This window comes from Ictidomys tridecemlineatus, chromosome 8 (assembly GCF_052094955.1).
Source record: "Ictidomys tridecemlineatus isolate mIctTri1 chromosome 8, mIctTri1.hap1, whole genome shotgun sequence".
Lineage (NCBI taxonomy): Eukaryota > Metazoa > Chordata > Mammalia > Rodentia > Sciuridae > Ictidomys > Ictidomys tridecemlineatus.
The window spans coordinates 127,069,024-127,129,971 of NC_135484.1; the positions used below are offsets into that span (position 1 = coordinate 127,069,024).

General features: G+C 33.7%; 2 protein-coding genes across 2 annotated transcripts; both read right to left on the reverse strand.

Moving 5' to 3' along the window:
- Nucleotides 1-7,495: 7,495 nt before the first annotated feature.
- On the reverse strand, nucleotides 7,496-8,458 carry LOC101959405 (olfactory receptor 2Y1B). The gene has a single exon (XM_005341223.3). The coding sequence runs from the start codon at nucleotides 8,456-8,458 to the stop codon at nucleotides 7,496-7,498; it is 963 nt and encodes a 320-aa protein (XP_005341280.3).
- A 47,259-nt stretch (nucleotides 8,459-55,717) lies between these two features.
- On the reverse strand, nucleotides 55,718-56,689 carry LOC101959126 (olfactory receptor 2H2). Its single transcript, XM_005341222.2, has one exon. The coding sequence runs from the start codon at nucleotides 56,687-56,689 to the stop codon at nucleotides 55,718-55,720; it is 972 nt and encodes a 323-aa protein (XP_005341279.2).
- Nucleotides 56,690-60,948: the final 4,259 nt, after the last annotated feature.

Sequence of the window (60,948 nt, forward strand, 5' to 3'; positions counted from 1 at the left end):
GAGTCAGGGACACCTGGCTAAGCAGATCTCTCCAGTTATTTGTAGATAAACAACTTAGCAGGGTGGGAATGTGCCTAGGAGTGCTCTGTGGGTCTTTCCAAGGACAAAGGTCATGTCTCTTCCTTGGACAGGCTTTGCTCTGAGATAGAGGCTGTTTTTTCATACTATTCTTATTCTTTATTGGCAGGTTGTTCCCCTTTAACATTTTGAATATACATTCCTAATCCTAGCCTATAAGATTTCTAGAGAGAAATATGTTGTTAGCCATATTGAAAATCTCTTATTTTTTATTTGTTTCTTTTCTACAGCTGTGTTTAGAATCCTCTCTTTGTCTTTGACTTTGAGCATTTGCTTATAATATGTGTTGAGGTAGTTGTCAGATCAGGTGGGGCAGGCAGCGGCCAATGGAGGCTGATTTAAAAGGGCCACTCAACAGGCTTTATTGAGATATCAGTCTGGGGTGGAACTCCATCAGACCCACAGAGGGGACAGGAGAAGGGTCTGAGAAGAAACCGCGTGGAAGCTTGACCAGACTGGATTTTTATGAGGCTTACAGCAGGAAGGGAAGAGCTTGGGACAGGAAAAGGTGTTTCTAGGGTCCCTTGCCACCTTGGAGTTGGTCAGGGGAGTTGGCTGAACTCCAGGATTGGCCAGGGGGGTCCTGCTGATTGACAGGCATTAGTTAGGAGATCTGGCTGATTGACAGGCATTTCCACTGGCATCTGATTGATGTTCTGCTTTGTTTTAAGTTGTCACTAAGTTGCCACCACAGACCTAACAGTAGTCTTATTTAGACTGGTTCTAATTGGAGACATTTGAACTTCCTGTGCTTAGATACTTATATCTTTCTCCAGGTTTGGGAAGGTGTCTACTATTGTTTGTTTAAATAAACTTTCTGCCCCATATGTGTCTTTTTTTCTTCCTGAATTTCTATGACTCCAAAATGTTCTTGGACTCTTTCCCATGAATTTCATAAACTTTCTTCATTCACTCTCATTCTTTCTTTTCTCCTTCATCTTGTAGTACATGGAGTCTTTCTTCTGCTGTTGATATTTCCATTCCATTTTTAGTTTAGTTTGTTGTATTGCTCAGTGTAAAGTCAGGCAGCAGCGACCAAAAGGAGGAAGATTTATAAAGGCTGCTGGAGGGACCCTCAGACCAACAGGGTGGGTCTGAGGAGAGGGCATTGGGGCTCCATTGGAATGGAATTTTTATTGGGCTTCTGGCAGAAAGGGAGGGCTTGGGACAGGAAAAAAGGGTTTTTAGAATCCCTAGTCTTACTGAGGTTGGTAGGGGAAGCTAGCTAAGATCCAGGATTGGCCAGGAAACCCAGATGATTGATAGGGGGTTCTGTCAGCAACTGATTGATGTTTCTCTCTGTGCCACAAGTTGCTTAGTGCTTTGTTCCTTAGCCACCTCCATCAACCTTACCTTCAGCTCCGGGATTTCTGTGTGATTTTTAAAAATTATTTAAAACTGTTCTAAATTTCTTGCACTAGAAATTATTTTCTAATTTTGTTGATTTGTTTCTTTGTATTTTCTTGAAATTTGCTAAGCTTTTTAAAAATGATTATTTTTAATTCTTTGTAGGTAGTTCATGCATTTCTTTTCTTTTAGGATTAGTCTCTAGTCCTTTATTTTCTCTACTTACTGATGTTACACTTGACTGATTGCATCAATGTCTGCATGTTGGAATAAGTAGGTACTTCTTTCAGACTTTATAGACTATATTAGTCCGAAAAAGACCTTCAATAAAAAGCCTGTCCAAAGATTCTGGGCAGGCAATCTGGCTTGGTTTTGAAGCATAGGGCTTTTGACCCTTTCAGTGGTGCAGACTAGAAATTAAATCTGCCTTGAAGGCTTGAAGCATGGGGCTACACTAACCTTAGGGTGGGTCTAAAGGCTCAGTCTGTGAATATAGAGATGGAGTCTTCTGTGGGAAGCCATTCTCACAAGTGATTGGGCACCTCCCTGACTGGATGTGAGATGTTCAGGCCAAGCTGTGTTAGAACCTATCCCCACCCTTTTTAAGTACGAGAGCCCTCCTTGTGGGGGTGTGACTGACCATTGACCCTGAGAACAATCACTGACTCTGACCTTGGAATGCTGTCTCCCTCAACCTTCATTGGATGGAATTTTCCCCTGAATTTCTTGTTCCCCAATAAAAGGCCACTCTCTGGCGTGCCCTTCCTGTCTCTTGCTAGTCTCTTGTTTAAACCTCGCTAACCCACCAGGTGACTCGAGGCAGGAGCCGGGGAGGGCCTTCTCAGACCTGGTCAAGAAAAAGATAAATTGAGTTTATGTGTGTTTATTTTGATCTCACTAGTTAACTTCTATGCTTAGGACCTCTAGTATGAAGCTACTGTGCTGGTCCTGCAGCAGAGTCTTCTCATTTCTGAGTTTTTCTTCACAGTCTAATGTTGGATTTCTAGATAAAGTCTTTTGCTTACTTTCCTATCTTTTCCCCAATCACAGCATATATCTCTTTGCAGTATGTTGCCTGGATTGGGCAAAGGGTGATGTGGGTAATGTAAAATTGTCCTTCTACCTTAATATGGTCAACTATTGTTTAACTATATAAGAAATTGCCACAATGTTTTAAAATTGACCATAACATTTTCACTTCCTCCATTATACATAATATTTCCAGTTGCTCCACATTCTTGCCAATATTTAATAATGTAATAATTTTTTTAAAAAAATTTAATCATGCTAATTGATATGAAGTGGTATCTCATGCTTTAATTTGTATTTCTTTGATTTCTTATGATACTGTTTTCACTTTAAATGCACTTAATATTTTATGAGCATTTTACATTTACAGAAAAGTCATGGTGATATTACAGAGACATCTCATATATCTTTCCCCTAATTTATTCTAGTGTTAGCATCTAACATTGGCATTGTACAGTAGTCACAACTAAAAATTATATAGCAGACTAAGTTCGATTATTATTACTAAACTACAGATGAATGTCTATATGTGGATCAGGTTATCTACATATTAGGGCTATTTTACTTCTTCCTTTCCTGTAGGTCTGTAGGTCTTTACCCATAAACATATAGATCTGTCAGTTATAGATATTTTATATTATTTCCTGTTGTATTTCACTGCCTACAATGTCCAAAATAAGTTTAAATAAAAATGGTGAAAGCAGGTCTTTTTGCCTTGCTGCTAATTTTAAGAAGAAAGCATTGAGTATTTCATCATTGATAATGATTTTAGGAGCAGATTTTCCATTAATGTACTTAACCATGTTGAGGAAATTTATTTCTAGTTTGTTGAGATATTGTTTCATGAAAAAATGTTAAATTTTGATAAATCACAGGATTTATGTTTTTTATTATGTTAATTAGATGAACTGTGTCATTTAGGCACAGATGTTAAACCAAACTTGCTTTCTAATAATAAAACAAAATATGATTGGTGTATTATATTTTTATTTGGTTTTGGATTTGATTTATTAGCATCCTGTATAGATTTGAGTCTATGTTCATAAGAGGTATTGGTCTGTAGTTCTATTTACTTTTTCTTATGTTGTCTTTGTTTTTTCTTTAATCAGAGTAATGCTGACCTCATGAGATTAGGCCTATGTGATCTGACCTCGTCTTAGTGAATAAAGTAATAGTGAGTTACTCAACTCGTTCTACACACCAATATGCTTTATTTTTAGTGCATTAGCATTGTAGGACTTCCTCACCTAGAATCAACTTCTTCCCATTTGTGAATTCACACCTTAAATTTGGGTTTATTATGAATACTGCTAATATGAACATTTTAACCCAGGTATTTTAGTGCAAATACCTTGGAGTAGAATTACTGAGTGATTATATATATATATTTTCTTTAGTAAGTCCTCTGCCTTACAGTTTCTAATGTTGATGGTAAACCAACTTAGACACCTATTAGCCATGTAAAAGAAATATATCTGCTCACATCCTCATCAACACTTGGAATTACCAGTCTGTTTAGTTCAGGCACTTTGGTTAATAGTATAAAATTTGGGGTCTAATATTTATTTATATAACACTAATGTGGTTGAATGTATTTTTGTGTATTGATTGTCAGTTTAAATGTGATTTTTTTTGTAAGTATGTCTTCAAGAACTTAAGATCTACTTTCAGTTAGGAATTTATGTTTTTTCCCCTTGATTTTGAGGGTGTTATTTATCCATTCTGTCTCAGCCTTTGATATTATAAATATTGTAAACATCTTTTTACACCATATGACTTGCTTTTTCACTTTCTTAATGTCTTCTGATTAGCAGAAATTTCTGATGTTAATAAAGTCCACTTTACATGTCAGTTCCTTCTACATGTTATTTATGCATTATCAAAAAACAACTTTGTCAACCCCAATATCATGATGATATTTTCTAATGTTTTTTTTTGTTTTGCTATCTACATGTATATCCATAATCATATGATAATTTTTTTGTACCAGGAATTGAACCCAAGAGCGCTTTACCATGGAGCCACATCCCCCCACTTTTTATATATTATTTAGAGTTGCTTAGGGCCTTGGTAAATTGCTGAGGCTGGCTTTGAACTCCTGATCCTATGCCTCAGCCTCCTGAGTTGCTGAGATTACAGGTGTGTGCCAAGTGATAATTTCTAAGAGATAAGTGTAAATATTGATTTTATATGTTTAATCAATTGACAAAGTATTATTTATTTTATTAAAATACTACCTTTTCCACACTTTTTTCGCCACTGTGATTAAAAAAAATAGACCCATGTTGTTCTTTTTATTTTGTTTCATTATTTTCTATGATTAGAAGATTATACCCAAATAGAATGTCTTATTGTTACCTTGAACTATGTAATTATCTTATTAACAAAATAAAAGGTAAACACTATGACCATTTCAATATATTTAGTAAAAGTCTTTGAAAAAATGCCATTTCAACCTAATTGTATCATCATTTTGTGAATAGTTAAAGTTTGTGCTGTACATACACGTTAGGATACTATTAAACCCTGTTAAAAGATGAAATTCTACAATTGTGACATAAGCCTGTGGGATGTAAAGTTAAACAAGAAAGACCAGTTCTTCATAATCTCATTCTATGTGGAATCTAAAAAAGTTGAATTAATGCAAGTGGAGAGTAGAATAATAGTTATCAGTGGCTGAGTAATGGGTGTGGTACATAGTACAGTGGGGAAGATTTTGTTGGTCTAAAGATACAAAAATTCAAAATGCTTATTGCACATAGTGGTTATGATAGTTAAGAATATACTGTACACTTGAAAATTGCTTAAAGAGTATGTTTTAACTTTTCTCAATATACACAAATGATAAATGTGTGCTAATATATATGTCAATTAGCTTAATTTTATCATTCCACAATGAACACATATATCAAACATCACATTTATACCATAAATATATACATTTTTATCAACTAAAGATAAATATATTTTTAAAGAGTAAAAAAATGTTTAAATTAAAATACATGTAACATACTAACAATAGAGGGAACTTCCTTAATCTGATAAAAGGAACCACTTATATCTAATAACAGAAAAATCTTGAAAACAAAAATTTTAATGGAAAATTCCCAGAGTTATAATTATCATATATTACCAAGAATTGGCACCAAAAGTTCATGGTCTGTGCATGCACTTGTGATACTTAAAATTTCACTCCATGCTTCTGATACACAGGAGAATCACAGTGGATGCCGAATCAGAATAGTCACTGTCTAGTAGCACTCATTTTTCTGTATTGGTTTAATATCAGTTCTCCAAATGGATTGAACTCTCCATTTGTTTTTAGTTCTGTCTATCCAATAACTCAGCTACCAGCTTAATATTAATATTAAGTAACTCCTTTCACTTGAACATCAACTTTTATTTTAAGAAAAATGAAATACAGAATATATCAGTGTATTTTAAAAGTTTAAATATGATTACCAAATCTATTACCTATTTCATTAAATACCAAACAACACATTTGTAGAAATTCTTGTGAAAAGACAGATACTAAAATTTTTCCTTGGAAATGATTGGGACTAGGATTTTTGTACTATTGGAAACCTGAGTTTTCAATCCCTTTATATCTTCCCCAAATTATAGATACACAAATATGTATGCACATATATTGTTAGAAAAAACAATAGCATTTTTATTTTCATAATATTAAAATTTGTGAGGGTTGGATTGAGAAAGAAGAGCTGATTATGTACATTTTACTTGAAAAATGATATAAATTTCATCATGTCTTCAAGCTGCTCATATTCTATATTTTGTGAGAGAAATGAGCTACATATCCACTGCCCAGAAATATCTGGAAAGGGTGTGTATATCACATTCATAAAATGATCTATTGCATTACAATCTTTGAGAGTGGATGTTCTTTTCCACTTTTTCTATTGTAACCTCACCAAGGTGAACATTCAGTCTGTTTTTTCCCACTATTTCCTATGTGTACACAAGAACCTATAAATGAAGATAATAAAGTGATACAAATGTAATGAAATACATTGCTAGTAGGAATGTTCTTTTAGATATTTGGACGATTTTCAGAGTGCATACAGGAGACTCTTAATTGTGTCAAGTCCAAACACCTTTATCAAAATACAGACCATTCATCCACCAACAAATACATAATAGAGTTCTTAAAATGAGGTATTAAGAATATCTGCCCCATGTACAGGGAAAACCTCAGAAGCTATTGGATTTCTTGCCATTAAGTTTGGAGAAAAAAATGTTATTATTCCACATCAATTTGGCCTGCTGAGAATAGCTATGATAATGCTGATCAAAATGTTTGAACACCTAGAATAAAATACACACTCATTTGGCAGCAAGATGTCTCTCAGATCAGTAGGTCATTGCTGAAATATGTATGTGTACCTGTGTTCTCCATGTTTTAACCATGAAGAAAAACTTCTGTAAACTGAGGTATAGTGTCATAGATATATGCTACAAAAGCTGCCAGATACATGAAAAAAAAGAGTTGGAAGCATTGTACGGAGTTATTATGTGTTTTCCCTTCTTTTTCCAGAACAATCTAGATGACCACAGCATCCACTTGACTCACAGAGAATGTCATCTTAAAGTTGATTAAAATAAAATTAGATATAAAAAATTGTGCTTCCAATAATCTAAAAATATACAAAGAGGAAATGAAGTTTCAGCTTGATTCTTGGTATATTACATTATGGCCTAATTTAGTCATTTCAAGCAGTCACCTTCATGATTTTTTTAAAAGTCTCAGGATTACTACCTTCTCCAGTAGTCTTAATGTGTTGTGGGATAAGAAGTCATATGCTTATTAATTGAAAAATTTACCATAAAATACAACATATACTAACCAGAATATGACATCTAACATTTGTGAATATTCATTATTTTTATAGCTCTAATATCTGAGAGAGAATATTCATTCAGCTATCATCAACCACTATTTGGAGGGGTGGTATGAATGATAGCAATTAACAGTAAGTATTGTGGAAGTGTGTAATCTGAATTATGGCAAGACTGTATTCTCCTAAGCCATGTTCCACCCTTGCTCTTGTTCTCTCCCTAGTAGCTTGTTTATTGCTCTCTTAACATCCTTATTTCTCAAGGTGTAGATAAGGGGATTGAGCATTGGAGTTATGAGTCCATAGAAGAGTGCAAGAAGCTTGCCCTTCAATTTGGCTGAGTTACTCTTGGGTGCCATATATGCATAACCACTAATGGCAGAGCCATAGAACATGATGACCACCAGAAGATGAGACCCACATGTGTTGAAGGCCTTTTTTCGACCTTCAGAAGACTGAATCCTTACTACGGCTCTGAAAATGTTGATGTAAGAGAAAAGAATTAATCCAACAGGAATAACTTTTATGACGATCACAGCTGCATACATCTCCACCTCATTGATCCATGTATCCACACATGATAATTGAAGCATGGCAGGTACCTCACAGAAGAAACTCTCTACTCGATATTGGCCACAGCGAGGTAATAAGAACGTCAGCACTGTTTGCACCAAGGAGTTGCTGAAACCTGTTATCCAAGCCACTGTTGCTAGTTGTTGGCATAGCCGAGAATGCATGATAACTGTGTAGTGGAGAGGCTGGCAGATAGCTACATATCGATCATAGGCCATTACTGAGAGAAGTAAACATTCACTAGATCCTAGACCTAGGAAGATGAAAAGTTGAGCTATACATCCCACGTAGCTGATGCGTCTTTTGTGACTGTGTATATTTATCAGCATCTGGGGGACTGTGGAAGTTGTATAGCAGAGGTCCAAAAAGGAGAGATTAGCCAGAAAGAAATACATGGAGGTATGAAGTCTGGTGTCAAAGCGGGACAAGAAAATGATAGCTGAATTTCCAAGAAGGGTCAATATATAAAAGATAGAGATGATCACAAAAAGAAACATTTCTAGTTTGGGCCATTCAGAGAAACCTACTAAAACAAAGCCACTGAGATGATGGAAAGTGTTGTTGAATCTTCTCATTGCTGTGGCACTACTTGCTGGAAACATCAAGGGTAGAATTTTGAGATCCTGATTATTTTGGGCTTAGAACTTAAAGTTGGCTTGTGAATCTGCATGTAACAGAAAAAACTGGAAAGGGGATGTTGAGACAAATAAAATCATTAATGTATTTCCTTTCATTATCTCAGTAAGAAAAATAGCATCCACAGTTAAGTGTATCTATATTTTAGCAACTGCATTTAATCCATGATTTTTCACATGTAAAGAGGTTTTACAAAAATACACATAGTATAGATGTATTACAAGATATTTGTTATAAAAGATATTGGAAAGATTGAAGAAAGTGGAAAATTCATGGGAGCTTCATTAAGTCTATTCAATATGTTTTCTAATGTTTTTCCTTTTAATTCAATTTATTTTCTTCTGACTTTTGAATGGTTTTGTATTATGGAAGATGAAAATTACTGTCCATCAAAGGCACTATCAATGAAAGCAAATTATCCTCCCTTCTTACTGTATTTATCCTTTCTGCTTACTGTAATTAAATTTATATGGGTAAAACTTCAAGGAAGTGAGGCAATACACTCATGAAATTAATTTGATGATATTTAGCCAAGAGATAAGTAAATTAGTAGGAGTAAACATGTCTAAGACTAATAGCACATAATGTTTCACTTACTTTCCTTAGTAAAAAAAGCACATCTATATTTAAAAGAAATTATATATATATATATATATATATATATATATATATATATATATATATATATATATAAAATAACAAAAACTACAAATGCAATAGTGATTTCCATAGGTTGTATCAGTATTACATGCTTAGCCATACTTCCAAGTAGAAAAATTCTAAAGCTAGGCTCTTTTGTAATTAAGCTTAATTGTCATATAATTTTCTGTTTTCTGGGAAGGATGCTTACATAATAGATTTTCCATAGGAAAGTGGAAAAGCTCTGAATAATGTATTTAAAACTTCTCTGATGTTTGTCTTGGATGTGACAATTACCAAATACATGATCATGTGCACACACACATCTATACATGTACTATCTGTATGTTTAATTTTGTTTACATATAAAACAATTCAAGTAAGAATGTTTTATTCAAACTTTCAACTATGTAAAATGCATGACATAAAAGTAAATATTACTTTTCAACAGTAATAATCATTATTATTCATAAAATGATTCTTAATGAAGGGCTTTTATAAGTACTACATATGTATCATTTCCTTTTAACACAATTGTCATTTGTTTTTATGATAAAATCATATTTATAAAGTGATTCTTAATGAAGGGCTTTTATAAGTACTATATATGTATCATTTCCTTTTAATACAATTGTTATTTGTTTTTATGATAAAGTCATATGTAATTCTTTTCATTCTTATGGCAGAATTTTGGACATTTTTAAGGAAATCCAATCTATTTTATTATTATTTTATTTTTAATTGGCATAGAATTGTATGTTATGTATAAAAAGTGATATATATAAAATTCTGCACTATACTACATATAATAGAATGACTGAATTTAATAACATATGTATGATCTCAAGTAATTGTCATTTTTGTGATGAGAACACTACATCAACTCTGTTGGTATTTTTCAAGATTTAAATATATCTTTATTAATTGTAGTCACCATGTTATACAATAGATCTCTTTGATTTATTGCTCCTACCTAACTGAAATTTTGTATCTTTGAACATCATCTCTCCAATCCCTTCCCTCAACTGCTCCAGCTCTTGGTAATTTCTATTTTGTTCTGTAGTTCTATGAGGTCAACTCTTTCAGGTGGAACATATGAGAGCATGTATTTGTCTTTAAGTGCCTTGTTCATTTCATATAATCCTCATAAATTCATTAGTCATACCCATTTTATAGACAAGAATGCTGAATTTCAGAAAGGTTAAATAACTTGCCTTGCAATGGTGTAGGTAGTAAGTGACAGAGCAAGCCTACTCTTGGACTACCTCAATTAAAATCCTGTGCTTATAACTACTATTGTATGTAGCCACCAGGATAAATGGACAAACCTGCACTGTGTGCATATTTAAACAAGCATTTAGTAACATTTTTTTTAAACCTTGGATATTATATGGCAAAGAGATGGATAAAATCATCTCCATTTTATCTGCATGCCTGAATTTAAGGTCACTCTTTATTTTAAGGAGATGAGAAAGTACATTAAGCAAAGTAGAATGTTATCTTGGACAGAACAGTAAGCTGGCTTACTACACATCACAATGAAATCATAAAGTCAAATGATAAGTAAAAATGTTAGGAATAATTAGACAATTTAACATAATTTAGAAATAATTACTATTCTGAGATTCAATTATTAAAAAACCTTAGTTCATAAAATGAACAGTTACCAAAGCACAGTATCAAAAAATTATTATATAAATAAGATCTTTTATAACAAAGTTTAAAACATCAGCAAAAATTGTAAGTGTGAAGAAATGCCAATTTTAATATTATAATTTATCTTGAAAATTTTCTTAAATAAGTTATTTTCATATATAATCAGATGCATATAATTACTCACCTTCTAGGATATGCACAATTGATATATTAATGAAAGTGAAAATAATTAATATTATTTCAGAATAAAGAATACTGAATACATTTTGTTTTTTCTATTGATTTTTTTGTGTCACTAAAATTAATTTTAAATATGTATTACTTTTTCATGATCCTCATAATATCTTATTACATAAAATAGGCATAGTATAAAATGTAAAGTATATTTCTATTATCATTGAAATATGTATATACAAAGCATAAGAAAATACACAACAAAAATATTAATTAGAATTATCAATAGGTTTGAGATTATTAATGATTTTCATTATACAATTGTGTTCTGCTTTTATAAATCTTATTCAGTGAATATTTATATAATGAGTGAATACACAATAGATGTTATTAAACAAGAAAGATGCAAAGTACAATATCAGATAAACTTTATGGCAATGGAACCTTTATAACATGCACTCAATACCAGAACTCCAGGTTTTATTTCCATACAGTATAACTGATATTGTGCTTTTTATCTTCCTTCTCAGATCCATGATTAAATCATTCAAGCAGGCAGTTCCTAAAAGGGGAGAGAACAGATATTTCATTTATATCATATTTTATAATATAAATAATCAAAACTTTTATGTCCTTGGGTAATTCATTCAAGTAACTATTGTTATGGAGATTCAACAAGCTGGTATAAAACAGCACAGAGATGGATAAAATAAAAAGGTATCAATACTAACTGTTAAATTTTTGTAAGTGGTTATCTTTTCATAGTGGCTAAAATATTTTCTTCAGGTTAATCATATTAATAGTAAAAATACACAGAATTACTTGACAGCCAGCCAAAAAATAATAAAAATTTAATTCCTTTATGTTAATATTTTATCTTGCTAAAATGTATGCTCTTCCCTTGTAATGTGTTCATTTGCCATTTATGTTGGGATTTTTTTATATAAATATGAGACTTTTTTATGGAAAAAAGAGATCTTTCTACAGTATATGATGGTTTTCATTCATAGGTGGTAGTTTGGACATTGTAGAACTTCCAGAGATCTCATAAAGGGGAGCAAACAATAAAAATATAATAAAATTTCCTAAGACCAGAATTCACTGAACCCAAAATTTTATCCATGGCCAGGTATAACTTTAACATTGTCAGAGACCATTTTCACTACTAATTTCAGTGAAACAAGGGAAAAGGAAAGAAAGAAGCATTCTGATTTTAATGATGTTTTCTGAAAATGATAGACTTTAGGAATGACTTTTTTATTGTACAGGACTTGATTTCAAAGACTAATCATAAAATAGTAAGTCTAAGTTGGAGATATCTTTGAAAAATAATTTTATATCCTACTTTAAACATCTCACATCAATCATTCAAAGTTTTTTTCATGTTTCCCTTACTAGTTAAATATCTTTATTTTTAATCAAAAAAGGACATAATTGTGAGCCAGATACATAATTAAATTGTACTTGAAATCAAGTACCTGTTCATCTTGTTTTACTGTGCATGGTACTTAACTAAATAACAAACTCATTGAAGCACTCAAAAGGTGCATGTTAGCAAACTTTTTGTCAGCAAACTTGTATTGCCAAAACAAATTTATAGTGCCTCATGGTCCACTGGTGATTTCTTCCACATTAAAAGTTAATATATAGCTGGACAAGGTGGAACACACCTGTAATCCCAACAGCTTGGGAGGCTGAAGCAGGAGAATTGTGAGTTCAATGCCAGCCTTAGCAAAAGAGAGATGCTAAGCAACTCAGTGAGACCCTGTCTCTAAATAAAATACAAAATAGGGCTGGGGATGTAGCTCAGTGGTTGAGTGCCCCTGAGTTCAATCCTTAGTACCAAAAACAAACAAACAAAAAAACAAGTTACTATATAAAAAACTATGAATGACATCTTAGTAAATAGGGACCCATCTACTTGATTATTTAAATCAGTTTCAAAACTCTAATGTGATTTCTTAATAAATCCACATTAGTTCGAAGGGGAAAAGATTTGTTTGTGCTTTAGAACTACTCAGATAATTCCTCCATTTTTTAGCTACTCTCATAAGCAACAATTCTAGAAATGAAAACAAAAATAACCTGACTCACTTGTGCTATTCAGATTTAAATAAAGTAAATATCACAACAGACATGTCTGAAATGCAGAAGATGATTAGAAACAATTTTGAAAACATATACTTTAATAAAATAGAAAATATAAAAGACATCAACAAATTTCTAGAGACATATGACCTACCCAAAATGAATCAGGTCATATACGATTTAAACAGATAAATTTCAAGTAATGAAATAGAAAATGCCATCAAAAGCCTACCAACCAAGAAAAGTCCAGGACCAGATGGATTCCCAGTTAAGTTCCAGGTTTTAATTCTTTTGTTGTAAAGGAATTATATTCCTGATGATATTATTTTTGATTCACTTATTTCATTTTTGCCTTTTTTATTCTGTTGGCTGTAGTCTAACTAACCATATGACAAATTGCTATCAAAATGACAGTTCTCTAAGCATACATTTAAGATCTAGAAAAAGCATAACAAATAATAGTAACTTCCCTTTTTTTTACAAGTGTGGTATTTCATTCTCTAAAAGAAGCATCTCTGAGGTTCTGTCATGCTCCTTACCCCTTAGTTTTGCTCCATTTTTCCACTTTAAAGTAATGATTCACTTTGCGCAGTTCTGCTGGGTCTAACTTTCTTTGTATATAAATCCTACCAAAATATTGACTTGTCTTTTATAACATATTTGAAATTATTCAGAGATACCCAGAATATCTTTTTTTAAATCCTTACAGAATAGAGTGACTTTAGGATGGGGTGTGGTAGAAATTTTGACCTTGGGGAGCCAAACTCCCAGTTGCAATTAATGAGAAATCATGGAAATGGTAACTGGGCCATAGGGGAAAATATGAAAAATCACATCATGAAATACTTGCAAAGCAAATAAATTTTATATAAATACAAAAAATTATGTAAAATTATTTTAAAAAATCGTTAATATAAAAGCATTTGCCATTTCTTCCTGTAGAATAAATGTCAATATTAACCTTTTTCGGACCAATATCTGAATTACAGAAAATCACTTCTTGAAAATCCTATCCCGTACCCACTTCTGTGTTCTCTTTATCACAAGTTACACATATGTTTTTTCAAATACAATTACAGTTCTGCCTCTCAACTTTCTGGTTTTCAATTATAGTACAAATACTGCCCAATTACATATGGTCTTAATATAAATTTAAATAAGTCTGATATCTGGTAGTACATGTCCTCTAGATTGAATATTTCCTTTCAGTTTGTGCTCTTTGTATTTATTTATGAACTTTAAGAACATCCTAATAATTTAAAAAAAAAAAACTACTGGAATTTTTATTTGAATGGTTCTCCCAGTGGGAAATATCCTCACCAGCTTCTAAATCTGATCTAGTTCACAGATTTGGATACTTTCTATTGAAAAAAAAAAAAAGAATGAGTCACTTAAAAGCAAAATTATCCTGCAATACCACATTAAATATCTTCAGTGGAAATTCTTACAATGTTCCTTTAAAAATCTAGGGCCACTTACTGGAAAAACTCTTCACTGAGGAAAGGGAAAAATGCATGCATTAATCATTATCAATATCAAAGATAGCTGAGTAGAGGAAAGCTGCACTTTCTAGTTTATCTGAAGCTTGGGAGTCAAGCTGTGGGAGTACTACTTTTCAGTGAGGTGGATAACAATAAATTCATGGAAATTCAATATTTAACAGTGAGAGGATTATAAAGACCCAGAAACTTGAATGCTTTTAACTTAAGACAATAATGAGTATATTGGTGCCAATCCAGCATGGCAACATTGCCAGTTAACTACAGAAGTAAAGTGTAACAAACAAGAACAGAAAAACACAATGGAAAAAATTGATATTCCAAAATTCTAACATAGTAAAGCAGTCTAAACTTAGCTCAATCATAGCCTGCACAGTGAACTGGTCTTTCAAAAGTGCTTCATATTTCCCAAGTGAAAAATGTAGAGCTGAGTTGGGAGCCATCTTTAATAGGCCACACTGAAGTTTTCTGCTGTGGAACCAAAATTTCATAGGAAATGTTGCCATACTTTCCTGACAAACTCTTATAGTGTGGCCTAGGGTATACTTGGTGGAGTTCACTATGAAACTGGCAAAAATGCCCCCTACAACAAAGAAACCCATAGATATGGAAGCAAGTGATATTCCAAAGAGACTATAAAATTATTTATTGAAATGATCACTGCACTAGAAGAATATCTAAATAATAAGTCAATAAGGCAGCTGAAGGTGATCAAAGACCATTCCAATAAAGACATAAAGATTCTAAAAGAAACTAATCTAATTACTGGAAATAAAAGCCACAATAAATCAAATTAAAAATCCACTTGAAAGTATTGTAAACAGATTAGATTGCATAGAAAACAGTACTTCACGCCTCAAAAACAGGATATATGAGCATGAGTACTTTGAATGCAGCAAAGATAAAAGTAAAATATTAATATCAAATATGCAAGAACTCTGGGACAAGATTAAGAGACCAAACTTAAGAGTCATTGGGATTAAAAATGCCATGGAGGTACAGGTTACTGGCATTAAGATCATTTTTAGTGAAATAAAGCAGAATAATTTCCAAACTTTAGGAATGAGAATTACATCCACATACCAGAGGCATATAGAACACTGAATGACAAGATTAAAAAAGAAACTCTGTAAAACACATCATAATTAAAATGCCTAACACAGAGAATAAAGATTAGTATCAAAAGCCATAAGAGAGAGAGAAAAAAGGACAAATTTAGATGTAAAACAACAAGTTTACTTTAGACTTCTCAGCTCAAACTCTAAAATTCAAGAGGGTGTGGAATGAGATAATTTAAATTCTGATAGAAAACAATGTACAACCAAGATTGCTATATACAGCAAAAATATCATTCAGAATTGTAGAAGAAATAAAAACTTCACAAGATAAAGAAAAAGTGAATGAATTCATGACTATTAAGCCAGCAGAAAATATTTTAAGAAATGCTACTCATGGGAGACCTCAAGAACAAACCCCAGACTTCTGAGTGGATGAAATTCACTAAAATAGATCACAACAATTGTGAGTTCAAAGCCAGCAAAAGTGAGGTGCTAAGCAACTCATTGAGATCCCATCTAATTAAAATACTAAATAGGGATGGGGATGTGGCTCAGTGGTTGAGTGCTCCTGAGTTCAAAAAAAAAAGTTGGTACAAAAAAAAAGTTGACAGGCAAATAAAATTGAGACTTAACTAAATACATAAAATATTTAGTTAAATGACAGGAGATAAAAAGTATTTATTCATAATAACTCTGAATGTATATGATCTCACTTCTCCAATTAAAAGTCACAGGCTAGCAATATGGATTAAAAAACAAATTTAAATATGTGTTGTTTGTAGAGACTTATAGGCAAAGATTGCCATAGGCTGAAAGTGAAGTGGAAGGGTAAGATTTATTCAAGAAAGCAGACTTCAAGCTAAGACAAAGAAAGTCACTTCATATTGATAAAAGGAACAATCCAACCAGAAGAAATAATGATAATAAATGTTTATGCCCTAAATTTTGATGCACCTAATTACATAAAGAGGTTGCTTCTTGACATTAAGTTTCAGATAGACCCCAATGCAATGATACTGGGTGAGTTTTAACACAACTCTCTCACCAACAAGTCATTCAGACATAATACATAAAAAAATCAATAAATAATTTCTGACCTAAGTAATATTATATATTATATGGACCTAACAGACATCTATAGAATATTTCATTCTACAACAGCTTAATTCATTTTCCGCTCAGCAGTTCATAGAATCTTCTCTAAAATAGACCATATTTTAGGCCACAAAGCAAATCTTAGCAAACACAAAATATCAGACCCTAATGGAATAAAATCAGAAACCAACATCATGAAATAGAGAAACCACACAAACACATGGAGTTTGAACAATACTCTTTTCAATGACGATCGGACCAAAGAATAAATGAAAGGAGAACTAGAAAAAATCCTGGAATCAAACAAGGATATTGATAAAATGTATCAAAACCTAAGAGGAAAACTCATAGCTTTAAGTGTTTACATTAAAAAAAGGAAAAATTCCAAATAAATAATCAAATGGTACATCTAAAGGCACTAGAGAATGAGGAAGAAATTAATTCCAAAACCATTTGAAGACAGGGAATAATCCATATCAGAGCTGAAATCAATAAAATAGAGACTAAAAAATTCAAAAGGATCAATGTAACAAAGCGTTTATTCTTTGAAAATGTAAACATGATTGATAAGCCCTTAGTCAAACTTGTTAGAGGAGTGAGACAGAAACCCAAATGTACAGAATTAGGGATGGAAAAGGAGATTCTTAAGGTTTAAACATATTGTTCTTCAAAAGCTCCCATGTTAATTCAGGAATGTTTGAAAGTAAAATGACTGGATTGTGAAAGCTGTAATCTAATTAGTCCATCCTATTTACACTGGGCATTACCAGTGTGCAGGTAGGGCATGGGTGGAGAAGGAAGTAGGTAACTGAGGTTCTGCCCTGGCAGGATTCATCTTCCTTGTGGCTTCTTCTTCTCTTCTTTTTCTCTCTCTCATTTTGCTTCCTGGATGCCAGGAGGGGAGATGTTTCCCTCTACCATGACCTTCTAGCACTATATGCTACCTCACCTTGGCGCCAGGGAAATGGACTTGACTGACAATGAACAAAATTTCTTGAACCATGACCCCAAATAAAATTTTTTTTCTCTTAAGTTGTTATTGTCTGGTAGTTTGGTCATCAACTCAAAGTTAAATAACACAGACATACTACCGCAAATACTTTTAGAACCCAAGGGAACACTAGGAACTATTTTGGAAACTATATTCCAATAAATTAGAAAATCTAGAAGATAGTGCCAAATTCCTAGACATATGTAACCTAACCAATTGAACCAAGAGAATCTAGAAAACCTCAACATACCAATGGCAAGCATTGAGATTAAAGCAATAATAAAAAACATTCCAACAAAGAAGAGCACAGAACCAGAGGATTCTCAACTGAGTTCTTCCATATATTTAAAGAGCTAATATCAATCTAATCTGTTTCAAGTAATTTTATGAAATAGAAAGGGAGTAAACACTCCCAAATTCATCCTATGAAGCTCATATCACACTGATAACAAAACCAAGTAAAGAAACATCAAGAAGGCTACAAATAGCATGCTCGCCTAGCATGTGTGCGGCCCGGGTTCAATCCTCAGCACCACATACAAACTAAGATGTTGTGTCCGCCAAATACTAAAAAATAAATATTAAAATTCTCTCTCTCTCTTCCACTCTTTCCCTCTCTCTCACTCTTTAACAAAAAAAAAGAAGGCTACAAATATCTTTCACTAACACAGGTGTAAAAATTGCTAATAAATATTTATTTATTTTTTAAATTTTGAGGTACTGGGGATTGAATCAAAGGGTTCTTTGCCATCTTGGTAAATTTCTGAGGTTGTTCTTGACCTTTTGGCCCTCTTGCCTCAGCCTCCACGTTATTGGGATTACAGATTTGTGCTGCCACTCACAGACATAAATCCACATTTAAAAACATATCAAGATGATTGCTCACTATGATCAAGTTGAACCCATCCCAAAGATGCAGAATTAGTTTAACATGCAGAAATTAATAAATGTAATTCACCACATAAATAGAATTTAGAACAAAAATTACATAATCATCTCAATAGGTTAAAACACTTCAGCCAAATTCAGCACATGTTAATGTTAAAAACTCTAAAGAAACTAGAAGTAGAAAGAAGTTACCTCCACATTAAGTCTGTATACAAGACACCAAAAGCCAACATTATACTGAACAGAGAAAAAATGAAAGCCTTTTCTCTCAAATCAGGAACAAGACATGGATGTCCAGTTTTACCAATCCTATTCAATATAATTATTAAGACTGTAGCTAAAGCAATCAATCAAGATAAGGAAATTAAAGGATACAAACAGAAGAGGAAGAAATCTAACTATCTGTGTTTGGTCATGACATGATACTATATTTAGAAGACCCCTCCAAAAAAAATATCACCAGGGGGATTCTAGATCTGATAAATTTAGAAAAGTAGCAGGGTATAAAATCAACATACAAAAATAAATGCTTTCTTATATTCCAATATAAGAGTATATTAGAGTATAATTGAATCTGCTGAAAAAGAAACCACAGAAACAATTCTGTTGACACCAATCTCAAAATAAAACAAAACAAACAAACAAACAAAAATTCAACAACAACAAAAACCTAAAATCCTCAGGAATAAATCTATGTAATTACAATGAAAACTGTGAAACACTGAAGAAAATAATAATAATAATAATAAAAATCTAAGAAGATTGTAAGCCTTCCCCATGTTCTTGGATAAGCATAATTAATATCTTTAATGTAGCCATATTACCAAAAGTAATCTAAAGAATCAATGTGATGCCCATGAAAATATCAATTATGTTCTTCATAAAACTAGAAAAAAAGTCCTAAAATTTGTAAGAAAAAATATAAAACCAGAGTAGCCAAAGAAATAGTCAGTAATAAACGTGATACTGGAGGCATCAAAATACCTGATCTCAAATTATACTACAGAGTTATGGTAACAAAAGGAAAGCAAAGTACTGGTATGAAAATAGACAGGAAGACCAACAGAATAAAATAGAAGACACAGACATAAATTCACATTGGCAAAGTCATCTTATCATTGACAAAGTTGTCAAAAATATATTTTGGGGAAAAATTTTTTTTAACAAATAGTTCTAGGTAAACTGGATGGTCATATGTAGAAGAATAAAACTAGATTCCTATTTCTCACTCTGTACAAAAAGCAACTCAAAGTAGATTAAAGAATTATGAATTTGACCAGAAACAGTTAAATTGTTATAGGAAACATAGGGTGGATGCTCCAACATATTTGCCCAAATACCATCTTTCTTAATAAGACTACTAAAACTCAAGAATTAAACAAGAATAGAAAATTGGTATCATCACATTAAAAAGTTTCTGCACAATTCTGGAACCCAGGCCCCAACCCAGGACTGCCCCTGCCAACCTTGTAGAAGCCCAGGCCCAGGTTAGATCCAGGTCTACCCCACCACTGGCAGACCCATGCCAACCCTGTAGGAGCCCAGGCCTTGATCTAGGACCCCTCTGGCTGACCTGCCAACCTATGCTGGATCTAAGTCCAGGCCTACGACCACTCCTGCTGATCTGCCAACCTATGCAGGATCCAGGCCCAGACCTGGAATCTCCCCCGGTCACCAGTGTGGGAGCGCAAGCCCAGGTTAGGTACAAGCCCAGGTTAGACCAGGAGATCCATGCTGGAGACCAGGCCCAGGCATACGATCACAGAAAGCCAGTGTAAGGCCCACCCTTTCAGCCCCATCTCTGAAAGAAGTTGCATCCATTTTGGGACACCCCCCACTGCTATCTCCATTTACCTCTGCTATTGCTGCCACCACCTATAGTTGCAGTAACATCCATCCTGGGAAACCAGCAGGGTCTGGAAGGCCAACACCAAGATGAGGTACAGATAATCTGAGTTTATACTAGAAGATTATAGGGAAGAAACTGTAATACCTCAGATCAGCACTGCAAAAAAAAGGAGACACATAGACAAAATTTTTAAAGAAATTTTAAATAAAGGAAGAAAGAACCCCAAACAAACCAGGATACTACAATAACAGAACTCATGAACAGAACAGTTGATGAAATGTTAGAGAAAGAGTTCATAATATACATAATTAAAATAATCTGTGGATTATAGAATGACTTAAATGAGCACCTACAGGTCAAAACTGATCACTCCAACAAAGAAATAAGAGAGCAAACACAGGCAACCATTGATCTCACCAATAAAGAGATAAAGGAACAAATATTGGCAAGTTTGTAGATGTTTACTTCAAGAAAGAGATAGAGATTCTGAAAAAAAAAATCAAAATCCTTGAAATGAAGGAAACAAAAAATCAAATAAAAAAAACTCAATAGAAAGCATCACCAACACACTGAATCACTTGGAAGACAGAACATTAGATGTCATGAGCCATCTGTGGGCTGGGTGTGGACTATGTTGCATATAGTAGTCTTCTGATGGGTTAAATCTGGCACCGTGAACTTCCTGGGGCACTCCCCACAGTGATTGACCACCCAATGCAGGTGAACGTCCCCCTTAAACTCTACCTAAGATCCCACACATCACCAGAGATGACTGTGACCTGCCAAGATGTCAATCAACTTGCTGATTGCAAGACATCACAAAGCAAGACTCTGCCCTTGAAACCATACCCCTGCCTTTAAGGTACCTCCTTAAATGAACCACTGGAGCCATTATGTCTTTGTCTAGTTCAAGAATCCTTGTGAACTAGATCTATCAGGGGCTTTGTTTTGTAAATATATTTCTGAGCATTTGTGTTTTATTATTTGTTTATTATTTGTGATATTAAGATTTAGGGTGGCTTAATTATTTGAGATATTAATATTTAGTGTGGCTACTTAACGTGGATTGGATTCCTTTGGGCAGAAGAACCCCCCAATGAGACACTGGCCATCTTCCCCATGAAAATCAGATAATAAAGTCAAGGTGTACAATCTGGAAAATAAAGTTGACCACACAGTAAAGATGTGTTCATGTAAGAAACCAGGAATAGAACATCCAAGAATTATTAGATAGCATCAAAAGACCAAATCTAAGATTTATTGGGATAGAGGAAGGCACAGAGATACAAACCAAAGGAATGCACAATCTCTTCAATGAGATAATGTCAGAAAATTTCCCAAGCATGAAGAATGAATTGGAAAATCAAATACAAGAGGCTTACTGCACACCAAACATATAAAATTATAATAGATGCATACCAAGGCAAATTATGACAATGCCTGACAATACAGAATAAGGATAGAGTCTTAAAGGCTGCAAGAGAGAGAAATCATATGACATGGCACAATACCAATTTGTATCTCAGCACATTTTTTAACCGAGACCCTCAAAGTCCTGGAACAAAATATACCAAGCTCTGAAAGAAATTGAATGCCAACAAAGAATCTTATATGCAGCAAAATTAAGCTTCAGATTTGATGACAAAATAAAAACATGTCATAATAAACAAAAGTTAAAATAATTTTCAGTGAGAAAGCCTTCATTACAGAGTACCTCAGTAAAATGTTCCAGGAGGAGGAAATGAAAAACAACAATGAAAATCAGCAAAGAGAGGAATTACACTAAAGAAAAGGCAAATCAAAGGAGAAACCAAATCAATTTAAAAACCAAAAATAAACGAAGATATCTGGGAATACAAATCACATTTCAATAATAACCCCCAAATGTGAATGGCCTAAACTCATCAATTAAAAGACATAGACTGACAGATTGGATTATTTAAAAAGAAGACCCAACAATATGTTGTCTTTAAGTGACTAATCTCACAGGAAAGGTCATCCATAGACTGAAGGTAAAAGGGTAGGAAAAAAATGTACCCCACATGGGCCACTTAAACAATGAGCAGTTTCGGTTTCCATCCTCATACTGAATAAAGTGGATTTCAAACCAAAGCTAGTGAAAGGGGATAAAGCTTTTTCAAATACAAGAACTGAATAAACTACAACACAATAATACTGGGTGACTTTAATATACTTCTCTCACCACTGGATACATCTTCTAAACAAAACCTAAACAAAGAAATTATAGAACTCAATAATACAATCAATAATTTGTACTTAACAGACAAATTTGGAAGATTCCATCCATCAATGACAAAACACCCTTTCTTCTCAGCAGAATATAGATCCTTCTCCAAAATAGACCATATGTTATGCCACAAAGCAAGTCTTAACAAACATGAAAAACAATAGAGACACTATCCTGCATTCTATCTGACCAGAATGTAATTAAATTAGAAATCAATGATAAAATTAAAAAGTCAAGTTACTCCAACACCTGTGAATGATGCATGGATAACAGAAGATATAAGGGAAGAGATAAAAAAAATCTTAGAGATAAATGAGAACTCTGATACAACTTATCAAAATCTATGGTATACTATGAAAGCAGTGTTAAGAGGAAAGTTCACTGCATTAAACTCATTCATTAAAAGAAGAAAAAGTCAAAAAATAAGTGACCTGACATTACATCTCAAAGTCCTAGAAAAAGAAGAACAAACTAACACTAAAGTCGAAGAAGACAGGAATTAAATCAGGGCAGAAATTGAACCCTTAACAACCCTAATAAATAGAAGGAGGGAAAAAACTTAAATTACTAAAATTGTGGTGAAAAAGGAAATATCATGACAGACTATTGAAAAATAGAAGAAAATTAGAAACTATTTTAAACATTTATACTCCAGTAAAATAGAAAACCTTGAAGACCCTGACAAATTTCTAGAGGCACATTATCAACCCAAACTGAGTCAAGAGGATTTAAACAGATTGATTTAAACAGATGGATTTCAACAAAGTGAAAAAAAAAAAAAAGACTCCATCAAAAGCCTACCAACTAAGAAAAGACTGGGACCAGATGGATTCACATCTGGGTTCTACAAGATCTATAAAAAAGAATTAATACCAATACTTCCATGAAATAGAAAAGGAAGAAACTTTTTCAAACTTATTCTACAAAGCTAGTATCATCTTGATACCAAAATCAGGCAGAGACACATCAAGGAAAAAAAAATTTAGACCAATATCTCTGATGAACATTAATACAGAAATTCTCAGTAAAATTCTGGCAAATTACGCACAAAAACATGATTAAAAAAAACCCAGTACACAATGATCAAGTGGGGTTTGTTCCAGTGATGCAAGTTTGGTTCACCATATGGAAATCAACAAATATAATCCATTACATCAATAGACTTAAACATAAGAATAATGATTATATCAATTGATGCAGAGAAAGCATTTGACAAAATATAGGACCTTTTTATATTTCAAAATCCTCAAAAAAACTAGGAATAGTAGGAACATACTTCAACATTGTAAAAGCTATCTATCCTAAACCCAAGGCCAACATCATTCTAAATTGAGAAAAATTAGAAGTATCCCCTCTAAAAACTGGAACAAGACACAGATGCGCTCTTTCACCACTTTTATTCAGCATAGTTTTTGAAACTCTAGACAGAGCAATTAGACAGATGAAAGAAATTAAAGGGATACAAATAGGAAAAGAAGAACTCAAATTGTCATTATTTGCTGATGACATGATTCTGTACTTAAAGGATCTAAAAACCTCTGCCAGAAAACTAGTAAATTCAGAAAAGCAGCAGGATATAAAATCAATACCCATAAATCAGTTGCATTTCTATACATCAGTGATAAATTTTCTGAAAAAGAAATTAGGAAAACTACCCCATTCACAATTGCCTAAAAAAAAACACACAATAAAATATTTGGGAATCAACTTAACAAAAGTGGTGAAAGGCCTCTACAGTAAAAACCACAGAACAATAAAGAAAGAAAAATGAAGATAGAAAGTTCTCCCATACTCTTGGGTAAGCAAGACTAAAATTGTCAAAATGGCCATACTACCCAAAGTGTAAAATATTTAATTCACTTCCAATTAAAATCCAAGTGTAATTCCTTGTAGAAATTGAAAAAGCTATCATGAAATTCATTTGGAAAAAATAAGAGACCTGGAATAGCCAAAGAAATCCTTAGCAAGAAGAGTGAAGCAGGAGGCATCCCAATATCAGACCTTAAAGTATACTACAAAGCTATAGTAACAAAAATGCATGGTATTGGCACCAAAATAGACTTGTAGACCAGTGGTACAGATTAGAAGACACAGAGACAAACTAACATAAATACAGTTATCCATACACTAGATAAAGTTGCCAAAAACATACATTGGCGAAAAAATAGCCTCTTCAACAAATGCTGCTAGGAAAACTAGAAACATGTGTAACAAAATGAAAATAAACCCCTCTCTCTTACTGAGCACACAACTCAACTCAAAGTAGATGAAGGATTTAGGAATTAGTCCATAGACTATGACCCTTATAGATGAAAAAGTAGCCCCAAATCTTCATCACATCAGATTACACTCCAACTTCCTTAACAAGACTCCTAAAGGGCAAGAAATAAAATCAAGCATTAATAAATGAGATGGACTCAAACTAAAAACTTCTTCTCAGTAAAAGAAACAACCAATGAGGTGAAGAGAGATACTACATTTTGGGAACAAATTTTGTCACAGCCACATCAGAAACTAATCTCCCGGATACATAAAGAACCCTAAAAACATAACACCAAAAAAAAAAAAAAACACCACCCAATCAATTAATTGGCCAAGAAGCTGAACAGACACTTCTTAGAAGAAGATATACATTCAATTTCAACAAATATATAAAAAAATGTTCAACATTTCTAGTAATTAAAGAAATGCAAATCAAAACTTCTCTACAATATCATCTCATACTAGTCAGAATAGCAGCTATCAAGAACAAAAACAACAATAAAAGTTGGCGAGGGTGTGGGTGAAAAGACACACTCATAAATTACTGGTATGACTGAAAATTAGTGCAACCAATCTGGAAAGCTGTATGGAGATTGCTTAGCAAACTGAGAAGTAAACCACCATTTGACCTGGCTATCTTGCTCCTCAGTCTATACCCAAAGGACTTAAAACAGTATACTATAGTAACGTAGCCACATCAATGTTTATAGCAGCTCAATTCACAATAGCTAAACTGTGGAAGCAATCTAGATGCCCTTTAATAGACAAATGGATAAAGAAACTGTGGTATATATACACAATGTAATATTACTCACCCTTGAATGAGAGTAAAATTATGGCATGTGAAGGTAAATGGATGGAGTTGGAGAATATCATGCTAAGTGAAGTAAGCCAATCCTCAAAAAAACAAAGGTCGAATGTTCTGTCTGATAAGTAAATGCTGATCCATAACAGGGGCAGGGACAAGGTTAAAATGAAGCAAATTTGATTGGCTAAAGAGGAGGGAGGGGAAGGGAGAGGGGATGGAGGTAGAACATCATTACCCCAGGTGTATGAATGTACATATAGTGTGCTGCTACATCATGTACAACCACAGAAATGAAAAGATGTGCTGCAATTGTGTACCATGAATCAAAATGCATTCTTCTGTCATATATACATAATTAAAATAAATTAATTAATTAAAAACATTTCTGCATAGGAGGGGAAACAACTGAGAATGTAAGAAGAGTGCCGATACTTAATATTTGCTTGTTACTCTCAGATAGTGAATTAATATCCACACTATATAAAGACCTTGAAACACTTAATGCCAAAATTTAAAATAACAATACCTCAATAAAATACTGGACTAACAAGCAAAGCAAGCATTTCTAAAAAGAAGAAATAGAAATAAACAACATATATATTTAAAAAATGTTCAACACCCTTAGCAATAAGGGAAACAAAAATCAAAAATACAGAAATCAAAAATAAAAAACAAAACAAAAATAAAAAGAGTGAGATTTCATCTCACTCCATTCAGAATAGCAATCAAGAATACCAAGAACAATAATTGTTGGAAAGAATGATAAGAGAAATATACATTATACATTGTTGGTGGGACTGAAAATTAGTGCAACTACTTTGGAAATCAATATAGAGATCCCTCAAAAGATTAGGAATGAAACCACCATATGATCTCATCTCTTAGTATTTACCCCCCCAAATCTAAAATATAGTATAGTTCATGCATATCAATGTTCATAGCAGCAAAATTTACATTAACCAAGTTATTGACCCAGTCTACATATCCATTAACAAAATAATAAAAAGAATGTGGTTCATACACAAATGGAGTTTTACTCAGCCACAAAAAAATAAATTGTGTTGTTTTAGGGCAAATATATGTAACTGGAGAACAACATTCTAAGAGATATGTAATAGACTCAGAAAGTCAAGTGTTCAATGTTTTTTCTCATGTAGAAAGTAGAAAGAAATAATAAATGAAAACAAAAGTCAGGGGAGTACTCATGAGAGTAAAAGGGAGAACTGTTTGAGTATGGGAAGGTGATTGAAGGGAAAGAAGAGTGGTAGAATAAGGGAGAAACAATGGAATAAAATTGACCAAATTATGCTGTATGAATGTATGAATATATTACACTTTTATGTATAATCATAATGCATGAATAAAAAGAAAAACAATAGAAAGGATACCAATAGAGTACAGGAGAGGATCAGAGGGATGGAGTAGGGGAGGTTAAGGAGAAGCACTTGGGATTGAAATAGAGCAATTTATGTTATATGCATTTATGAATGTGTCAAAATAAAAACCACTATTTTTGTAACTATAATGTAAAATTAAAAACATTAAAAACAGAAATTGCATCTAGTATAAAATGGGCCATAAAATACACTGGAGAAAAAATAGCATTTTCAACAGGTGGTCCTGTGAAAACTGGAAATCATATGTTGTAGAATGAAATTTAACCTCAATCTCTCACCCTGCACAAAAATCAATTCAAGGTCATCAAAGACCTAGTTATTAGACCAGAAAACCTTCACCTACTAAAAGAAAATGTAAGCCTAAATCTCCATCATGTCATCTTAGGAATGGACTTCCTTAACAGGACTCCTAAAGAAGAGAAGTAAAATCAAGAATCCATAAATGGGAAGTTATCAAACTAAAATGCTTTTTCACAGCATAGGAAACAATCAAGAATTTGAAGAGAGAGCCTATTAAATGGGTGAAAATTTTACCACCTATGCCTCAGACATGGCATTAATCATCAGGATATATAAAGAATTAAAAAAAACAATCAATCTCTCAGAAAACAAATAACCCAATCTACCAATAAATGAGCAAAAGAACTGAACAGGGACTTCACAGAAGTAGAAATACAAATAGTCAAAAAAATATGAAAAAATGTTCAACATCTCTAGTAATTTCAGACATGCTAATTAAAACTACACCAAAATTCCATTTCACTGCGTCAGAATGTCAATTATCAAGAATACAAGTGGCAAGGATGTGGGGAAATGGTTCATTCATACATTGATGGTGAGACTGCAATTTGGTGCAACTGCTATGAAGAGCAATATGGAGATTCCTCAAAAAACTTGGAATAGAACCAGAATTGACCTAGTTAATCCACTCCTCACTATATATCCAAAAGACCCCGTATCAGTATACTACAGTGGGGTACCCACATCAATGTTTATAGCAGAATAGCTAAGCTATGGAACCAACATATGTGCCCTTCAACAGATGAATGGATAAAGAAAATGTGGCATATATACACAATAGAATATTACTCAGCCATAAAAAACAGTGAAATTATGGAATTTGACAATGAATGGATGAAACTGGTGACTATCATGCTAAGCGAAATAAGGCAGTACCAAAAAACTAAAGGACAAATGTCCTTTCTGATGTATGGTTGGTAACAGGGGTGGGAAGAATAGAAGTTCATTGGATTAGACAAAGTGGAATGAAAGGAAGGGAGGGGAATGAGAATAGGAAAGACAGTAGAATAAATTAGACATAACTTTTCTATTTTCATATATGAATACACAGCCAGTAAAACTCCATATTATGTACAATTGGAAAAATGGGATCCTAATTATAAATAGTTATACTCTATGTATATATAATATGTCAAAATATACTCTACCATCACATATGTCTGAAAAGAACAACAAAAAGGAGAGATTGCATGTGTTGATACCATTTCTATGAAGAAAAATTTTTTTACCATTTGTGCAGAGGGTGATTTATGTATTTATATCATTATTACTTTTATATTGGTGCATTATAATTATACATAATATTGTGGTTTGTTATGCCAAATTATATTGGTTATGCCATGACAATTTTTGATCATTCTCATTCCCCAGTACTGGGGATGCATTCTTTTCCTTTTCCTTGATGCATTCTTTTCCTTTTCCTTGAACCATTTCCTCTCATTCTTATTTTATTATAACTGTAGTGAAGATCAAGACTTATATCTCCCATTTAATTGTAGGGTCTATCTGCTAAAAGACTGCTGTCTGCATGTAAATACAAGCAAAAAACAATCTGGGTGAGGGCAAACTTTCAGGATTATGTATTCCATAATTACCCCCAACTTGAACCCATTGACATATACAGTAAGGAATGAGGAATTAAATAGGATATTGAAGAGGCCTATTGGAAAAGAAAGTTTCTGGGAGCACAAAAGCATGTACTAAATATTTTTACAGGAAATTCCAGAAAAAGAAGTTGGCCCTATCTAACTTTAAATCATAGTCAAGTTATTTTTATGGTATTCATCATCCAAAAAACAAATAATATCTAAACATTTATGTTCTAGTATCGATATTTCTTATTGTAAAATAAGGGAAAACAAAAAATCTCACTTCAAAACAAGAAGTTTCAGTAATAGAACTTTCACTTACAAATCTTGAATAATGTTACAGTTGTTGAATTATTTTCAAAGTCTTTGACAATGTACAATGGTGATAACAAAGCAGTTTTTATAAAGTCTAAGGGTTAAGTGGGTAGGGAGGTTAAGAAACAGTCTACAAAGGTTGAATTCAAATTATGATTAATTAAATATCTTCAAACTATTATGATAATGTAACAAAATGCCTAAAATTATGTACTCACTGTAAATTTTTACTATGACTCACTAATCGATTCCAGTTTAAACTATTTTGTGAAGACAGCAAATACTCCTTCTTTCTCTACTGAGTTTTAAAAACTCTGATATATCAAGTTAACTAAAATATATTTGTAATTGTAGCTATTTTATGTATGAATTGGAATTTTCTCAAAATTGTGCTACTAAAATAAAATATAGGAATAAATTAGATTTGGAAGTTGATGTTACAATACTAAGAAATCATCCTTAGTTTCAAAATTTTATGTTCAATCATAAACTTCATTAATATTTTCTATAATTTGATGGTAGGAGACCCTCAACATTATACAGAATACATGTATGATGTTGTGATGAGAAAAAGAAAAAAAAGTGAGTCACATTAGATTGGATAGAGAGAAATGATGGGAGGGGAGGGGAGGAGTAGGGGGGATAGGAAGTGCAGCTGAAGAGAATAGACATTATGATTTCTGTATGTATATAGGTGACTCTATGGCCAGTGTGATTATGCCATCTGTACCATCAGAAAATGAGAAATTATACCCCAATGATTCAAATGTATGAATTTCCAAGATCATTGTAATGTCATGTTTAGCTATTAAAAATAATAATAAAATAAAATAAAATGAGAAAAAATTTATTTTTAATCATAAACTTCATTAATATTTTTTTATAACTTGATGGTAAGTAAGCATTACATACATAGTACTTATTTTTAGGAAGTCATCATTAAATGGACTTTCAACATTAACAGGATAAAAAAAATGCTTACTTATATTTCTAGTAAATGTAGCTTTAAATATCTCTAATAAAATATTAACAAACCAAATCCATAAATAAAGAAAGGATAATACACCTTTATCAAGGGAATGTACTCTAATATTGACAGAATAAAAGTGAAAAATAAGATAATCTCAACAGATTCAGAAATGGATTTCTACAGTCAATTATGAGAAAACAAATATTCTTAGAAAACTTGAAAAAGAAACAAATTTTCATAGTCTAATGATGACTAATTTCAATAAGCATTATATTTAATGGGAAGAATAACAAACTGAACAAAGGAAGAATGCAGTGTATGGACTCAAACATATATAGTCAACCAATTTATGACAAATGGAGAGACTTCAGTGCAATAAGGAAAGACTAGTATTTCCTTGGATTGTTCCAGATCAAATTGATAGCCATATGGAAGAAATATATTTAAACCTCATATACAATAATTTTAAATTGATTATAGACACAAATTTGAAAAAAATATATACTTATATATATTTATATATATGGCATTAATAGTTTTCCTCAATAATTTTGAATAGGAAAAGATCATTTAAATCAGACAAAAATATTAACCACAATAGAAGTTGCTTATATCGATCATAGTAAAATTTAAAATGTCTGTATACCAAAAGGTTCATTAAAAGAGGCAATGTGTGTGTGTGTACATGTGCCTCTGTGTGAAATGACTCTATTTAGAATATATAAAGAATTTATAATCCTTGATAAGACAAAAGATAAACAACATGATAGAATAATGTCTTCACAAATAACTATATTCAAGTTATCAATACATTAAAATGTGCTAAATTTTAATAATCAGAGAAAATTACAAAGAGATATCATCACACACTAATAAATACTCCTCTGTGAGAACATTATGTATTATTTCAAAGGGAGTTCAGTTTCTTACAATTTTTATGAAGACTTTAAGAGGATGTATGGTAGTGTTTGTTAGGGAATATAAAATATAAAATGTGAATGATCTGAGTTTAATGACATGGGTGTTATCACCCAGAGCACAGGATACAATGAATTGGCTCAAGTTCCTGTAAGTAATATTCTTTTACATTTGCTAACTAAAGCTGGAACTCCTTGTTGGTCTGTAGTCAATGACTTTGGAAAACTAGAATTTCTTATCTCTGTATAGAATAATCAGTAGGCTAGGAAGATAGAAAATTGGAATTTATCTAATGCATTATCTTCAGCCACTATCTAAGCTGACCCTCTAGTAAGCTTGGGGATATTTTCTTCACTAAGGCATTAAAATGAGTTGGTAAAAAGGGCATCATTATCCTTGAAATACTCTATTGTATCTGACTTTTGTGGATAAGAGATCATGGTGGGGAATGTAGCAATAGAATTAGATTATATGACCTTAAGAATATCTAAAAAAGTAGATTCCAAGAAGTAGTATTTACTATTATAGAGAGGGTGTAAATGGGTACTATAATTATTCATTTTGACTATGGTGCTTTGACCTATAAGGACGTGTAGTAATTTATAATTTATCACAAAGTACTTAAAAATAAAACATTTGAGAAATCTAGTGCTATAGTGTGAATGTGTGTGTACTTTCCAAATTCCTATGCTGAAATCTAATCACCAATGTGATGAGAATAGGAGGGGATAGTATTGTGAACCCTGATTTGTTGGATGGCAACTTTTTAAAAGAGGCCCCAGAGAGATGCTTTGTTCCTTCTACATAGTGATAAGACACCATCTATGAATCAGAAAGGGGCCCCCCCATCAAACACCGAATCTACCGGTATCTAGATGTTGAATTTCTTAGCCTCTAGAATTGTGAGAAATAAATATCTGCTGTTTATAAGTTATCCAGCTCATATTTTTTTATAGCAGCCCAATGTATTAAGACTAAGATGCTAGTTGAAACATACTAGCACAAAAACTCTAGGTCTAGGGGCAGAAACATAATGGGACTCAACAGTAGGGATGCAGGTTGTCTAAATCAGTTTCCAGCTTCACCCAGTTCCCAGAACCATATTCTTTGATTGAAGGCTGGTGCGGGGGGGTGGGGGAGTAATCCCTTCAAGAAAGGACCATGACATGTAGCAAAAATCACATTCTGTATTCTTCCCTCAAGTCTTTCCCAGAGGATGGTTTAACCAACTTAAATAGTTGACCACCTGCCAGAGAAAGGGGTATTAGGTGCTGGTTCCAGTCCTTTCAATGCTACATTGATGATTTCCTGGTACCTGGAAATAAAAGGAAGACAGAGAAAAGCTTTACTGTGAACAATTATTTAATTATCTTCCTCCCCAAGGAGAAAAATCTCTGAAGGTAATTTTGCCCTATGAGCTACTATTAAATTCATTTGAAACTTTTTAATAGCTTCAAATAGGATTGGGAGAAGTTAAAATCCAAAGTGAAAGAATCCCTTGGGATAGGAAGAAGTTAAGATCATAAACACCAGTAGTTCTATTCAACTTTATAATGAGATCCCTTGGGTCATACCCTTCCCTCCTGTAAATAACAGCTTAAATGAAAAGCTCTCTTGCTTTTTCTCTCAACTTTAAACATGAGTCTTTTATTCAGAATTTTTCAGAATTTTCCCCAGTCATCTAGAGAGAGAGCAAGGGCAAACACAAGAGTTCATCATTTCTTTGAAAGTAGGGATAGACTACCCCAAAACTGAAGAGCAATAGACAGAAATATAATCTGATTCAACATTTTCAACATACACTTCCATTTTTCTTTTTAAAAAATATTAGAATATAAAACCTATCAGGCAAATAAACCAAATATCCAATGAAATAAAGGATAAGTTGTGTGCTAACTTTCACTTGGAAAGTGGAGGTAAATGTAATAAAGATACATTTTGATCCTTTGAATAATTTTCTTAGCAATTTATGAGAAAAACGTTATGATTTAATGAAAAAGTACAAAACATTTGAGATAAGAAAGCTAATATTTTATCTTAAAGATCTTATTTTTGAAATAAGAAAAAATGAATTTTTTATGAGAAAAACATTAAGGGGAAAGTAAATTTAATAATATGTAACTACTATTAAAGTTTACACAAACTAAAATTTAAAGCACAAAGAGTATTTGTTAATTTAGGAGAGACTCTACTGTTTTTTTTTATTTAAGACAAGGTTTTGAAACTAAAATGAGTAATTTCCAAGAATCATATTAATTATATTTTCTAGTTTTTTAAAAGCATATCTATATTTTCTGTGTATTTTAAAATTTATTTTTATGGTGCACTATAATTATAAATGATACTGGTATTCATTATGCAATATTTTTACATGTATACAACATAATTTGATCAATACCATTCCCCAGTACCTTCCCTTTTCCTCCTCTTCTCCCTCTCCCTGATCAACTTACTATACTCTACTGATATCCTTCTATTTTCATTACTTTAATCTATGCATTGTAATTATATAGATCTGGAATCTACTGTGGTGTATTTGTACATGGACATAGTATAGTAATAAATTTAATTCCCCAGTATTTCTTTCCTATCCCCTCCTAGCCTCCCTCTCTCTTGATTCCTCTATTAGTCTCTTTTCTATTTTTTTTGAGATTTCTTCCCATTTTTAAATTTCTCTTGCTCTTTCTCCCTCTCTCTAGTGAGAGAAAATATTTAATCCTTGATTTTCTGAGTCTGGCTTATTTCACTTAGACTGGTGTTCCCCAGTTCCATTTATTTACTAGGAAATGAATTTATTTCTTCTTGGTGGCTGAGTAAAAAATTATTGTGTGTGTATATTGATATAGATACATATCATATACATCACATAAATATCAATAGATATATTTATATGATACATGCTATATTTATATATTTATATTACATTTATATTACATTTCCTTTCTTTATATATTTATATTACATTTTCTTTCTTTTTATATTATTAATACATTTACTAGAAAGTGACAATTTTGTTCCTCATTGTGGTTGAGTAAATCTTCATTGTTTTATCTATATATACACGCACACAGATACATCTACCTACATATAAATATATCTGTGTATATATCATGTTCACTTTTCTCTTTTTGTATTTTTATTAGTGCATTACAGTAATACATACACAATCTGTATTAGCCCGTTATAGTTTATACATAATATTGCGTTCATTTTGACATAATCATACAAACAACATGGAATAGAATTTGCTCTACTTTAGTTCCCAATACCTTTCCTTTTCCTCACTTTCTCACCCCCACCCCCCATTCCCCTTTTTCTACTGTGTGGGTCTTCCTTCTATTCACTTATAGTTTTTTTAAAAAAAATTAGTGCTTTATAGATATACATAAAAGTGAAATGAACTTTTCAAATATTAACTGAAGTCAACTGTTCATATATTCAAAATTCATATATTTTCATAGCATAGTTTTGTCTATTTCATTTCACCATTCCTCTCTTTGCCTATCCCTCCTCTCTCCCACTAAATCCCTTTCCTCTGTTCCACTGTCCCTTTTATTTTCATGGGTTCCCCACTTTGTCCCTTCTTTTGGTCTAGTTTCTATGTATGAGAGAAAACATTTGACCCTTCAATTTAAGAACCTGATTTATGTCACTTAGCATGATGTCCTCCAGTTTATCCATTTACCAACAAATGACATAATTTAATTCTTATTTACAACTGAATAAAACTAATATGTATATGTGTACCACATTTTCTTTATTTACTCATCTGTTGATGGGCACCTGAGCTGAATCCATAACTTGCCTATTGTTAATTGAACTGATATAAACATTAGTATGTATGTACCACTACATTATACCAATTTTAGGTGTTTTGGATAAGTACTAAAAGAGGGATAGCTAATACATATGGCAGTTTCATTCTTAGTCTTTAGAGGAATCTCCATGTTTATTTACAAAGTGGTTGTACCACTAACAATGTATGAATGTACTTTTTTCCCACATCCTCACCATCATTAATTGTTCCTTGTATTTTTTGTGATGGACATTCTAACTAGAGTCAAACAAAATCCTGGTATGGTTTAAATATGTTTTTCCATGATTGCTAAGGATATTGAACATTTTTTCATATATTTTTATTTTTTTCTTTTGAGAAAGTCTGTTTAGATTATTTGATCATTTATTATTGACTGAATTATTTATTTATTAGTTTGTTTATTTATCATTTATTTATTTATTTATTTAGGTGGGTTTTTTTTTTTTTTTTAGTTCTTTATGTACTTTGGATGTTAATTCCCAGTCATAAAAGTAGCTGGAAAGATTTTCTCTCATTTTGTAAGTTTTCTCTTCAGACTTTTAATTGTTTCCTTTACTGTTTTCCTTTGTTTCTCTAAATAAGAGATCCCAAACGTAGAACCCCCTTCTTGGAAAATCCTGTTTCCCAATTTGAAAAGAAAGAGGACTTTTATAGAATATCTAGACTAATCTAGTCTGCTAAATAGACTAGAATTACATGAATTTCTGACTTTCCAGGAAAAAAACAGAAATCTGTATCTTTGCCAATTTCCCTGACTTTAAGTATCATGACACATTGAAAAAAAAAAATGAACAGGCCAAGAAAAAGATACCCATAGACAGATTTCAGTTCAAAGAATCTTAGTTTATGAGCAGCATTAGAAGAATTATGTTTGTTAAGTGGCAGGTATTAAACTTTCTTTGTTTTGAAGAACATTATTCGGTAAGGAAAAGAATGAAAAATTGATACTTGCTATAGCATGAATGAACTTGGAAGTTTTATTATATATCAAAAACCCAGGCATACATAGTAACAAAAATGGCATGGTATTGGCACCAAACAGATACAGAGACTAATGGTACAGAATAGAAGACACGAAGACAAACTCACATAAATATAGTTATCTCATGCTAGACAAAGGTGACAAAAACATGCATTGGAGAAAAGATGGTCTCTTCAACAAATGGTGCTGGGGAAACTGGAAATCCATATGTAGCAAAATGAAATTAAACCCCTATTTCTTACCCTGCACAAAAATCAACTTAAAGTGGATCAAAGATGTGGGCACCAGAATAGGAAACCTGCACCTAATAGAAGAAACAGCAGGCCCAAGTCTTTTCCATGTTGGCTTAGGAACTGACTTTCTTAACAAGACTCCTAAAGCAGAAAAAGTAAAATCAAGAATCAGTAAATGAGATAGAATCAAACTAAAATGCTTCTCAGCAAAGGAACCAATAGAGAAAGAGACTACAGAATGGGAGAAAATATTTGCCACCTGCACCTCAGATAGAGCATTAATCTCCAGGATATATAAAGAACTCAAAAAACATAACATCAAAAAAAAACCACAAAAAAATATCCAAACAATAAATGGGTTTAGGAATTGAAAAGACACTTCAAAGAAGAAGAAATACAATCAATTAACATGTATATAAAAATGTTCAACATTTCTAGAAATTTGGGAAACGCAAATCAAAACTACACTGAGATTCCATCTCACTCCAATCAGAATGGCAAATAACTATCAAGAATACAAACACCAATAAATGTTGATGAAAATGTAGGAAAAAGTTTTATTCAAACTTTGCTCATGGGACTGCAAATTGGTGTGCAACCATGATGAAAGCAATATGGATATTCCTCAGAAAACTTGGAATGGAACCACCATTTGATCCAGCTATCCCACTCCTCAGTATATACCTAAAGTACTTAAAATCAGCATACCTCCAGTGACACAGCCACATAGATGTTTATAAACACCTCAATTCACAATAGCTAAACTATGGAATCAACCTAGGTGCCCTTTAACAGACGAATGGATAAAAGAATTGTGGTATATATACACAATGAAATATTACTTAGTCTTAAAGAAGAATGAAATTTGCTGGTAAATGAGTGGAACTGGAGCATATCATGCTAAGCAACATAAACCCATCCTAAGGACCCAAAGGTTGAATGTTTTTCCATGATATTTGATTGCTAATTCACAATGGTCGAGGGGGGAAGTTCTAGGGAAGAATAGAAGTATTTTGGATTAGACAGAGGGGAGTAAAGGGAGGGGAAGGGTTATGGGGATAGGGATGATAATAGAATGAATTAGACATTATTACCCTATGTGCATATATGACTACACAACTGATGTAACTCTACATCATGTATAACCAGAATATAAGAAGTTATACTTCGTGTGTATGACGTCAAAATGCATTCTACTGTCATGTATAACTAGTTATAACAACAAAAAAATAAACTTTTAAAAAAATCCAGGCATAAAAGCCCACACCACACAATTAATTCAGTTCATATGAAGTGTCTAGAAGAGGAAAATCCACAGAGACATAAAGTTCAATAGTCGATTTGCACTGCAATCTTAGCAACAGGAAAAAGTTAAATAAAATGAACAGAAAGGTATGATGAAGAGACAGGCATGATGAACAGACATGCCACACATGAAATGGACGTAATGAGTTTGAGGGATATGGGGGCCTCTGTAGCCACAGAGCTTATCTCTGGGTTGGGTGTTTGGAGATGCTTGGTAATCCAGTATCTGGGACTAGTAGTGTAGGAATGATACAAGTTGGAAGAACTTGAGTGAGAGAAGATGAAAAGCAAAGTGGCTATTTCTAAGGTTAGGTTAGGATTTGACATCTAGAGAGTTGGCTCTAATATGATATGAGCTAGGGTTTTCCTAACTACATGGACCATTTTGTTCTGTTGAGAAACCCCAAGATGCAACCAGGAAAACACTCACACTCCATTATTTTCTGAATGTTTTTTCTTCATTCTCTGTTTTTACTTAGACTCAACAGTAGATGGTGCCAAAAGACCAGGATATACTTCGTAAATTCTTCACCATTACCTTCAGCCTCCTCTGCCTAGTTCCATACTTCTTAGGCTTCACTGGTAAAATTTCTCCAAATTTCCTTCTCTTGGCAAATCCTCCTACTATTGAAAACAATGATGGTTTCTCTATCATAAAAATCCTTGTGCCATATGATCCAACCATATTAGACCACTTATAAAATAACAATATTTGTTCTGTTTATGCTTTAGTATGATAAAATTATTTCTTTATAAACTAAAAAATGTATTCCATGTATAAACAACTGATTCTGGGTTTGCTATTTTATAGAATTTGGTTCCTGAGATTCAGAATATAGAACCACAGAATCCAAAACTAAAGTCATCAGTCAGAGCTATTACATATGCAAATTATTATTTTGGGAGCAGTCTATCAACTAGGAGGTCAAAAGTTGGTGGATATACTTCAGGGAGAAGAAAAAAGAGAGAAAAGTTTTTGAATAATTAGAGCCTCATGATAATAGAGGAAAATACACACACACACACACACAAAAGTATGTCTTTCTCATTTTTTGAAATAAAACCTGAGAGAGTTTCTTAGTTCATATTCTTTCAAAAGCAGAGCCTAAGCAAGGATAAAAATATTGATATTATACTTGGGAGAGGTAAAGACAGTAAACATACAAAGAATCTTTTGAGGTTTTATTTTGTTTTCTTGATATGCATTAGTCCTGAAGTCATTGAGAATAACTTTCTTTCTGTGCACTATCTGATTGCAAAGATGCTTGATTTATTATGAAAGATTTTAATGATTGAGCATATTATCTTATTTTCCTTAGATAATTTGGACCATTTTATGTTCTCTCCTGAAGTTTTTTCAAAGCATTATTCATATGCTGTTTTTTTTCTTCTCCTCCTCCTCCTCCTCCTCCTCCTCCTCCTCCTCCTCCTCCTCCTCCTCCGCCTCCTCCTCCTCCTCCTCCTTCTTTTTCTTCTTCTTTTTTGTGATGATAGGGATTGAACCCAGGGCCTATGCATTCAAGGAAAGGACTCTACAACTGAGCCCTCATATTCTGATTTATTCATTATACGTACTCTAATGCATCTGCACCTGTTCTATCTTCTCCAAGTACAGCAACAAAATTCATCACATTTGCTTGGTGAAATTTGTTCTGGTTTCTCTCATCATTTAGAGGTTATTTCAAATGTTCAAATATTATTTCTGTTTATTGAATTTGCTTAATCCTTAACTTCATGTGAAAGCAATTTTAGGGTTTTCCAACAATGGATATTTTCATCCGAAGTGCACGTTATTGCTCTGGAAAGTTCCTTTTCATTCATTTGGTATGGCTTTAAAGTTTTTTTGGCTTTAACTATTTGACATTGGATTACTTGAATTTATCTTCTAGTAATTGATTCCTTATAATTATATTAGCCATCAACTGCATTTTCATATCATAGCACACATATGGTAGAAATGTACAAAGCTGCTTTTGATAAAAAAAAAATCAAAACAAAAAAATATAAATAAAACTCCCCTCAAATGCACAAGCAAACAAACAACAACAAAAAACACCAGTTGAAGTTCCTAGAAAAGAGAAGGGAGTCTCAACTCAGCCATGATAGGATTGTTCTTTTTTTTTTTTTTTTTTTTTTTGTACTGGGAATTGAATTCAGGGGCACTCAACCACTGAGCCACAGTCCCAACCCTTTTTATATTTTATTTAGAGACAGGGTCTTGCTACATTGCTTAGGGTCTTAAGTTGCTGAGGCTTGCTTTAAATTTGCCTCAGCCTCCCAAGCTGCTGGGATTACAAAAGTGATCCACTGTGTCTGGCCTCTGAGAAGTTTTTGATTATGCCACAAAAAGAAATTTCAGTGAGTATCAAGAGAGGGACTAGTATAAACTTATTTAGGAGACTAAGCAGGTTTATCCAGGACAGCAAACAATAGAGCAAGATATATTCAAAAGGAGAAGGAGTTTGGGAGCATTATAGTGAGATGTGTTTTGGGCTTCTTTTAAAGGAAACCTTTAAATGTGAACAAGAGAAATATTAGAGGTGGTATTAGCCTAATGAGTCTGATTCCTTTAATTAATTGTTGAGCAGAGTGGGCCATGTTGATCTGGTTCTCAGACTCTTCAGCTTGATTATATATAATCATATATACATACAGTTTAAATGCCATGTATATGGAATTTAAACTGTATCTATATTATGGATCTCTAACACTATTTCTAAGTTTTTTAAAATCAATCTAAAAATATTTTCTGTAAACTAAGTACAGGCACCAATTAACCAGATTTATAGTATTCTTAGAATTTATCAGAACTTTTTAAGAATTCAGGCCTAAGTGTGAAGGGAGGGCATTCATGGAGTTTTGGGGTTTAAAGTTATAGTCCCCATCTCCTTCCCTGTTGGTCTCCTTTCTACCTATTTCTATTTGTTCTGCCCGGTCACATCAGGAACTCTGTCCATCCTAGCAACCCCAAAGAAAGAGAAAATTGTTGTACTTATACCTGTGCTATTTGGGGAACATTGAGAGTTAAAGATGGTCAAAAAATGATACAACTCATATGAATAAAAGTTAAAGGTTTTATTCTGCTGATGAACATCAGGATTTATACTACTGAGGTAAAGTCAGAATCAAAGATTTTATAGGAAAGAGGAAGTTGAGTACATACCCTTGTGGTTTTGGCTAAGGTACAGTTTTCTACTTTAACCTACAATCATAATTGGGGCTAGCTCCAAGTTTTCATGGCTCTTTTATGCCAATAACCATTGGAATAGTATCATTTTCAAAGCCTTGAAATGTGTTAGCTGTTCAAGGTTAATGAATGGAGGAGGAAAAAGCTAAAAAAGAAAGATGGATAAAAAAAGATAGGAAGGAAGAAGGAAGAAAGGAAGGGAGGGAGGGAGGAAGGAAGGGAAGGAAGGAGGGGAAAGCAAAGGGGAAATAGAATTTCTATTTGATTTGTTTTTGTAATTTTACAGAGTTCACATGCCTACCCTCCTTAATGGTCAATATTCTCTTAAGGTAAGCATTTCTTCTGAACACAGAGGGCATACTATTTTCAAAAGGTCTAATAAAGTTCTTTCCTTAGCAACCTATCCCTTCTTGTGTTTGGTCAGAGCTCAGGTAGCAGAGTGAAGACTTTAATTTTTATTATCCTTAACATATTGAATTTCAAAATGTTACAACTCCTAAAGAATTTAGGGAAATTTGAAAAGTCTTCAAATATCAAGGGTTTATAGTCATGCTATAAATGGTCCTAACCTTGTTCTTTATGTTTCTCATTATGAAAACTTTCTATCTCCTGGTAGAGTAAGGGCATAGAAGACTATAACAAATCAAATACTCAGTTGACCATGAGTTAGGATGGGAGGAGCTGCCATATCTTGTCTTCCTCTACCTAAGATTATTTTATTAGAATGGCTCTCTCCCATCCCATCTAGTTCTGGTGAGCACTCAATCAGGATATTGATGTTGGGCCAACCATGTGATCCAAGTTGGACACATCAGTATTTACAAAGTTTTGAATCTTCAACAGATAGGAATGTCTGAAAGATTCTCCATTATTTCCAGACTAAGATGGCCACACTGATTCTTTTCACTGCAGTGTAGGTCCTATTGTGTGAGGTTTGCCAATTTATTTTTCTTAAAATGGCCAGGAGTGATTTATGTTTTGTGCAACTGAAGGAATCTGTGATACTACATATACTGAACATATGGTATCAATTTCAAAGTATTAAAAACCAATAAATACATTGAAACCTCCCTAAAATAGTAATAGTCACTCTAGGACTTTGATGTTCACAATGATAACCATAGTGCTGAATGTTGTGTAGAACTATTCTAACAGTGGTAGGAATTGGAATACTGCAGCTTAGCTGAGCTCTTCCTCAATATAGATGTGGATACCAAATCATGAGGAACACTTCTTGTTTTGTAAACTTGATCATTTTGATGAGATATCATATGAACTCTGATGCTCAATCTCTTTGGAAAGGCTGAGCATGTTTGAGGAGAATATGTTAAGGGGCTCACAATTCTGCCCACTTTGTTCTCTTACTTTCTGAGACTGGAATATATGCTTATTGATATGCAGAGACAGAAGGGTGAAAGCAGGACCCAATGTAAAGAAAGTGACAAAAGATAATTCTTCAGATTTATGCTTCTATCTTTCTTTATTTCCTCAAAGTGATAGGAAGGTTTAGCATTAGGCTAAAATCAGAGGGAGACAGAGATATTGCCACAATAACAGCAATGAAAACTAACAGAGGGGTATATAATAAAGAGAGAAGAAACACAGAGACAGATGAAGGGCACATGTGTAAAGATAGAGATAAGTGGGGAAAGAGGGATTCAGACATAGAGTAGAATCCTAGGGGCAGAGACAGATGGTTTTTCTTGCTTAAACTGCTAGGATGTTTGCCCATTGCTCTTGTAGTGAAATCCAAATACATCACTTCGATCCACAAAAACACAACAACTTCTCTAACTTCAGTTAATAATAGTCTCTTCAAATTTCCAGCTTTTAGATAAAATAGCCCCTTAGCATCTCTAAGTCATTACTCCCAACCACAGGTTTTGCATATATTAATATATTTTGAATGAATGACATATTATCTTGAAGCTGATGAGAAAGCATTGAACAATGACTATTTTCTTGTTTGTCACAAAACATAATCTATATGATATATGCATACTCCTATAATACAATTATTAAATTAACACTTGCATCCTGGATCCACAGAAAGTTTACTGCTCTGTCTACACTAACTGGAAAACCAACATCCACCAACATTTTCCATAATGATGCAATCACTCAACTGCCTGCTTCCTCTTCCTTGCCCTACCCATTGCAGACATGTCCCTGCCAAATTGTAAGTTAAGTTGTGTGTGTTAAGGATGAAGATGAATAACCTGGCAGAGAAGTCAGTATCTGTCTAAAGTCTTCTTTTTCTAAAGTGAAAAAAAAATTAGAGTTCTAGGAATGCCGAGTTTACATCACATGGGGTATTCATTACTGAACCAAAGGAGAAGGGCATAGCATTTCTCAACACAGAGCCCATCAAGCAGAAGTATGAGAGGCCTAGACTTTCAGTTGTCATCTAAAGAAAGGTCAGTCTTGTGAAACTGAGTCTTGTTGTATGTGATGCTAACTCCAGATAGATAATGTCAGAAATGAATTCAAATGTAGTATACCCAGCTGGTATCTGGAGAATTGGATAATTTGTTGTTGATGCAGAGAAAACCCTATGTATTTAGTGTTGAAAGAACATGAGATAGAAAATTTGTTTTATCAGAATTTAGATTTTGCTAGAGCATCCATGGCTCACAAAAACATACAGTTTGGGAAGGGAAGCAAGGAAAGTGTAAGGAGAAAGTAACCCTTGACTCCTGAGTGGCCACATGAACATTCATGGTATGGAAAAGCAGCTGGGCTGTAATTTGTTACTCTAGATAAAAGTTATCAATGGAATTTAGAGATGGACCCAGTGAGTAGGTAGGCTAGATGCATAAGGAAATGCAAACTAATGAGCAAAAAACAAAATATGTAATCCCTAAGTTATTGTGAATAGATCAGCAAAATGAAATTCCAAAAGAATGCTAGGTCAGAAGTTAATGCTTGAATGTACCCAGATTTTGTTGAGTTTGAACTCCAACAATTAAATTCAAAGGCATTCCCTAAAGGAGATATTGTGCTGGCACAAGAGGTAGTACCTTTAGGATCTCTGATTACCAAGCTATTGGGATACTGGAGAAGAGAATTTACATCTGAGAGAGAATTTACAAACTTGTTATTAGGCATTAATTTACTTACTAGTGAAGGACAATCTTAAAACCTGAAGAACTCATGATGTGTTGGGTGATGTTGGACAAACTCCCTAGTGGAAAAGGCAATGTCTGGAACAATTCTGTAATAACATTGGAATGATGCATATAGAAGCACACTATCAGGAGATTGCAAGGAGGCTTATACTATATCTGTGGGCTGGGAACTTCTTTTTCTCTATGACTGATTTTAGAACCACCTGAGGTGTTACCAGTACCTATTTCTACTTATACAGCACCCTAAAAACAGCTTATGATTGACAAACAAATTACTGATTGGTTGTTCAAAGCAGTTAGCATGGCAGTTTCAAGACAAAACATTAAGATCAGTGAAAGACACTAAAGAAAGTAAGAATAAATTGTCTCAATGGGGGTGAATTGCATGCTATTTTTCTAAAAGTGATAGAAGAATTGAACAATGGTAAATGCCCCTATATTTGGATTTTTCCTGACTCTTAGTGTCCAAAGCTTGGCTATATGGTTAGACAAAAGGACAATGGAAAGCCAGCCTTTTAAAGAGATATCTATATGGGGTCTGTTTCTATGGAAATAGCCATGAGAATTTGAGGATAAAGTAAGACATATTGATGCCCTTCAGAAAGAATCAGTTTTCTAGAATCAGAAGGTTAATGGAATCAAGGAGTGGCTATCTCTGTATACTCCCTATAGGTAGCCATCAGGGTTCATGGATTGCATGCACATTGAGAAACTACAACAATGTAGAGATGGGCTGAATTAAGACAGATTTCTCTGGCACCCTGCAAAGTACAAATGACAGATAAAAGCTGCTCTATTTGCCAAGAAAAGAGACTACAGATAATTATTTGGCAGATTTCCAAAGGGGAAGACTCTAAATATGAATACTTAATCAGACTGATGCTGGTATCTCTGGAGGGCTACAAATGGATCTTGAGAGGAATAAACAATCTACACTGAGCTTTGCTTACCTGATAGTAGATGTAAATACTTAGAATGCTAGGAAAGGTCAGAAACACAACAACAAAATATTATACCAATTATAATAGACTATAACTGTAACTGTCATTTCTTCAGACCAAGAAACATAATAGCTCATAATATACATCAGTGGGCATAGAGTTAACTTACTTAGAATAATAGTTTGGTAGAGAATTGGAAAAGGACAATTTGAAACATTTGTTTCCTAAGCATGAAAGGCTGACTCAATTTTTTTTTTTATTTTGTAAATTTGGAGGAAGAGGGAAGAATAATGATAATGGTATTAGATAGTAGCTAGCAATTGATTGAAATTCAGGCAAGGGGTCCCAAGTATTCTTTAAATTACTTGACAGTCTTCTTTAAACTACTTCCAAAGTAGATGAGAAAGCAAAGGATAGTGATTATTTTGTGAGAAAATAGGAAGAAGCAAGGGAGCTAGTTGCAAATCACATCAAGAGGAAAGCATTAATGGGCCTAACTCTTGACAGCCCAATTGATGTTGGTATACAGCTAGGAATTATGGCTGTAAGCATCTACAGTTGTTTGGGAAAAAAATTCCTTTAGTAGTGCAGGCATATTAAGGTAACTTCTAACCAGCTATAGACCCCAGAGCGCACATGAACATGGGATTGACTTGTAGATGAAACCTCCCTAAATAGAATGGCCACCATGATAGTTCTGGAGAGGACCAATTAAGGCCAAAACCTCCACCACCCTATGTGAAGGAGGAGTTGAGCACCTAATTGGTAAGGAGTACAGAAGGTGGTCCTTCTCCATCGAACAGTAATAAATTTGAAGACAGCATTGTTTCCTTTGTCATATGCTCTGAGACAGCCCACTTTCTCTCATGATGTTATGCTCAAATTCGAGACCCCAAAAAGACCACCAGAGACCAAGACCCATGTAAGCATCAAAGAGGTATTTATTGCAAGCTAGCTCCATCCTCTGCATGCACACAGTAACTGGTGACTCTGAGAGGCCCCGAGCCCAGGATTTGCAGCAGTTTTATACACTCTTTGGGGGAAGGCAGGGACTTCACATACATCATAGCATCTCTTAGCAACTCATCACACCTCGCAGGAAAATCATAAAACAACTCTAAAACATGACTAGCACATTCACTGGTGGGAAAAAGTTGGGTAGGGGTGATTGGTTAGTACAAAAGGGGGATTCATTTGAACTGATTGGTTTAAGCCAAGAGTGTGAATGTCTAGTGCGTTCGGGTCCCTGGGTAAGGGTTACGAAATCACCGGACACAGGGGATGCAGAGCCAAGGCAGCAATTGCAACTGCATGCTGAGGTTTATTTGCAAGTTCCTTTTATATTCTTCTTCTAACAAAGCAAGCAATTCTTCAGTAATATTTCATCTACATTGCCCAAATATCATGTCTCAGCGGGTACACAGAGCTAAATTCAGATTGTTCCTGTTCATTTGATAAGTACCCTCCCAAAGTTCTTTGTAGACATTATCTAATCCCTAATGTACTGTTCCCAGGTCCAGTATGCAGGAAGCTTCTTCCTCTAGGCCAAACCATGCAGAAGCTTGTGTCTTGTGATAAGGGGAAGAGAACTTTTCCTCCTCCTAGCGAGGCATGCCTTCAGCTGACCTAAATCACAGCCACAGCTTCTTGCAAAGTGTCAGGCTGAGGGAGCTAAACTGCACACTTAAACCCCAACACAAGAGGAGTGTTCTTGCTGAACTACAAGGTTTTCCAACTCATTATCAACCACCATAAACTCCTGGGAGGGTCATCTGGCATCCCAGGTATTTCTCTGTCTCATGCTGATTGATGGCTGATAGCGGGTTGCTATGGGTCTCCACCTAGCTTGACTGAGTCAGGGACACCTGGCACAGAAGTTCTCTTTTGTTGTTTGTAGATAAACAACTCAGCAGGGTAGGTATGTGCCTAGGAGTTCTCTGTGGGTCTTTCCAAGGACAAAGGTCATCTCCTTCCTTGGACAGGTTTTGCTCTGAGGTAGAGGCTGGTTTTTCAGTGAAAGTGCTCTCTGCTTAAGTTTCACTTTGCTTTTACTTTACTTTTACTTATAATAAAGTTCTTTTGCATGATTTTGGTGTCTGACTTAAAATTATATTTTGTTGGAATATAAGAATCAAGATTTGGAGTTTCAGCTCCCTGCTTTCCTGTAATAACAGTATGATGATTCTTATCAAGGGAGTGGGATATTGTATGTGGTAATATTTTTGTCCCTTTCTTTTCTTCCTTGGATCACTTTTTCTTCTTCCTAAAGGATAGAGTATTTGCAGGACTGTTATTATATGTATCAGAAAGAGAATGTTTCACAAACTAGAACCTGTAACTAAATTTTTAAACTTTTGTATTTTAATTCTGATTGATCTCATTGGGCAGAGTGTGCTTTTACCCTATCTGGCACAATTGAGGTTATGAGGAAATGTGGGCTAGTAGTCACAGAACAGCTCTGTGCCTCTGTAACCTTACCCTATCTAAATGTGAGGGGAAAGCACTTGGGGGACTAGTGTTACTATCTACAGTCTGAAGCAGCACAGTGGCTAAATATTCCCTCCAAAAGTGGAGAACTTTGGTATAAATGAAGAAAAGGAGGGACAGTAGTTGAGAGTATAACAACGGGGCTACATGGTGAGGGAAATACAATATTATCTTAATGCTTAGAAGAAATCTCAAAGCAAGAGATGATATTGTCTCCTAGCTCAATTTTATCAGATGCTTGAAATGCTCAAACCAGAGGTCGCTGAGACCATTCCTGCATTGATAACATCTTCAAATGAATACCTGTAACCTTGAGTGGTCTCATCTGGGAGATATTTTTATACAACAGGATGATGGGTGTGAACAGACTAGTAATGACTCAATGGGAACTCTAGTAATGCACCAGTAACTTCTTTTTGTTCTTTTTTGAGGTACTTGGTTTGAACCCAGGCCTTGAGTATGTTAAGCAAGCACTTTGTCCTGAAGCTATACCCCAGACCCATTAAAACAAATATTTTGAGATAGGGTCTCACTAAGTTGCCCTGGCTGATCTCAAAATTGCAATACCCCTACACTTGCCTCCTAAGTAGCAAGAATTATAAGCAACCACAATTAAAACATATGTACCAGTATTTTTTAATTGTTTTGACCTTTTATTATAAAAGACAAGGGCATATCTTGTGGTCTACAATGGCACATATCTGGTCTTTATACCCAGGTCCTAGGAGAGAGTTTACAAAGTTCTAGGAATTTGCTGAATGATAGGACTGTCTTTTGTTATTCATAAGGAATCTCTTTTGACCACACTTGAATTTATGGAAATGTTGACTTCCCAGGTAGCTTAAGCAAGGATGTGGTAACCAGAAATACAAATGATTATAATTTTTAATTCTAGCTATTGACATCCAGGAAAGGGATGCGGGCTCAAGGTAAGGCTCTAAAATAATGATTGAACAAGGAATTTAATGAACTTCCTGGTTGGTGAATGCAACTTTGTGCTGAAAAGATAAAGTACTCAGAGAAGAAATGGAAGGTCCATGACAAGCTCCCCTCAAATATCGGGCCCTATACATCTCTTCTATCTGGATGCTCCTAAGATATGTCCTTTATAACAAATTTTAAATATAAAATAATATTAATGTTTATAGCAGCACAATTCACAATTGAAACCAACCTAGATGCCCTTCTGTAGATGAATGGATAAAGAAAATGAGGTATATATACACAATGGAATATTATACAGCATTCAAAGAGAATAATATCATGACACTTGCAGGTAAATGGATGGAGCTGGAGAATATAATGCTAAGTGAAATTAGCCAATCCCAACAAACCAGATGCTGGTTCATAATATGCTGCAGGGGCAGGGTGGCATGGAAGGATTAAATGAACTCTAGATAGGGCAAAGGGGAAAAGGGGAGGGAAGGAAAACGACGGGGTATGGGGGAAAAATGTGATGGTCATCATTACCTTAAGTACATGTATGAAGACACGAAGGATGTGACTCTATTTGTGTACAATCAGAGATATGAAAAATTGTGCTGTATATCTGTAATATGAATTGTAATGCATTATTTTGTCATATATAACAAATTAAAATTTAAGAAAAATTTTGAAAAAATATTGGATTTTGCCATAATTTAAAACTTCTTATCAAATATCATCGAGAAAGTAAAAAGGCAAGCTACAGAATGTGAGAAAATATTCATACTACCTATATGTGTCCAAAGGTTTACATTCAGAATATAAAAAGAACTCCCTCAACTCAAAAATAAAAAAAATAAAGAATCCAATTTTTAAAATAGAAAATGAGCAAACAGCTACCTCACAAAAGAAAATATGCAAATGACAGATAAGTATAAGGTCCTTGTTTAGTATCTGGATGACCATCTTAACTGACAGCCACCATTTTAAGAGAAATTTTGCTTTCCCACCCAATGGCATTTCTGAGAAAAGCTCACCATCCCTTCATACCAGCCCAACCCTTAATCACCCACATTAGGACCTGCTGTCTCTAATCCCTGAGCCTGCCCCATAGAAGTCCCAAACCACAAGCCTGTTTTGCCTCTCTCTCTGCCTATGGACAGATGATCTTTATTTGTCAGCTCTGGCAAGTAAACTCTCATGGGTATCTCTGCCTGGTCTCCGTCTTTCATTTCTCCATTGCCCGTCTTCTGGTTCTTCGCTTTATTTTCAATAAGGACATTGAACAATTCTTGACACAATTAGTCCTTGGGTAAATGCAATGGTAAAACCACAAAGAGATGGCAACACAGACATCAGAATGATTAAAATGAGGAAGTATGACAATATAAAATTTTGGAGAGGATATGGAATGATCCAATCTTGTTTATATTGCTGGTACAAACACAAAAATGCACAGCCACCCAGGGAAACCAATATATCTATATATTTTTTTGCAGTTTCCAAAGCAGTTAAATTATAGATATAGCTCATGATCCAACAATTTCACTTGTAAGATATTTAACCCAGAGAAATAAAAATATTTGCCTACAAAAATATTCATTGTAGTTTTATATTTTATATTTTTTAGTTTCAGATGGACACAATATCTTTATTTTTCTTTATTTATTTATTTATCTTTATGTAGTGCTGAGGATCAAACCCAGTGCCTCACATTTGCGTGGCAAGTGCTCTACTACTGAGCTACAACCCCAGTTCTGCAGTTTAGATATTATAATATCTAAACCAGAAAAAGCAATATTATATATCTTTGTTAGCTTACTTCTTTCTGCCCATGGATGCTTCAGGGAAGTTGCTTTTCTTGCTGTTTTTGTGTCTAAGTCATTTCATAAAGAGTTTGAACAGTTGTGGAAGTTTTTCATGGAGGATTAAGCTTTGACATAACTGATGAGAATCTTAGGAGGCTTTTGAGAATGGAAAATGCTCCTTGACTATGTGGTAACCAGAGATTCAAATACCAAGCATGACAGAAGTTTTGGGTTTGTCTTGAATAACATTGGGAGGATGTGGATGCAGGCCCCTAAAGGGCGATGGAAGTCTTATAGAACCAAAAAGGGCTGCCTCAAGAGAATATTCTCAAAGATTATTTCCCCACTTACCAATGAAAAAAAAACCTTAATGGTAGCATTTAAAAAGACGTTGAAGGAGTGACATCACCAGAATGTCAACAAAACACACACACACACACACACACACACACACACACACAAAAGCATCAATTTTGAAAACAACCTATGGACAAAAATACCTTTTTAAGAATCTCAGAGCCCAGCAAAAAGTTATAACATACCAATGGAGCTTAAGAAAGTGAGAAGAATTATTTCACTTTACCCACTCCCAAACTTGACAAATCTCATGGTAACAAAATCCTATTAGAGGTAATTTCTTTCATGAGGAAAATTGGGAACATTCTACCCAGCAATGTGGAATGCTACTCTGGAGGGTCACATCTTTCTTGCACCACTAAGAATACTGAGGTGATAGGCAAAACCAAGTAGTTAGAAGAGTCATGGAGAAGGGAAGGAGGTAGCTACTTACATGCTACTTACAACTCCATGAACTACATCAGGAATTTCATCCATTAGGTACTTGCGACTTCTTACCTGTGAATGATCTCTCCTCAATGGGCTCCTCGTGACACCAAAAACTACATAATACTTACCCTTCCACAAACCCAGCCTAGCTCCCTGAGTGCATCCCCATAGCAGTTGAGTGCAAATGCTCTCCCATGCAGCAGACCCTCTGTGGCATTAGAAGAAGGCACACAAACTTGAACATTTTAGGGTATTGTTTTAGGCAAACAGGAGGCTGTTAGCCCCTGACTTGTGGGATCAAGAGAAGGCATAAAAGAACACTCCCATTCAGAAAACATAACAACAGTGAAATCACAAAACAACATTGCTATGGTTTGGATCTTAAGCAAACCCAATACTCCTATGCTGAAGACTTGGTCTCCAGTGCAGCAGTGGTCACAAGTGGGGCCTTTGGGAAATGACTGAACCTTGGTGATTCTAACCTCATGCATGGATGCATAGCTTAACGGGTTACTGGGAGGTGGTGAAAGTTTTAGGAGGCAGGGCCTAGTTAGAGGAAATCAGTCATTGGGGCTATTCCCATGAAGGGTACATTTTGTTTCTAAACATTTTCTCTCTCTTTTTTGCTTTCTGGCCACCATGAAGTGAGCAGCTTTGCTCACCATGTACTTCTCACCATGATATTTTGCCTTTCACAGTCCAAAACTCAGTCTTATATGATGGAAACAACTGACTATGAACCATGAGCCAAAATAAATTTCTCCTTTTAAGTTAATTTTGTTAGGTATTTTTCACAGTAATAGCTAACACAAACATAGATGTATATCAATAGGCAAAATAACTTATGCCTATTTTCAGTAGTACCTAAATATATTTATAATATGTTAATAATATATTCAGTAGTACATAAATATATTTGCCATATTTATATATTACTATATTATTTGGCAACACAAATAATAATTTGATATACATATCTATTTGGTAAATCTCAGGGGCTTTTAAAGAGCAGAACATGTAGAGGTTCTTGGAAGGTGGTATGTCCTGAAAGAGCATAAAAGCTCTGAACTCTTTCACACATACTTTCCCTTACATATTATAAATTTTTAAAAAGTATATATATATATATATATATATATATAGTTTTTTTACAAAAAGAATGAATCACAAAAATATTATATAAGTGTAAAACCAAGCAGAAAATAAACATAATGTATGATTTTATTCTGTAATAGGAGAAAACACTAGTTTATGATAATATAAATATCAAAGTATTTTATGAGACCGGGACGAAGCATAATGAAAAATTTTGAAATGTTCTATGGTAACATACATTCATCAATACTGATGCTTGCTACACTTAATATCCAAGAATTTACACATACTTATATATCAGATAAAACATTGAAAAAACAAGGGTTCTCAGGGCTGGGGATGTGGTTCAAGTGGTAGTGTGCTCGCCTAGCATGTGTGAGGCACTGGGTTTGATTCTCGGCACCATATAAAAATAAAATAAAGACATTGTGTCCATCTAAAAAAACTAAAAAATAAATATTACAAAACAACAATAACAAAAAAAAAACCCAAGGGTTCTCAAGGACTATCATATCTCTTAGTCATTATATTAAAAGTTAAGCCTCTAATCTTAACACAGGATAAGGCTTAAGACAGGCAAATTATTTCTGCTCTAACTCAATTGGCACCATCATTTACCAAAAGCCTGCATTTCAAACACACTGAACATGACATAAAGAACTATTAAGGTAAAATTATTTTAGGACTTGGAAACAAGCTTAAATTTGTATCTTCTTCCCTGATCCAAATTTCCCATTTCCCTAGGAAATGCAAATTCCTCACTCATAATTTCTCTTCAATGATGTCACCTTCTATTCCTTAAGAATTTTATAGTTTACTTACAGTAAGTAAAGATATTTGGCCACTGACTACACAATGGTGAACAAGATGTCCTTATCTTCAAATGCTAGTGACTATAAACATGCTGTAATTCTGATAAATTACCCAGGTAACACACTGATCAAATAATAAAATTCATTAAGGAAGGCATGGCTAATTTTATAAAGATCAGAAATAAAAGGGAGATTTTAATAGTTTTTGACAATCGAATTTCACTTTGAAGTGTAAGATAACAAATACAGGACGAAGGCCCATGGAAAATATATCTGTGCACTGAATATATAAGTGGAATATGTATATGATTACTGAGGTGTTTAGCACCTTGGTAAGGAATAAAGAAATCTTAAAGACAAATTTAAACCCAATTATTGAAAGTCTATGAATTACATGGGCTTTTAAATGTATCTCTCATAAGTAGTGATTTTTCCCTGTTATTTCTCTCATTGGCTTGTTTTACATCCTGCTCTTACTGATTTACATATTGTCCATGTGAAAAACAGTATTATAGTTTTCATAACAGTCACATTTTAAAATGATACTTCTTTCACATATATTGACATTTATATGGTTACATACAAAAGAAAATCAGACATGCAAACACACACACTCACACATGCACATGACATCCATGATGAATTTGGGGACTAGTGGTGTTAGGTACCCAGGACAGAATTTGAGACTTAATTGCTGCTGACCACAGTCTTTCTCATTAAATGTCATAAAAGCACAAATGTTCTTCCCTATGGCAATATATCATCTGTGTTAAGCACCTCAGGTGGATTAAAGCCAATTAATAATCAGAACTAACCATATACAACACATGAGCTAGAAAATGATGCTATATTCCTTTGCTTTCTGTTACCCATTATAGAAATTTCTAAGAAACTATCTGAAGCCATAAAATAATTATCCCTAAGGACCTAAGAAATCATTATGGTCTTATGTCATATGTTGAGAATTTATAAGAGATAATAATGTATTTGTTAAGATTCTCTAAAATTTCTGATTTAGAGCATCTGATTTTTGGAATGGTATTTCAATTTACATTGTAAGGGATTCTGATTTAGCCACTCATCTCAGGAAATATTTGTCATTATCTAAAATGTCTATGAAGAAAGATAACTTTTCTGATTTTTTTCATCAATATGTAAAAAAGTGTTTGTGTGTTGGTTTATATTCCATAATACTCATGATTCAAATGAAATGAATGTTGACAAACATGTACATAAGGTAAGACCACAGTGCCTCCTATCATTCCAAAATTATAAACAGTCACCTCCAAAATTATAAACAGGTCTGAGTTATTTATATTTATATTCCATTCCCACAATGGCATCTCCTCCTCATCTCCACACCTGCCTCTTTCTCTCCTCAAACTTTCCAAGGCACCATCTGCATAATTAATAAGCTCATAATCTCAAATTACTTACCTTAAATTTTCTACACTGCTTGGCATTCATTGAAATTAGACTCTTCCCAAATGAAGCCATTTCATTCAGAACTTCCTCATGAGAAGATATTTCTATCCTCACTATCTCAAATTATGATAAATGAGCTACTGTCTTCATTCCATTTTTAGACCATTATTCCTTTCAGTCTTCTTTTCAAACTACATTGACTCATTAAAGCCCATGCCATCTTAGCTGAACAACCCTCTAGGTATTTCCTACACTAAGATCTGAGACAGCCTTTATCAGAATCACTTAGTATATTAATTAAAATGCCATTTTAAGGCAAGCTTGTTCTGATTCTCTAAATCAGAAATTCTAAAAAAATCTTAATTTTAACAAACTGTGTGAATCTTATGAATTCTCATGTTCAAGCACCTTTGTTCCTTTTCTTTTTGCTGCTGTCATTTATTCAAGTCTCTTTCTTTCAACAGGCATTTAAAATTTTCCATTAAATGACCCAGTTTCCTTCTATACCAAAGCCCTAGTTATTATTCTGAAGTACCACAATTCATTATTTTGAACATGTAACATCTTTTTCTTCCATTTCTAAGGTAGTTGCCACCTTTTACCCTCAGTACACATTATAATGTTGGCTCATAAACTTAGTCTTCTCACAGAATTACTCCAGCTCCACAATCTGGGAGTAAAATTGTCCAATTCACTTTCTGTCCTAGTTTTCCTATCCGCTACTCCCTATATTTCTTGCAACTGAACAGAAGGATAACAAAATATTGTATAAAAATTGGTGTCTCCTAGGCTGTGAGAAATCATGAAGCATCCTCATAGTGATTATAGTATTTTTTATGACCAGTTCAGTTTGGGTTTGCAAATAACAATTCAACTTTAAAAATTTAATGTGACTTATCCAATCAGAAATATGGTTCAGAATATCAATCCAAAAATTTAGAAATGTGGACATAGAATCATAGAGTAATTACATCAGGGACAGTAAGTGTGATTAGTTACATTTTTCATTGGGTAGAGCTAAGTGCATTAAATGGCAATGATGTTATATTGAGGAAGAGAGACAGAAATAATTCAGAACAAAGATACATTAGATTAAATTATAGAAGTAAATATGAGTTTTTTTTTTCTTAAAGTCTGTGTCTCAAAACTTTAGAAATATTTTTGGGACAAGACATTTAGATGAAAGCACTTGCTTAACTTGGAGAAACATAGAATGAAACTTAAATCAATGTAAAAGCATGAAATATATCACTTGGTATCTTATTTTGCAAGTGTTGTGTTTCTTTTGTACCTCCCACATTTCAACAGTATTTTATACTTTTTAAGAAAATAACTATTAAATATATTAATTTTTATACCATTTTGTGCCTAAATCAGCACAAGAAATTAAGGGCCTAATAAATGACTGAAGGATAATAAAATATTGTATAAAAATTGGTATCTCCTTATGGCTGAAACTGAAATCACAAAATATAGTTCTTTCCTATGTTCTGCAGCTTTTGTGATGAGGTTGCTTCATTTTTTTTAAGCAACAGGCAAACAAATATCAACCTTTTTAGTTATTCTGGGAAACCCAGTCCTCCTCCTTAATCTTCTTAGTGCTCCTTTTACTTCCTTGTTCCTCAGAGTGTAGATGAAGGGGTTAAGAGTTGGGGTTACTACTGTGTAGAAAAGGGTGAGAAACTTGCCCCGTTCATGAGCATAGTGATTTTGGGGTTGAAGGTAGACACCTGTGACAGTTCCATAGAAGAGGGAGACCACAAGAAGGTGAGAAATACAGGTACCAAATGCTTTCTTCTGTCCTGCATTCGACTTTATTCTCAGTACTGCATGCACGATAGCACCATAAGAGGAAAGGATAATGACCAAGGGAACCACCAGAAGAAAAATGCTAGCAATGGACATCTGGGTTTCATTGTAGGTAGTATCTGTATTGGAGAGATGAATAAGAGCTGGGACTTCGCACACGATGTCATCTATTATCCTGGAGCAGAAAGGTAACTGGAGGGTGGCAGGGGATTGGACCAAAGACTGCACCAGACCAGTTCCCCAGGCAAGGGTAGCTAGCTGCAGACAAACTCTGGGATGCATGGTAGTGGTATATTGCAGTGGATGACACACTGCCACATAGCGGTCCATGGCCATGATAACAAGAAGGACACACTCAGTGGCTCCAAGCCACAGGAAGACATAGAGTTGAATAGCACAGCCAATATAGCTGATAGTCTTCTCTGGACCCCATAAATTAACCAACATCTGTGGCACACAACTGCTGGTAAAACAGAGATCTAGCAAGGAAAGGTTGGAAAGAAAGAAATACATGGGACTGTGGAGCTTTGGATCCTTCATGGAGACAAGAACTATGACCATATTTCCTGCAAGTGTCAAGCAATAAAAAAACAAAATGATCCAAAAAAGTACCTTCTCCAAATAAGGTTTGTCAGAGAAGCCCTGGAGGATGAAGTCATTGTGGCTCTCATTGCAACTTATGATCATAGCTTCTGGGGCAATTGCCTCCTTGGGAGATGGATCAAAAGTACTTATTCAAAAGCCTGAGATGAGTCCAGTTCAGGGACAGGAAAAAGGGCAGTATGGCTTGTTTGATTCCTTTCTGATCAAAGATGAGACTTTTACCTGATTTACTTTGGGAAAAAATTACAAAATTTAGTGAAGTGCTTTAGTATTTTTTTTATCAATAATTCATTCACTCTCTCTTTCCTTCTTTGACATTTTCTTCAATTTTGATAACTTCACTATAAATATTACACAAAAGTATCTAAGCACTTGCTATTGAAAATCACTTTGCTAAATGTTAGATGTTCTGCATCTTTGCTCGTAAAGAGTACACATTTATCACTTTATTTCATAATTTGTACATATATACTGTACTGTTTATAGCATATTACCTTTCCATGTCTCTCTGTTTCTTTTATTTCTGTCTTTGAATCTCAATTCATCTTTCTCTCATGTTTCTCCTTCTCTTCTTCATTTCTCTTACCCTTCTGCCTTCTCCACTTTCTGTTCTTCACTCCTTTTTCCCCCTTTTCCATTTCTCCTTTTCAATTTCTCTTTTAGTTTTTCAGCCACCTTTATGCTGTGTGATCTAAGGAAACATATTTAACTATTTCATTCTTACATGGTTCTCTCCTTAAATTTTCTATCTGAAAATTGAGAAATCATAGAACCCACATACAATTGTTTGAAGCCACATAGAAAATACTAAAATGAACCCCTGACACATAGTAGCCTTGCAACCTCTCTGTTAGCCATGGTGATAATGATAATGATGATATTCAAAGAATTTTTTTTCCAGGGCAGAACACCAAAATATATAACCAATGTTTTGCAGAGTGTGAGTAAAAATAACATTTAGAGAAATAGAGTATTGTATTTCTAAGTTACCTTCTTTGCAAAAAAGCTTCAAAAATAAATATAACCTTTTAAAAAAGTTTTCTTAGTTGTAGATAAACACAATACCTCTATCTATCTATCTATCTACCTATCTATCTATCTATCTATCTATCTATCTATCTATTTATTTTTTGCAGTGCTGAGGATTAAACCTAGGGCCTCACATGCTAGACAAGGTACTCTACCACTGAAATATAATCCCAGACCCGCTTCCCTTTCTTTATAAGTTAGGCATATTTCTTCTTCAAAGCAGACATATCTGTATTTAATATCCTCTTAATTCAATGAAGAATAGGACTTGATCATTTAGTGTAGTATTTCACATTCTCTATTATTAAAGAATTTTTTTACCTGTTTAATAACCTAAATTTATATTCTAATATATTTGTATTTTTTAAATTATTCAAAATAGATGATGATGAAAATAATAGAAAAAGTGTTCTATAGAAAACAAAAAACTTACAAGGAAGACATTAAAATCATTAAAATAATATATTATGCCTAAGAAAAGCTGACATAAAGTAATATTTACAACACATTCCATATTTATACTCTTACCTTGATCCATGTACTAGAAGCAGATTTAGTTAAAATTTTCACAACTAATAATTCTCATCATTAAAGAATATTAATAAACACATTACACTCAATATAAGTATTTTTATTTTCATGGCATTTAGATGCATTGGTCTTTTACAGTTTGAATTTTGTCATATTTTTTATGTTACTCAAATTTTCTTTGCTAGTCCATGCATTCCAGAAAATCTATACATTATCTCTGACTTTTTTTTTCTTTTCTGTGCTATTGTTTCTGTAGAATTTTTAAAAAATTAGTTGGCACTTTTGTTTTAAATTTGAGTTTGATACTATTGGGAAAAGAGTTGTTTGATGTTTTAAAGAATCTCATCTGTTTTTTTTTGCCCATGTTCAAAGTTAATAGCTTCTTATTCCGTCTTTTAATTTTTAAAATACACTTAATAGTAAACAACTTCTGGTGTATGTCTTTTATTTGTTCAGATTATTCTTCCTTGCTAGTTTGTTTTCTAATACTGGTGTCTATATATCTGCATCTAATTCTATATATCTATATGTCTATCCCTCTACTTTATCTCTTCCAGTTCCTCATTAATTTCTAATCATTTGTGGAAATGTATTTTTCCTCACATCAACTATTTTTTTTTAAATTTTTGATTAATTGACAGTCTTAGCTGGTTTTCACTATGCAAGATGCAAGAATTTTCTTCATCTTCTTTTCTGTTGAGATTGTCTTCTTCCTGCAAATACCTATTGTCCCTGTGATTTTTTTTTCAGCTCACCTCCTCTGCTTTTCTGTATAAAGGGAGTTTATACAGAAAGCCAGTTCATTCTGATTCCTGCAGTTACAAATGTAGTGTACAGCATCAGCATACTAAAGTAGATGACTCTGGTGCCAGTGTAGCTCAACTCCTTAGCCCAGTTAATTCCAGCAGAGCAGCAGTGAAGAGTTCTGTGTGAACTCAGATTAGTCTCACACCTACCGTCAGTGATGTATCACATCAAATTGTATATATCTTCCCTCTCTGCTCCATGGCCTTGTCTGATACCATGGGAAAACTTTTGGCACAATATCAAGTGATGCCCAGAAGTGCAGAGATTTAATGACCCTGGGGAAATCCCTCAACCATTGAGGATGGTAGTGAGTGGGTAAGTCCTTCGACCACTCTTACTTCAGGTAAAAAGATTCATTTCTAGGATGATTCTAAGAGAACTGAGTTCCCATTGCACACAACCAACATATTATATCCCTGTGTTTCTTGTATATTTTACCTGTTTCACTCTCCATTTCCCTCATTCTTGTTCCTAAAATCTCCTTCTGAATCAGTTATTTGCACCTAATTCTCCATCCTAAGGGAGACTATTGGAAATAAGACCTAGGATTTAACTATGAGGGTCACAAAGATAAAGAAAAAAAAAGACAAACAAACAAGAGACAAAATGCATATGCTCAACAGGGCTTTTGTGCTACAGTGAGGGCCCTAAAAGGAAAGAGGCCATACTTTGGGACTTAGGATGGTGGATATATGTATAGTTGCATCTCAAAAAAAGTATTTCAATATTGCTTTGACCCTTCCAAACTGACTGAAGCTGTCTCCCCCAGACTGGTAGAGAGAATCCTCCACTGGCCTGGAAAAAATGCAAAGCTTTACCTGAGACAGATTCCTCATAAGGTAGTACAGTCTTCAAAATCTCACTGCCTTCATTTAACACCCCAAAGCAATGCTAATGTTTCCTGCAACAAGAAAGAAATACCTTATTCTAAAAATTGCAGGATTTAACAAAAACCACCAGGACTCTTTTTAGGGGGAAAATAGTTTTTAAAACTGGATAGAAGAAAGTTTATAGACTTACAAATACTCTTCCCTGACTTCCCAATGACATTCCTGGAAAAGAATACTGAATCCAGTTTTAATCTACTTCAGAAGTAGCTTATTAAAATTTTGATATAATGGTATCTATGAAGAATAAAATGAAGTTGCCTTAAGAGGATAATGAGAAATGTACTCCTTGTTTGTCCCAGAGACAACTCCTTTCATTAGAAGAAGAGGGGATGTAATAAAGAGACAAGGTAACTTTGAGAAGTGTGATGTCAATAGATTCACAATAGAAAATGTTTTCATGGAATTAGTCTCTCTAATTTCAGGATGATTTCAAATATATAGAAACTAGATGACAGCTTTTAACTATCAGGAGCTATCTAAATATAAGGAAGAGCAAGGTGTGATCAGAAGCCAGAATGCTTTGACCCACAAAGATTTGTGGTGATGGCTAATAGCCTATAATCTTTTTAGCACTTCAGTAGATTTAGAGCTGCTTGAGTTATGTATCTTGCAACTTGGTAAAACAGAAATGGAAACTGCAATAAAAAGGAACAAACAAACAAAAAGATCTTTCACCCAGTTTTCTTATCTAGACCAGTTCCCAGACTTACATACTATCAATTAAAAAGGAGGGAAGTCTTTTAAAGAATTTTAGAATGCCACTTCAAGACTATAAGATAAATATTCCAACAAATATTTCCTTGTAGGGATCTAGAGTCATTTACCAGAGTAATTATCCAAGAGGAAAGACAGATACTGAGATAAAAATCTTGAGGACTGATTAACATAGGGGCTAAGTGTTACTAATATTAGGGAACAAAAAATATCATCATGACTGCTAGATAGAAGGTTACAGAACATAGGAGACATATAAGATCCTGGTTTAAGTCCAATGAGTAACTAGTCCAGTGGGTTTCTAGACCTACCAATAGTTATCTCCTGGATCCATGAATGTATTATGGAAACAGAATATACTTAACAGATGAA

Bases quoted from the DNA above. Each gene is read 5' to 3' on its own strand.
- LOC101959405 (XM_005341223.3), bottom strand. From the start codon at position 8,458: ATGAGAAGATTCAACAACACTTTCCATCATCTCAGTGGCTTTGTTTTA.
- LOC101959126 (XM_005341222.2), bottom strand. From the start codon at position 56,689: ATGATCATAAGTTGCAATGAGAGCCACAATGACTTCATCCTCCAGGGC.